The sequence below is a fragment of the Camellia sinensis genome, chromosome 6 (assembly GCF_055761805.1).
Source record: "Camellia sinensis isolate YWXY chromosome 6, ASM5576180v1, whole genome shotgun sequence".
NCBI classification, from domain to species: Eukaryota; Viridiplantae; Streptophyta; class Magnoliopsida; order Ericales; family Theaceae; genus Camellia; species Camellia sinensis.
In genome coordinates this window covers 133380584-133452672 of record NC_138966.1, presented here as the reverse complement: position 1 = coordinate 133452672, position 72089 = coordinate 133380584, and the positions used below count along the sequence as shown (strand labels likewise).

General features: G+C 36.5%; 1 protein-coding gene and 1 long non-coding RNA gene across 2 annotated transcripts; one reads left to right on the top strand and one right to left on the bottom strand.

The window, feature by feature from the left end:
• Nucleotides 1-14507: 14507 nt before the first annotated feature.
• On the bottom strand, nt 14508-17480 carry LOC145792906 (uncharacterized). Its single transcript, XR_014333079.1, has 3 exons — nt 16429-17480; nt 15098-15290; nt 14508-14950 (listed from the first exon to the last, which is right to left on the bottom strand). It is a non-coding gene; the product is annotated as an uncharacterized LOC145792906 (long non-coding RNA).
• Nucleotides 17481-45906: 28426 nt separating this feature from the next.
• On the top strand, nt 45907-48107 carry LOC114302243 (putative LRR receptor-like serine/threonine-protein kinase At3g47570). The gene is made up of 4 exons (XM_082876454.1): nt 45907-46099; nt 46320-46943; nt 47083-47145; nt 47725-48107. The coding sequence occupies exons 1-4, from the start codon at nt 45907-45909 to the stop codon at nt 48105-48107; spliced, it is 1263 nt and encodes a 420-aa protein (XP_082732580.1).
• The last annotated feature ends 23982 nt before the right edge of the window (nt 48108-72089 follow it).

Below are 72089 nucleotides of genomic sequence, written 5' to 3'. Positions count from 1 at the left end.
GTCATCCATAACAACATTGATTGATTCCATTAAAGAAGAAGTTCGTAGGTTATAGACTCGAAAAGCCCTACCAGTGGTTGAATACCCTTGAAAAATACCTTCATCACTTCGGGAGTCAAATTTTCCCAAAGTCTCTGTATCTTTGAAAATGTAACACTTACTCCCAAAAGTTTTGAAGTATTTTACATTAGGTTTCAATCCCTTCCATAATTCATATGGAGTTTGTAAAGTGCCAGGCCTTAAATATACGCGATTTATGACATAAACAGCAGTATTTAGGGCTTCAGCCCAAAACTTTGGAAGAAGTTTCTTACTAAGGAGCATGACCCTAGCTATCTCTTGAACAACCCTGTTCTTCCTCTCAACCACTCCATTTTGTTATGGAGTAATAGGTGCTGAAAATTCATGCTTAATTCCATGCATATCACAAAAATCCGAAAACGAACTGTTTTCAAACTCATGACCATAATCAGTTCGGATTCTTATGATACGCCTAATGGAAACACCCTGTTCATTTTGGATTTTAACGACTAAGACCTGGATAGCATCAAGCGTATCAAATTTTTCCCTTAAAAAATTTATCCACGAAAATCGAGTAAAATCATCAACGGTTAAAAAATGTATCTTTTACCTCCAATGCTTTCAGTGCGAGTGGGTCCCATAAGATCCATATGAACCAATTCAAGAGGACGTTTGATTGTAAAGCTGTTCACCTTTTTATAAGGGGCACGAGTTTGCTTCCCAGGTTGACATGGTCCACACACATGATTCAGATTCTTACCTAGTTTAGGTACTCCTCTCACAAGCTCTTTGTTGGCTATCTTAGTTAGGTCTTTGAAATTCATGTGACCTAATCTTTGATGCCACAAATCAATGTTACTTATGATGGCTGAGTGACAAGTGAGATCATTAGTAGTAACAATCCCATAGTAGTTATCAGATGTGTGAACCCCATGCAAGACAATATTTCCCTTTTTATCCAAAATTTCACATTTATTTTTTGAAAACAATACTTTATGGTGGGAATCGCACATTTGACTGATGCTCAAAAGATTTTCTTGAAGACCATCAACAAGTAATGCATTTTCAACCTTGGGAAGACCAGCTACACTTTTAGAGCCCTTACCAATGACTCTAGAAGTGCCACCATCTCCAAAGGTAACAATTCCACTTTCATATTTTTCAAGAGAGGTGAAGTAGGATTTGTCACCTGACATGTGACAAGAGCACCCACTATCAAGATACCACATGTGTGAGTCACGTACTTTTAGAGCAGTGTGAACAACTAAACAAGTCAAGTCATCTTCTCTCACTCATATCTTTTTGGTCTTAACAAAATCAGGTTTGGCGGTCTTGGTAAATGACTTGGCGTTGTGAACACCCTCATGTATCTTGGTGTTCCACCTAAACATGTAAGGTTGTCTCCTAACCTAAAAATTATTCGAATTTCTACCCTTTTGAGACACCTTACCAAACAATTTAAAGCAATAAGGACAAATGTGGCCATACCTACCACAATGATGACAAATAAAATTAGGTTTTACCTCCCTTTTGTTGATCTTACCCCCGTTAGGTAGATGAAGAAGGGGATCACCCTGGTGCACCTTCAGCTTTCCCTTTGCTTGAGTCTTCAGGTCATGTGATGTAGAGGCCTGTCCCTTGTGAGCTGTCGCATTACCATAGCCTAGCCCACTTTTGTCACAACCCATTTGTTGAGACCCAAGGATGTCTTCTAATGATTTGGAACCTTTGTTCCATATTGCAATTGTGGCTCTAGCAATTCGGAGTTCTTCATCTTTATAACAAACCATCTCTTCCAATGTAGCTTGTGACATTTCAAAGCTTTCCATCTTCTCTTCATATGTAGAATACACTTTCAGGAGTTCATTCCTTTCAGTTTCACAAGATAGAAGTTTCTCACATAGGTCTTGCTTGTCACTAGAGATTTCGATGACATTCTGCTTTGCTGTTACAAGTTCTCCTTTTAGTTTGACATTCTCGCTTTCACATGCTTTGAGCTTGAGAGTGAGCTTGTCATTGATGTTGGACAAATTCAGAGATTCATCGTAAAGCTTTTCGTAAGCTTGTTGTAGATCATCACCATTAATCTTATCATTGTCTTCTGATGTTTCATCATCTTCTTTTTGCTCCTCATTCTCCTTGACCTCATCCAGTCGAGCAACTAAGGTAGGAAATGTGATAGATGGTGGTGAAGATGACTCTCCTCTTTTATGAAATTGGCTCAGAATGTCCCATGCTTCTTTAGCCTTTGTGCAGTGAGCAACCCGTTGCTATTCTTCATCAGAAATTGCTCCACGAATAGTAATCAGAACTCTCTGATTGCTCTGATTGTCAGCACTTTCAACATCCTTTTCAATGGCTTGCCAGCCTTCTGGGTCAAAAACTCTCAAAAATGCCCTCATTCTGATCCTCCAATACAAGTAATTACTCCCATCAAAGGTAGGGGTACGGTGCAGATTCTGACCACGAGCAAATTCCACTAGCTTTGGAAGAGGCTGAGTGAAAGTGGACCAAAATGCCATGAAAGCACTATCCCCATCTTCACTGGATTCAGTTTCTTCGGGTTCTTACTCCGACTCGCTTTCATCATCCCAAGTTACTGTGTAGACTTTCTTCCGATTTTTTTTCGAAGGACATTCAAGGGCAATATGTCCAAACCCTTGACATTCATAACACTTGACCCCTTGCTCTTTTACAATCTTCTTTTCAGTTTTTGGAGCAAATTTTGGTGGAAAAGTTTTGGGTTTATCATTACTCTTGGCTTTTGAAATAGGGTCTCTGAAATTAAGCTTCTTTTTTTTTTAAATTTTTTTGAGCTATTTATTAAACATAGCTTTCATCTCAGACTCTAAATCAAACTCAGTCTCAGGAGTTTTTGCAGTCTCATAAGCACTAGTGAAAGCCACACTATCTTTTTGCTTTTTCTTAGAAATATAGTGGGCTTCATAAGTCTACAAGTTTCCAACCAACTTATCAAGCTTGAGGGTATCAACATTCTGAGCCTCCTCAATGGCTGTCACTTTTGATTGGAACCTCTCGGGTAAAGACCTCAAAATTTTTCCAACAACTTTAGCTTCAGGGATTTTTTCACCGAGTGTGAAACAAGAATTCATGATGTCATTAAGTTTAGCGTAGAAATCATCAAACGTCACATCATCACACATAAAAAGGGTTTCAAAGGCAGAGGTGAGACATTGAAGTTTTGACCTTTTGACAGAAGAAGTACCCTCGTGAATCATTTCAAGAATGTCCCAAGCCTCTTTTGCTACCTCATACGTGCAAATACGACGAAACTCTTCAGGTGTGACAGAACAAAAAAGAGAATTGAGAGCCTTACTGTTCCAACTCAAGTTTTGATAATCGGTTGTGTCCCATTTATCAAGAGGTTTAGGAATATCAATACCATAAATGGTGACAATAGGTTCACTCCACCCATAGATCACACAGAGCCAAACTTTCTCATCGATGGATTTTAAAAACGCTCTCATACGAGCTTTCCAATAAGAATAGTTTGTACCATTAACTAACGGAGGTCTATGGGTCGAGTTACCTTCACGAATTGAATCCATATCACCAATCACACAAAATCACACTCCTATAGTTTTGCTAAAAACAAAGAGTGACCTGCTCTGATACCAATTGAAAATTCTAAGTGATTCGTAATTAGATCAAAATTTAATTACTCCAATTCCCAATCATTCAAAACACACAATCTAAATCATCAAGCACTTACGAAAGTGATTTAGATTGTTGTTTTTGAAAAAATATAAATTGACACAAATGATTTTTATGTGGAAAAACCACAATTGAAACACTTTTAATTGTGATAAAAAAACTACGGGCGAAACGCCATTAATCAATCCATTACTGAAGAAAGAAAGATTACAAAGATAACAAACAAATTACCCAAACTCTTCCAATTTGTCTTCAAATCTTCTGTATATCTTTCACCGCAACCTTTGTCTTAGAAATGATTAGACTGAATTTGAATTCACAACTTCTACTGTCGAATCAACGACTACGCACAGTATCAAACTCCTTTGAAACTCCACGCTTGAATCTTCGGATTCCACCGAAGAAGAACAATCTTGAATATAACCAATCAACCTCCTTGATATGTGCTTATCAAAACATGAGTTTAACACTCACTCAAATCATCAAGGAAAACTCACAAAAAAACTCCATAAGAAAACCTCAGAAGAAACCCTAAGACCCTTAAAGAAGATCTAGGAAAAATAACCCTAGAGTTGGACTAACAAGCGAATTTATAGAAGCAGAGATCATGCGGTCCGCTCGAGCGTGGGAATGGACGCTTGAGCAAGGACTCTATATCGCGTGTTCCAAACCAGGCTTCACGCTCGAGCGAAAAATCCCACGCTCGAGTGTACAAACACATCACCTAGTATTTTTGCAGACACACAAAATACTGTGAGAGTGAAAACTCCGCTCGAGCGTCACTTTGTCTGCTCGAGCGGGAAGACTAATACAGGAAAATTACAACTCGATTACAAACTTAGTTTTTCCACAGATTTTGACAACAAGGGTCCTAACAGTAGCAATACTCTCTCAGCATGGTTTCTGTGAATAATTCCCACTGAACTCTGCAAGAACTCTATCATCTTCTGATTGCAATTCCCAAAAAATTGCAAGACATCAAATAAAATCCTTCTCAATATGGAATGTTTGAGGTTCATAGTTCGTATATTATAATTCAATTCATATTGAAAAATGCAGTTGTTCTGAGTTTTGAAGTACAGTACTATTCAAAATCTAGTTACTATAGTAATGACCATGCTCGAGGCCCAATTCCAAAGTTCAGGTAGATCAATTGAATTCACTTCATCGTTCCTCATCCTCAATACAAGACAATAAATTAACAATATATTTGTATAAAGAGCACAACAAAAGTATAGATTCTAAGCACTATAAATCTACCACAATCAGTTGTCTCAAATTTATTATTATTGTTATTTTTAATTTCAATTCATATAGTCCAATTAGAAATAGTCCATCCAAATTTGTCTATAGTATTGGGGGATAAAAGATAGTTTCTTTAAGTGGGTGGGAGGGTGGTTGTAGGCACTGACAAAGTGAGCACAAAGGGGAATACTACATATTATGTCTGTAGATTCTTTTGAGCTCTGCAACACCCTTCTTCTCCACTACTGGTGGTGGTGGCAGTGGTGGCGGTGGAGGTGACGAAGGGTAGAGAGAGAGAGAGAGTGGAGATATCAACAACAATGCAGACAATGGATCCCATTTTTCCTAGTATGGGATGACAAGGGTCAAATTAATCCCAAATTCAAATAATAATTAGAAAGACATGAGTTTGATTAATTAATTTACTCAGAATTTTCATCGAGGAAGTTCTGAAAAATTGCAAAAGAGACTTTTGGGGGCTGGATTGGAAGAGGAAGAAAATAAAATGGAAAATTACAATGACCTCCCCCAATAAACGTACACACCATAGATAGCCCCAAGTTGTTGGAATATTACAATTATCCAATCTCTGTATATGTTTTTATACACTAAAGTTTGATATTTATTCAATAGTCTCGGAACACCACTCACCATGTGTCATTACTTATATGGTCTTCAAACCAATTACCTAATTGAAAATTTTACAAGACATAACTACTATTTTTGTTAAGTAGTTGAGAGACAATATGATGAATTGCTCACTTACTATGGATTCCTGTTTCTTATTTGTTGAGAGTGGCACATAAGTTACATCATATGATATTTTTGGACCATTCAATAGTTTTCTTTTGTAAACATGGTTCTAAATCGGGAAATCAGAATACGTAATCAATTGTGAAATATCAATTTCGGGAGTATTAGTCGATATGTATCAAAATCGAGTGTCATGATCTTGAAATTTTAAAAATCATTACGGGATGTAGATGGATGTAGCAATTTACTTTTTGATACATAACAGAAACAAACCAATACACTCACCAAATTTAATCTCACCACAAGATTGGGTTGTATATGACTTGAATGTGTCAAAAGTCAATACGAACCCATCGTTACATAATATCTGATTTTTAAAACAATACTTCTTGTAGCTAGCCTACCATTAGTAAATAAGATGAAATGTGACATCATATTTTGAATTAAAAGATCAAAATTACCCTTCTTATTTTTTTAACTAATTCCTTATATGAAGCGATCAAAAACACCATTTTTTTTTTTTTGGGAGTTTGGGTTTACCAAATTTGAATATCTCAACTTAATAGGTGAAATTGGCCTATTATGAAACTAATTTAACCCAACGTGAATGATCTAAATGTTGGACAATCTTCACTGTATTTAATTAAGTTAAATTCTATTATGTACTAAACAACAACCAGAATATAAAGAAATAAAGAAAAGGAGAGAATTTGTTTGATTACAAAAATCAAACTCTAAATAATAAATAAATAAATAAAACCACATATTTTATTTTGTTACAAAAATAAAAATAAAATCTGATTAAATAAACAAATAAAAATAGAATAAAATTAAACAACTTACTTGGTTAATTTATTTGAATAACTTTTCTGATCAAGTCCAGTGTTTAACACTGTGTCCTTAAGACAGATTTGTCCTCTCCACGGTGCTTTCAGAATTTGGACGTCTATCTCTCAGGATAAAATGATCTTATCAACGAATAAAAGCAGCACTACAATTTAATCATTCGTCGAACACACAAAGTGTTTACACTCTTTCTTTCAAAAATAAAATGCAGCAAAATGCAGAGATCTAAAACAGAGGATGGAGTACGAAAATTCGAGATTAATCCAAATGGGAGGCTAGTCTATTTATAGATGTAAAGGTGGCTCTTGGTTTTGAATTGAACAGGTATGAAACCTGTTAGTTTCGAATTTAAATAGATTTTGAATCTGTTGGGTTAATAATTCAAACAGATAAAAACGGGAAGGGCTCTGTTTGGATGAGCAATAAATCCAAACCAGTTTAATTCTGTTTGAAAACGGGAAGGCCCCTGTTTGGATGAGCAATAAATCCAAACCAGTTTAATTCTGTTTGAAAACGGGAAGGGCCCTGTTTGGATGAACAGTAAATCCAATCCAGTTTAATTTGAATTCTGGATTTTATTTTAATAAAAAATAAAATTAAATTCAAATGTTTTTGACCCAAAAAGATTAATATCGGGCCGAACAAGCCCCAACCCAACCACACACCACGCACCCGCGCCCAAGCCCAGCCCGCCCGACCGACCGGAAGGACGGCGGCGGCAGCGACGAGCGCGCGTGTTTGGTGATTTTTGGGTCCAATGGGTCTAGCCCATTTTGCCCAAAACCTCTCCCTCTAAAACACTTGGGTACCCCTTGGGGCACACCCCAAGTATCTCACCCAAGCCTTATAAACCCTTTCAAAACTTCCCACCAAATCAATGTGGGACAAGCCAATTTACAACCTTAAGGAATTTCCACCAAAACTCCATTTCCATGGAGCACATTTTGGCTTCAATTTCCCATTCACTCGGTAATGGTTTTGAGCAACCAAATATACCACGTGAATCACAACGCGGCATAGAACGCGTTACCATTTTGACCCGTGTAAATCGATGCACGGGGCCCACCTAAAAAATAGACCAAACTTGAGAAAAAATTCTGGTTTTACCCAGAATTTTTCTACCATTTTCAACAATCCCCTACATGAATGGATTTTGATGACAACGGAAATGCAACAATATGCAGACTTAACGAAAGAGTATAAGTCGAAAAATATCTTGCATCAGGATAGGTAGTTTTCGGCCTTGAACCTTTCCTAGTGATAACCTATCGGACTTACTGGCTAACCAATGGATGCGATGCCTTGAATTGTTCAGCCGTTTGTGTAAGCCAAGACAATAGATTTCACACAAAATATCTTCTAACACATCGTGGTTCTCACTGTTGTGTTCATTTTGGTCTTGAACGCACCTGGTTTTCATGAGTATTTCTAAAGAATGTAGCCTTTTTCATTCTCATAGAACCGGCCCCAGTTCAACACTCATATAGGTGATTCTTATTGTGAGTATCTCCTTATACTCGTCTTGATTTTACGCCTTTAATCAAGATATAAGTAATCATTAAAAACAAAGCTTATCCTTATACCCCTGCAGACAACATATGTTGCAGATATCACTCTCACCATAGGAATGTGTAGGAATTTTAATCCCTTGGTGATTTCTGGCGAGCCATACATAACTTAGTTGTCCCTTTGAACTTAGTTCTTGGGATCTCCAGTCATATAAGTAGGGTTACCATTATGACGACTCTTATGTAATAGGCGTTAATCCCATCCCCTTTGATGAACTATACACTAGCTCTTTTGTCAAACCTTTTGTTAACGGATCCGCAATATTCTCTTTAGATTTTATATAATCTATTGAGATTATTCCGTTTGACAACAATTGCCTTATGGTATTATGTCGACGACGAATATGTCGTGACTTACCGTTATACATGTGATTCTGTGCCCTGCCTATTCCAGATTGACTATCACAATGAATGCAAATAGCTGGCACAGGTTTTGGCCACATTGGAATGTCTTCTAAGAAGTGACGAAGCCATTTTGCTTCTTCACCTGCTTTGTCTAAAGCAATGAACTCGGATTCCATTGTGGATCGTGCGATGCAAGTTTGTTTCGTGGACTTCCAAGAAACAGCAGCGCCTCCTAGAGTAAAGACATATCCACTAGTGGATTTTGAATCTTTAGTATCCGATATCCAATTGGCATCACAATAACCTTCGAGTACTGCTGGATATCGAGTAAAGTTCAAACCATGATCACGAGTAAATCTTAGATATCTAAGAACCCGAATGATAGCTTTCCAATGGTCTTCTCCAGGGTTACTAGTGTACCCACTCAATTTACTGATAACATAAGCTATATCAGGACGAGTACAATTCATTAGGTACATTAGGCTTCCAATGATTTGGGAGTATTTTAACTGAGACACTGCATCACCTTTATTTTTCGATAAATAAAGACTGATGTCTGCAGGTGTTCTAGCTAAATTCAAATCATCCTTGATAAATTTATCAAGAATTTTCTCAATATAATGAGATTGAGATAATGCATATCCGTCAGGTGTTTTAGTAATTTTCATTCCTAATATAACATCTGCGACCCCCATATCTTTCATATCAAATCTTTTGTTAAGCATTTGCTTAGTTGATTTGATCATGTTTTGACTGCTTCCAATGATAAGCATGTCATCCACATAAAGACAAACTATGACATATCCTTGGTCAGTGTTTTTAACATAGACGTATTTGTCACATTCGTTTATCTTAAACCCATTAGTAAGCATTGCATGATCAAATTTTTCATGCCATTGCTTAGGTGCTTGTTTTAATCCATAAAGGGATTTTGCAAGTCGACAAACTTTCTTTTCTTGCCCTGATACTACAAACCCTTCGGGTTGTTCCATATAGATCTCTTCATTTAGATCACCGTTTAAGAAAGCTGTCTTAACATCCATTTGATGTATTTCTAAATTAACAACGCTGCTATAACAATAAGCATGCGAATGGATGTTCTTATTGTCACAGGGGAATATGTGTCAAAATAATCCAGACCTTCCTTTTGTCTGTAACCTTTAACTACAAGTCTTGCTTTATACTTGTCAATTGAACCATCTGCTTTCATTTTTCTCTTGAATATCCATTTATATCCAAGGGGTTTAGAATCTGGTGGAAGATCCACCAATTCCCAAGTATGATTTTGCATAATGGATTCAATTTCATTATTAACAGCCTCTTTCCACAAAGGTGCTTCAGGACCTGTCATTGTTGCCTTAAAGCTTTGAGGTTCATTTTCTAACAAGTATGTAAGAAAATCTGGACGAAAGGATTTTGATGTTCTCGCTCTCTTACTTCGTCTTGGTTCATCAGTTAAATCCTGTTGGTCGAGACCATTACTAGTCTCTTGTGTTTGATTGTCATTAGTCTCTTGACTTTGTGTACAATCATAAGTTCTTTTCTGTGAATTTAATTCCTGTCCTTTCTTACAAGGAAAGACATGTTCAAAAAACACAGCATTCCTTGACTCTATAATAGTGTTCACATTTATATCAGGTATTTCTGATTTATAAGTCAGAAACCGATATGCACTACTATTCTGAGCATAACCAATAAACACACAATCTACTGTTTTTGGTCCAATCTTAGTCTTTTTAGGAACAGGTACTTCAACTTTTGCCAAACACCTCCACACTTTTAAGTATTTGTAAGAAGGTGGTCGACCTTTCCACAATTCATAAGGAATGCTTTTGATTTTCTTGTGGGGTATTCTATTAAGAACATAATTAGCAGACAATATTGCTTCCCCCCACAAGTTCTGTGGTAAGCCTGAACTTAGTAACATGGCATTCATCATTTCTTTTAGGGTTCTATTCTTCTTTTCAGCAATTCCATTTTGCTGTGGAGAATAAGGGGCTATAGTTTGGTGAATAATGCCATGTTGTGCACAAAATTCATTTAATGGTGCATCATATTCACCACCCCTATCACTTCTAACCATTTTAATGGTTTTATCAAGTTGATTTTCAACTTCTGTTTTGTAGAGTTTAAACATTTCTAAGGCTTCATCTTTACTTCTAAGTAAATAAACATAACAATATCTTGTGCAATCATCGATAAAAGTTATGAAATTCTTTTTGCCTCCTCTAGTTTGAATAAATTTTGGATCACATACATCAGTATGAATTAATTCTAGAGGTTCGGTTTTCCTTTCAACCGATTTAAATGGAGTCTTAGTTAGTTTCGCTTCTACACAAATTTCACATTTATGATTAGGATTAATTTCAAACTTTGGTATACAATCTAAACCAATTAATCTACGCAAAGCATCAAAATTCACATGTCCTAATCTACCATGCCATAAATTTGACTCAAGAATATAAACAAAAGATGTGTTATTCTTATTCATAGCAACTTTCGGTACAACTGTCATTACATTCAACTTAAAGAGACCATTACTCATGTATCCCTTACCAACATACATACCACTCTTTGTTAATACAAATTTATCAGACTCAAATACAAGCCTAAAACCATTTTTACTTAACAAAGACCCAGAAACTAAATTCTTCCGGATGTCAGGTACATGCAGTACGTTGTTGAGGGTCAGTTCTTTCCCTGATGTCATCTTCAAGATCACTTTCCCTTGTCCAGCCACAGTAGAAGTAGAAGAATTTCCCATGAAAAGTTATTCACCATTTGCAGCCTCATTGTAGGTAGTGAACATCTTCTTGTCCGCACATATGTGACGAGTTGCTCCAGTGTCAATCCACCACTCTTTGGGATTTCCAACCAAGTTAGCCTCAGACACCACAACAGATAGGTTGATGTCTTTCACTCCGTCAGAGATGTAATCCAATTCGGTTGCATTGGCCTGATTGGTGGTCTTCTTACTTGTACTTCCATCATCCTTCTTAGGGCGGCGACAGTCAGAAGCTCGATGTCCAGTTTTGCCACAGTTATAACATTTTCCTTTGAACTTCTTGCTACTATCGCCTTGTTTAGGACCATCTCCAGTAAACTTTCTCTTTTTGTTATGTGGTTTATGAACTTGTTCAACCACATTAGCCTTGGACTCAATGGGATTTTTTCCATTCCTCTTTTCAGCCTTTCGGTTATCTTCCTTAATTCTTAATCTTACAATCAATTCATCCATAGTCATCTCTTTGCGTTTATGTTTTAAATAATTTTTGAAATCTTTCCAAGCCGGTGGTAACTTTTCCACTAAAGCAGCGACTTGGAATGACTCGCTAAGAGACATACCTTCTGAATGAATATCATGCAAAATTATTTGAAAACTTTGAACTTAAGATATTACCGTTTGGGAGTCTACCATAACAAAATCCAGAAATTTACCGATGACAAATTTCTTCGTGCCAGCATCTTCTGTCTTGTATTTCTTCTCCAAAGAATCCCACAATTCTTTTGCTGTTTTCAGAGCACTGTATACATTATACAGCATATTATCAAAGCCATTTAGGATGTAGTTTCTGCACAGGGAATCTGAAAGTTTCCAAGCATCTACAGCGACAACAACTTGCCGATCACTTTCACACTCTTTAAGTGCTGGAGCCTCTTCATGGAGAAACCGGGCCAAATTAAGAGTCGTAAGATAGAATAGCATCTTCTGCTGCCATCTCTTAAACTCGGTACCGTTAAATTTTTTCGGTTTTTCTCTGTGATTGATTGGTACATGAACATGGTTCTGGATAGGGACCGATGTAGGTGTAACAATAGGAGTACCACTGCCAGATGCAGTTTCAGTTGTAGTAGCCATAATCTCTTATTACAAAAATCGGAAAAAATTAAAACACAAATTAATTTTCTAGTTACTAAAACTAGAAAATAAATTATAACAACAAAATAATTTTATTTTCCTTGTTACTAAAACTAGAAAAATAAAATATCACAATAATTTTCTGTAATACCAAATAATATTCTACAATTGTTAATGACACCAGTATATTACTACTAGTTGTCAAAGAAAAGAGACAGTATATTACTACTATCTGTCAAATAGCATAAATCACTATTTGTTTTTCCAACCAGAATATTACTTTGAAAACACAGAAAATTAAATACAATGAAGATACCAAAAAAGATTCTGTCTTAAGATTGTTGGACAATTTTCACTGTATTTAATTAAGTTAAATTCTGTTGTGTACTAAACAACAACCAGAATATAAAGAAATAAAGAAAATGAGAGAATTTGTTTGATTACAAAAATCAAACTCTAAATAATAAATAAATAAATAAAACCACAGATTTTATTTTGTTACAAAAACAAAAATAAAATCTAATTAAATAAACAAATAAAAACAGAATAAAATTAAACAACTTGCTTGGTTAATTTATTTGAATAACTTTTCTGATCAAGTCCAGTGTTTAACACTGTGTCCTTAAGACAGATTCGTCCTCTCCACGGTGCTTTCAGAATTTGGACGTCTATCTCCCAGGATAAAATGATCTTATCAACGAATAAAAGCAGCACTACAATTTAATCGTTCGTCGAACACACAAAGTGTTTACACTCTTTCTTTCAGAAATAAAATGCAGCAAAATGCAGAGATCTAAAACAGAGGATGGAGTACGAAAATTCGAGATTAATCCAAATGGGAGGCTAGTCTATTTATAGATGTAAAGGTGGCTCTTGGTTTTGAATTGAACAAGTATGAAACCTGTTAGTTTCGAATTTAAACAGATTTTGAATCTGTTGGGTTAATAATTCAAACAGATAAAAACGGGAAGGGCTCTGTTTGGATGAGCAATAAATCCAAACCAGTTTAATTCTGTTTGAAAATGGGAAGTGCCCTGTTTGGATGAGCAATAAATCCAAACCAGTTTAATTCTGTTTGAAAACGGGAAGGGCCCTGTTTAGATGAACAGTAAATCCAAACCAGTTTAATTTGAATTCTGGATTTTATTTTAATAAAAAATAAAATTAAATTCAAATGTTTTTGACCCAAAAAGATTAATATCGGGCCGAACAAGCCCCAACCCAACCACACACCACGCACCCGCGTCCAAGCCCAGCCCGCCCGACCGACCGGAAGGACGGCGGCGGCGGCGCGCGTGTTTGGCGATTTTTGGGTCCAATGGGTCTAACCCATTTTGCCCATAACCTCTCCTCCTAAAACACTTAGGTACCCCTTGGGGCACACCCCAAGTATCTCACCCAAGCCTTATAAACCCTTTCAAAACTTCCCACCAAATCAATGTGGGACAAGCCAATTTACAACCTTAAGGAATTTCCACCAAAACTCCATTTCCATGGAGCACACTTTGGCTTCAATTTCCCATTCACTCGGTAATGGTTTTGAGCAACCAAATATACCACGTGAATCACAACGCGGCATAGAACGCGTTACCACTTTGACCCGTGTAAATCGATGCACGGGACCCACCTAAAAAATAGACCAAACTTGAGAAAAAATTATGGTTTTACCCAAAATTTTTCTACCATTTCCAACACTAAATTGTTTATCTAATATAATAAGTAAGTAAGCAAAAAATGAATTAATCAAACATAAATAATCACATGATCAAATTACATATATTATAATAAGTGGATAATTTATTCTTAAAAAACATATAGACTATATAAATAAAAATGATCTAATAGTATGGAAATCAATGTTGATCTACTTAATTTTTTACATGAATAATTTTTTTAGTTAGTTTATAAAATAAAAAGTTTAGATCACCAAAAGAAGTCCAAGTTAATCCGCTAATGAATCAAAAAATTGAGATTTTCGTCCTTAATAAACCCCAACTCTTTCTTTTACCACAAACAATAATGAGACCAAAAAAAAAAAAAATTACGAAGGCCTTGTTTGGGAAGTTTGGTTTAGGTTAAAATAGCCACTAAAGATAAAATAGACTTAAATAGTCAATAAGACAAAATATCACATCCAAACCATAATCATTTTACTTTTTCTCTTACAATCATCCAATCAACTTCCAAAAAAAATATCAACTATCATCGCAAACAATTTTTTAATTCAGATTAAAATAGTCAAAAAGTAGAAAAATCAACTAAAATAACATGTTCCCAAGTTGGATTAAATTAAATGGAGCCACAATGGTAAAGATGAAAATCAAAAAGTAGAGAAGTTTATCCCTATCTAGCCAAGAGTTTGAGATGAGCATTGAGCTTGAGTTCCACGAAGTGAGGTTTCTAGGGGACTGAGTCACTACTGGTTATAAAAGTGAGGCACACTCGTGAGGTACGCTCGTGGGTCTAAGGTAAGTTTTTACTTGTGAGTTTAAGTACTGTTGTGATATCTGTGAGAGATAAGATTTACTGACTAGATCGTCGGAGTGCCCTCGGATGAACGAACCACCGCGGTATTTCATCGTCTTGTTGGCAAGTGTTTGGCTCAATCTATTCTGCCAGTGCTTTCTAGCTAAGTTCCCTGTTTGGTTGTGTGATCAAAAATCAACACCCGCATTTAGTTGGTCAAAAATCAACACCCACAGTTAGTTATATTACGAGGAATATGCTATCTTTCTAGAGTTTGTGTGATTTATATTCAAATATATATAGACAGAGAGAGACTAACTGATAATGGGAATCAGATGAACTGTTAAGCAATTCATAAAACTTTTCACCAAAGAGGCTGCTCTGGTCCTCTTTTGCTGTTGTTGATTGTGAGTTACTTCCTCCAATCTAGCCTTCATCTTCATTCTCCCAATGAATTCTTGTATCAACCCCTAAAGATGCCCTTTGTCTCTTTTCTTCTAACCCTTGCGCCACTGAAGCAAAAGTCCCAAAACTACTATGCCTTAGCGTTTGGTAGAGTTTCTAAATATGATTTGAGAATTGAGTTGTATTTTGAGTTTATGAGTTTTAGAATTATGATTTGAGTGTGAAAATTTTATTTGGTTATGAGTTTTGAATTGAGTTTTGAGTTGAGTGTGGAATTGAGTTTTGAAGGTTTGATGTGACCTGTGAAATAATGAAATTTATTTGGTTATGAGTTTTGGAAATAGTTTTCAAAACTTATTTCAAATTGTTATAACTCATAACCAAACACACTACTCAAAACTCTATTGAAAAATCTGATCAAAACTCATAAGTAAACTCTTTTTAAAATTCAATTCAAATGTTAATTATAAAAAAAATAACATTAATCATTTTTTTTGAATTGAAAATATTACAAAGGAATTAAAAAAAAATTCAGAATAAATATTCAATTACTGATTTAAAATTAATTTGGATTTGTGTATTTGGTTCGAATTTTTTTTTTCATATTTTTCAGATAAAATATTTTATATTTTTAATAATTATTGTCACAAATAATTTGCTATTTACTGTTTTGTTATTTTCAAATAAATGGCCAAAAAATATTAAAAGCTATTATATATGTAGGAGTCAAACAAAAATTCGAATATCATTTTCGTAGCATTTATGCAATTTATCTCACACAATTCAATTTTATTTGATTTATTAATTTTGCTAATTTTCGTCATTGATGAACCTCAGTTGATGAATCAAAGGCTGTGTGAACCTGAGTTGATGAACATTCATTTACTCAAATTGATGATGAACCTGACTTCAAAATACATGGCTAAACATTTACTTCATATTAATATTTACTTTGCAAAACAACCAAAACCTTCATTAATGTTTCAACCACCTTCATTACTTCCCCCACCAGGTTCACCCGTCTACCACCTACTGTCATTAATTTGTTCTTACAAATTCAGTCTTTAAGAAAGCCATTTTGAAGACATATCGGTGTGAAAGAAGAAGCCAAACAGAACTGTTTATAATTTGCAAATTCAGTGAGTTGTAACAAAGCTCGCACATTTCGTTGTAAAAGAAGAAGCCAAACAAAGCTGTAGGAGATAAGGCTCAGAGCCTAAGATCACAGTTCAGTCCGAAATTTACCTAGGTGCACATCATTGGTTAACCAACAGGTCAATCGTGGGGTTTTCTGGCCGGTCAACCGATTCCACTACCCGTCGAGTTTAACAGCAAGGCTCAGTTTAAGCATTTCTTCCATTCAGTTTCCCTATCCTTTTGCTTACATTTTCACCCTATTTTCTTACTAGAGCAGTAGGAGTGGAATAGTTGTCACCAGTGACGGAGTGGGTAGAGTGGTGGATGTGCGCTTCTTCGGTAGCCATCTAATTCGAGAATAAACTTCACAAATTTGGCCTGAGACAAATAAATTTGGAAATGAGTTTGGAGATGAAGCAGGAAATCAGTGAGTTGTACATAGAACCCATATATATTTTTAGAGAAATTTGTGATTTATTTTACCTCTTTGTTGTCGTTGTTTTGTTGCCCGGCGGGTGAATCTTCCACAATGCACAACGTGAAACTCAGTTGATTTGTAAGAGCTGGTGGATGCGAATTTATGGGTGGGAAGGGGGTTCATATGCATGGTTTAGATTTGAAGGTCACAATTCAATTCAAAGAGAGGAAGATGACCCGTGAAGAATCTTTAGCTGTGATCTTCAGCTTTAAATTTCTTCGCACATGAAGCTTTTCAGAAATGGAGAAAACCGAAGAGAGAGAATATATACGTTTGGAAGCTTTTCAAAGTGGAGAAGACGAAATGGAGAAATCTGCCAAACGGGAAGTAGAGTTGCAAGCATTTTGAATTGTGTGGTGGAATTATATTTTGAAACTTGTATCCAAACGTGAAGCGCAAATAGAAGGGTGGAAATACATTTGGAGAGCACAACCAAACACAGCCATTTTTCTTCCTCTTCTTCTTGTTGTTTGCCCTATTACCCTTGTTCTCCATAGCTGCTGATCTTCCCTCTGGTTGCTGCCACTGTTTTGGGCCCTGAGTCGGAGGAGAAAGAATGAAGAAGCTGGAGCAGCTGCAGCTGCAGAAGCCATGGGAGTGAGTGTGGGAGAGAGGGAGAGCCAATGGTCAAGTAAGGTTTTCACAAGTTCATGATGATGAGAAGAGATGGTTTCATCACTACTTCTTTCTATGGTTGAGAATTGAATTTGCAAGTGTAGAGGGAGAGAGGGCTCCACTGAGAATGCATCATTGGCCTTTCATGATTCTAATACAAATCATTCCAAATAATTTTTTTTTTTTTTTGTTCTATTCCTGTCAATGATCTCAGAGACACAAGTTTTAATTTAATTTGATTATATTACCAATGATTTGGATGCAGGGTCATCCTTGGTTATGGTTAATTGAAACGTAAGGTCAATTTCACTTTTATTCCCAAATTATTGTCATTTTTTTTTCTTTCTATTTCAACTAGGGGTGGACGCAGTTCAGTTGCAGCCACAGAACCTCCAATCCGCTATCCGTCCGCCAAATTGGCAGATTGGAGAAAATCAATCCGCATCCGTCCGCCAATCCGGCAGATGTGGATTGAGCGGATTGACGAATGGACGCGAATCGGTTTGGCGGTTTAAAATTTTATAAATTTTCATATAATTCAACTTGTGCACTTCCTCAAAAAGAAAAAAAAAAGAAAAAAAAAGTATTACAGTTGACGACTTAAAAAAATATTGTAATCACTGCATGTCTTATCCAAAAAAAAAAAAGTTTGAAACTTTAAAATATTAAAATCACTACATGCTTCATCCACATATTACAATCACAACATGCCTCATTTACATAAAACCACTAAAACCATGAAGTAGTAGAAATTGTATGCCTCTGTATTATCACATCTCTATTTGTTTTTGAAAACAAAAACCAACCAGCATATATCATCTTTTTTATTTATTATTTTTAGAGTTAGATTTAATAATAAAAAAATATAGAGAAATTAAACATTTATTTTTCTCAGTTAAAAAAATATATTCCAGTTGAAAATTCTTTTTCAACAGAATATTTAAACTCTTTTTCAATTGAAAACACAAACAGAATATCGAAACAAATTGAAAACACAAAATCTTACAAATTACTGGTGCTTATAGTTTGGCGGTTCGGCTGTGACCAACGGAACCTCAAATCTGCCATCGGTCCAAAACTAGGCGAATTGGAAAAAATCAATCTACAACCGTCCGCTCGTCATCATGCATCCGTCTAAAATGTAGCAGATTGGTTTGATTCGGTCAAGTTTGGCAGATCAATATATCCGCTACTCACCCCCTTCAACACTAAACTATCAATTTTATTTATTTAGTCTTTAAATATTTTAGTTTAGCTCATGTCACGACCCCAGACCGCCCGTAGTAGTTTGGTGCCATGATGGCCAGTAATCCGAGATTACTGAAGGCCAACTTTCAAAATTCACACACGATCAGAGTATAAATATATGGGGCTCACAAGTGCGGAAGCAATAATTTAAAATACAAGTGGTCCATAAGAGCAGTGCATAAGTCAAATGGAATAGCATACATCTTTACATAGCTTTAAAACATGAATACAAATAAAATGAAGTACAAAAATACGTATTAGATCTTGATAAAAGGCTTCTCGAGCCGACATATTCAAAACACATAAGCTTCAAGATTGCCGACATAAACAAAAACACTTGAGCCACAAATCATGAAACATAATCTTCTAGTTGCCGACATCCTCACTGCCGACATAACATACATGCAAAACACACATTTCGGAGTAGCTGACTTCTTGCTTGTTACCTACATATATACATAGGGAGGGTGAGCTTGGATACTCAGTGAATGGTACAAGTAATAGAGGGGTTAAATGAATGATACCCGAGATCTTTCAAAACATACATTGTATATCTTTGTCAAAAACCATACATAACATAGCTTCACTTGACTTGAAACAAAACATCATTCGAAACTTGGTCTTTCAAAACTTGCTTGTTTACTTAACATACGTCAAATCTTAAAACATAACCTCGGCATAACCTTGGTCCTTCAAAACAAAAGCATAACCTCGGCATCGAGCACACCCGTTCATAGTCCGTCGGTGGCCGATATCTTAACAAGGGTGCTACTTAGGCTTAACGTCCCCTAGCACGAAAGGACCTTCAAAACAAGATGTGCAGTTTCATTATAGTCCCCTGACACTAAGGACTTCCAAAACAAGGAAATAATCGACCCGGAATCGATTAGACAAACCCACCCGCACAAGGCAGTCGGTGGCAAGGGAGATATCTCAAACAAGGGTGCTGCGAAAGTTTAGAGTCCTCCAGCACAAGGGACCTATGTTACAAAGGCCCGTAGTCCTTTAACACTAGAGTACTAATCAAGGGTGCTGCGAAAGTTTAGAGTCCTCCAGCACGAGGGACTTCCAAAACAAGATGTGCTGCGAAAGTTTAGAGTCCTCCAGCACAAGGGACTTTCCGAGAATGTCATCAAAACAAAACTTATACTTGATACGTAAAACTTATACTTGATACATAAAATAGGGATATCATTCATGCTTAGCAAATACTTTTATCAAAACAAGGCAAAGCTTTATCAAAACCTTATAACATAACTTTATGAAAAATACCACTCACTTAGTTCTTGGGACGTCGGGATCAAGGCAAGGGTCCAAGTCTTACAAACACATGGCAAAGCATACTGAACATACTTCTCAAAACAAGTCTTACATGCATGCAAATGATCCCGGGAAAACATGCTGGGAAACATCTAGGGAAAACATGCTGGAAGTCAAAACATTGTTTTACATGCCAGGAGACATGCTGGGTACAAGCCAGGTCTTTGCCGAGGTCCCACACCTCCTGGCCGAGGTGTGGCTACCCAGGCTTCGGCGTGCGGCTGCATGCCAAGGTGCGCACAAGACAACTAATGGCGTAAGTGATCATGCAAGGTAGGCCAAGGTGAGATACGATGCTTGGCCTAAGTGTTTGATCTAGGCAAGAGTGATCTCGGCGACTACACTTAGGGAAGTGAGGTCTGGAGATCTGGGTTTCCACCCGTGAAGAACATGAAGAACATGAACATGAAGATCATGAAGAACATGAATGCTAAAATCATAACTTCTTTATTACAAAAATCTGGGATTTCATGCTATGAGTTCAAAAATATGGACCTGGGTACCCATAGTTGAAAATCATGTGAAAACAAACACAAAAACATGAATCTAGGCATGAGCTTTCGGATCAAAACATAACTTTTCCTGAAGAACACATGAATGGACTTCAAAGTAATGCATGGCTTACAAATCATATTCAATCATGCAATGCAATAACATGAACATGAAGAATGACAAGAGCAGATCAAGAATCTAAACTTAGAACACGGATCTAACGGTTCGATCTCTAGGAATCAAGATTGGAAATCTACTCTCCCTCAAGAACTTCTCTCCCCCTTCTAGAGCTTCTCTCTCCTCTTCTTCGAAACAAGGATATAGAAATGATAGGTTTTCTCTCTCTATCGGCTGACTTAACGCTCAGCTCGGACACGTGGCAACGCCTGGTTGGCTCTCCTCAAAAAGGTGATAGATTGACAAGACAAGACTATGACAAGGTGTATCTAACAAGCTACTCGGTAAGGCACTCCGGCAAGTGATGACATCGGCTAAGGACAAAGCTTCGGCAACTAAGGTGACAATGACCTCGGCTAGGAAGGACAACACTTGACTAAGCTGTGCCACACCTTGGCCTAGATGTGCCACACCTCGGTCTAGGTCATACCACTCCAGGACAAGATCACTTAAGTTCAAAGGTAACATCTCGGCCTAGATAATACACATCTCGGCCTTGGTGATGAACACCTCGGCCTAGATAATGACATCTCGGCCAATATGTCAAGGCGAAGGTGGAGGTCAAACGAAGTGGTTCCAAGATAACTTCTGGACTGAAGATGACCTCGGCTTGGAATGATCTAGGCGTAACATAACTTAGGCTTAACATCAAGGAAGGAACAAAGCATGCACATAACACTTAAGCAATCAAGACAAGATTCATGAATGCAACTTATCAAGACATGGTTATGTAAATGAACATGAACATGACCATGACGTGAATATGGGTAGTTACAGCATCTTAACATGGCAAAACATACAAATGCATGCAAACATGACTAGGACATAAAATGTGGGTTGTTACCGCTCATGTGGTCAAATGTTCAATTGGAGACGATAGGTCCAAATCAGTAATGGTAGAAACCAAATGTATTTACAATTTGAACAAATTAAATCATAAAAAAAAAAAACTATCTTCTTATTCACACTATATTAAATAACAATAGATATCTTGCAATTAAGTATTCATGTTCTTCTTGGCTCATTTCAAAATAATGAATAAAAAGATTTAATTATATAATTTAAATTATTCACATTTTAAAATGCCTTTTAACTATCAAATTAAGTGCTAACTATGATTGATTAAGAGAGAGATTCTCAATTTGGTCGCATAAGCTGAAATTAAAATTTTAAAAAATTAAGCAAATATAATTATTCAACTTGTTTGGTTTTTGAATTTAGGATTCACTTCTTAAAAAATTGAAATTTTTTATTTTCTGTATTTTTTTGTTTTCACTGAAATTTTTAATATTTTAAGCAATTTTTTTTTTATTTTTAGATACATCTAACATAAATGCACTTAAAAGCATAATATTTGTGATTTTTTTTTTAAATCGTTAAATACCAAAAATCCAAAAAAATAAAAAAGAAAAAAAAAAGAGAATTCAATACATTTTCATATTCTTGTGTATTTATTGATTTTTTAAAATATTTTTTTTATAAATATTGTACCTTTTAGATATATCTAAGTAAGGTCCATTTAAAAAAGTTAAAAAATTACTTAAAATTTTAAAAATATTCACTAAAAATAAAAATAAAAAATTGAAAAACAAAAAATTCAATATCTAAAAAATTGAATCTAGAAAATTGAAACTAAACATAGTAATTAGAACATATTATAAATTAGGGTAAATTACACTTACATCCCTTGAGGTTTGGGTTTAATACATATCACCCTCTGACATTTGGAAAGTTACACTAACCCTCTGTCATTGTAATTATTTAGACGGAATAAAAATATTGAACTCATGCACTCTCTCTTTTCTTGCTTTGTTTTACTCTGTCTCTCTCTCTCTCTCTCTCTCTCTCTCTCTCTCTCTCTCTCTTTTTCTTTTTATTTATTTCCTTTGCTTTATTTTTTTTTAAATGTAATTTCTTTTGTTTTTTTAGTAGGATAGTCTTTTATATAAGCAGGGTTTGTGAAATAAGACTATTAACCATAGGAGTGAGAATGTAATTTTTAGAATGTAAAAAAAATGGGATATAATTAGATTAAATCTCAGAAGGTGTCAGTGTAATTTACCCTAAAAATTAATAGCTTAAGAATAAAAGTGAAATTATTTATTTGGTCCCACACCCTCTTGTCGATTAGCGGCTGTGGTTTTGAGAATGGGTGGTGAAGAATGGGCTTTGACGCAACACCGTTTTTATCCCTTCTTTTCTTCTTCTTCTTCTTGTGTAATTCACAATCCAATTTGAAAAATCTTGAAATCCCGTAGATGTTGATTTGTGATTATGTATCAATTTTAAGCAGTATATAACAATCCCAATCAAACAATCAAGACAAATCGACACAACGATTTTACGTGGAAAAACCACAATTGGACACCTCCAATTGTGATAAAAAACCACGGGCAAAAGCTACAAAACAATCCACTAAAAAGACATAAACGAATTACACAGGTATACTCTCAATTACCTAGCGAATCCACGCCCAAATTGAACCAACCTCTATGTGTCTCTTCCAACCCCGTCTTCACCTCGGAATTGTCTTGACGATGAGCCACTCCGGAATCCACCAAAGCTTCAGGCTCTTATTCTTCAGAATCCACCGAAGAACAACTCTCTCTTTTGTGTAGAATTAAACAAACAATCCTTTGATGTATACTTCTTAAACCATGAGTTGAATACTCAATTAAACATCAAAGAAAACTAGCAAAATATCCCCAAATATAAACCTTAATATCCAAAAAGAATATCTGGAGAGTAATCCTAAAATCTGACAGAAACTCGTACTTATAGAAATCTGGATCGCGAAGCTTGCTCGAGCGAAGACTCTCTCACTCGAGCGAGGAACCAAAAACGCGTGTTTTCCATAAGTGGCTTCGCTCGAGCCAAACAACCTGCGCTCGAGCGTAAAATCATCTTTTTCAGGTTGTTATACGGACGCAGCCTTCGCTCGAGCGAGAACTCCTTCGCTCAAGCGAGCAAGGGCGGACATGCAACTTCGAATACAATTTTGCATTTTGCTTCAGGGGCGTTACCCCTCGACCCCGCCGGGGCGCTGCCCCGGACCCACCAAGGGGTGCTGCCCCCTCGACCCCCGCGGGCTGACCGGGCAGCTCGATCCCCGTCATAATCAGCGAAGTGGCAATCTTGAAAGTATTAACATCACAAACTTCTCTGAAAGGCTCGATTCGGGTTGGATTTGTATCTAATAAACTCATAAACTCACTGAAATAAAAGTGCAAAAACAAATACAATTGAAAGGAGTTTTGTCAAACGGGATTGCCAAGAATAAAAACCTAACACAATTCCTAGGTAATTTCCATTTTACCCTAATTATTCCTCAAAAATTAAGTTAAATAAATCTCCATTATTGATTTTTGTGTTTCTACTCTTTTAATTAAGGTAAATATGATGAAAAATGTTGTGTCAAAATATGTTAAAGAAAGGATGTTCGTTGATAGAAATCAAGTTTAAAAAATTATGGTATATGCGGTTGAATGAGTTAATTTGTGATTTTTTATTATTTTTTGGGTAAATTATATTTTGAACCCTTCTACATTGCACTAAATTTCACTTTGGCGCCCCACATATGAAATCGTGATAGTCAACCCCCTACACTTTTATTCAAATCCTACTTTGGTCTCTACACAAGTGTCAATATCTCTCTTTTGTTATTTCATTTTTAAATTTTTAACAAAATCCAGCCATGTGACAAAAATGTGACTACGAAATAAGGATAAAAGAGGAAAATCATCCATATTTTCCTCCAATACACTTTGTGCTACGTGATAAGAATATGAGAGTTATGTAATACAAAATATATATGTGTGTGTGTGTGTGTGTGTATGGTAAAAAATGAGACAAAAAAGCAAGAAAGTAGAGCTTTTGAAATAAATAAAAAAAATGTTACAAAGAAATCAAAGAGAAAGAAAGATGAATAGACAGAAGACTGTGTTACTGTAAAAAAGAGTTTCGTGATTCCAATTTATGCAAAATCCTAGTTCATTTTCTTAATTGTTCATAATGTTTGATGTAAATTTTGGGATAAAGTGTGGATTGGTAGAAAATATAAATGATTTTCCTTTCTTACCCTTATGCCATAGTCACATTTTTATCATATGACTAGACTCTATTAAAAATTTAAACAATTGAGTAACCAAAAGGAGACATTGACACTTGTAAAGGGACCAAAGTGAGATTTAATCAAAAGTATAGGAGGTTGATTGTCTCAATTTTATGTGCAGGGGGCAAAGTGGGATTTGACCAGAAGTGTAACGGGTTGACTGTCATAATTTCACGTGTCGGAGCCAAAATGAGATTTGGTGTAAATAGTAATTTACCCTTATTTTTTTAAGATGGGAAATTAATAAGTGAGAAATAAATCACAAGGTTTGACCCTAATAATAAAATAAATATGAATTTTAATTTAATTAATTTAAATTTAAATTTTTTAATTTATTTTCAATCTAAATTATTTGTCTATTTTCGTTAAATAAAATTGATGAAAACAATGATATTTTAATTATTGAACTCAAAAAAAAGAAGAAGATATTTTAGACATTTTATGTACACCTATATTGAGTTTAATGGCTTAAATATTATTTTTCATTAATTTTAGTTGATAGAAATATGTGAATGGAGTTATGGTTGCAATTCAGTCCAAAATCACGTAGACGTTCTTATTTATTTTTGAATTATAAAAAAGTAAATTACTCCGAACTTAAACCACATCAAAGTCAAGTGAATTATGCCCAAATAGTATTAGGGACCCAACTTAGGCAAGTTCGGACGGATTGAGAAGTGGTCCAAACCCAGCCCAAATTATGTTGAGAGCTACCTAAGCCCATCCAAACCTGAATTGTAATCCGAGATTGTATGTCCAGACCTGACCCGAGTTAAACTCGAGTTGCACGTGAATTTCTTTTTTTTTTTAGTACAACTAAGTTAATTAATTTTTTAAAATTAGACCCAATTTGATTTTTTTGTAATTTTATAAAATCATTAATAACATCAAATCTAATAATTTTTATAATATAAGAGAGATGCTGATATGATGGTTTTTTACAATTTATGAGTAAGGAAAAAATATTTTTTTTTTTATGTTTCCTTATATATAATATATATTTAGTATGATCTAACAATTAAAATTATTTTAATATTATTTAACGGCTAATAATTTATGTGTATATTTAATATATATATATATATATATAATTTGGGATTCGGATAGTTCGTATTATTTGTCTTCACCTAAGCCCATCCAAATATATAATAAAGTTTTTTGATTAATTTTATATATTGTGCGTACCGTATACTGCACTAGATGATTGTGGATCAGAGCTCGACACTTGATTGGACTGTCCAGGAATCGAGACCTTGCAGCAATAAGCACCGTTAGAGATGCTCGGCTGGGGTTGGCGAATAACCCCTTCGGTGTGGGAGTGCGTAATCGGAGAAGATGAGAGGTACTCTCTAAGTGTAGAGAGTTGTGTTTTGGTGAGTATGGTTTAGCTTTTTTCAGTTACCTTCAGTGTGAAGTCAGTGTAGTTTATATAGAACTTCGTGCTTGTTGCCCAAGATGGTTTCATGGAGCTCTGGTGCTGCCAAGTTTTCTTTAGCATTACTCAAGGTCCAGGACCATCTTACAGTTGACAAGGGGTGTATATACTCATTGTAACCATGCTTGTAATAGATCACATTCCTTCGATTAACTATTTTCGTGATTCTAGGGAGAGGGGACCAGCTGAGGTGGCACCCTCCATGTGCATGCATTCATAGCTTCCACGTTTCTCTGTTGGGTTCTTTTGGCTCGATACCGTCGTGCCTCGGTTCGGCCCTCTATAAGGTTGCTTCTAGAGATGGGCTGGCCTAGTAGAATATTTTTTTATGGGCTTGTCCCCTTTTGGGTTCGGTCCAAGGATCAGATCCCACAGCTCGGCCCAGCCCAACATTGTGGCTGGACTGACCTTTCTACTGCAGGTTGGGCCTAAGTGCTTGAGGACTTGGGTGGATTATTGATGATGTAATTGGGCTAGTCTAACAAGCCCACTCGTTTACCTTATGCCTCAGGACTTGAGTCTAATGGATTGGGTCGGCCTGAGGCTTGGATCCAACCCATTTTATATTTAGTCCGTTCATTTACCCCCTAGCTCGCGCCAAGGTTCCCTTTGGGGAGAGCTAATGCCCTATACTTCAAGTGTCACGTCACTTTGAATCTGCCCCAGTTCGGCCTTTGTGACAGTTCAATCCTGACACACGCCCCCTGCATGTGTCCTTTCATTGTGACACGTGGCGGTGTGGTACTAATGCACAGAGATAGTGCGTTGATTCCATATTGATGGTCGTGATTTATATACCTTCATGCCGGTTGGGTGCAATAAATGCTCTAGGGTTATCAATCCAAACCCCTTCATCTGTCTCTAAGCTTTTAGAGAGTCTAGAACCCTTTTCATTCCTCTGAGTTGGTCTCGATAGTGCTCTGCCTAGACGTTCTGTTGCCGTTCTCGTTCTCATGTCAGGGTCGCCTACTTGTCGCTGTTGTTTCAATCTCTGTAAGTTCCACTGAAATTTTTCCTTTCTTGTTCGTTTCTGTCTTGACCGCCCTCTTTGGCCCTTGCTCCATTGCTTCCGGCATCTAGTTCTATTCTTTGCTTAGTTTAAGTTTTGCCTTTGTCCCATTAGGTCTGGTTAATGGGAAAATTTCGGTCATTAGTTGATACCCCTGAGGCAATGGCAATGTTTTGCTGAGACTACAGTATCCTCGACAATGTGGCCCTTTCGTTGGCGAAGGTTGACGCCGAGCGCATAGGCACTAGGAGTACCGTTGCTTTCTCGGTCACAACCATTGTTGAAGGAGGGGTCCGATTTCCCTTTGATCCTTTGGTGCACCGCTTCCTGCACCAAGTTTAGCTTACCCCTATTCAGGTGTCTGTCAATCTATTCCGAGTCGTCTGTGAGGTCTCGACTCTTAACAGGTGGTTGGGTTTGAACTTGGACATCTGGGACATTTTGGGTTGCTATACCCTTTCACACAGCAAAGATCACAGTACTTATTATCTCTGTGTTCACTCGATCAATTGCCATCTTGTAACTGGCTTACCTGATTCGGACAAACATAATGACGATTTTCTACAAGTCGGTGGTAATTGGGAGTTTCCTGTTGGGCCTGAGTTCCAATCTGAATGGGTGCCCCAAAAGGATGGCAACCCAGGTCCGAGTCCTTCATCCTAGCATTTCTGTGTTTTTTTGCCTTGTTTTGAATGTTGTTCTAATGTTGTTCTTCTTTTCTGCAGAGGCTTCCCGTTTTTAGCTCAGGCTAAACCGAGAGAACACCGAGGCCATCAAGGATGTTTTGAGGTATAAGAAGAGGTCCGTGCCTGAGCTACTAGATTACCAGGCGACTTATCGCTCCACCATCCCGAAGAAAGCGAGGCTCGTTGTGTCTCTTCTGGATTTTGACACTGAGATTGATACGTCCCTTACCCCCTCGTTACGAACCGCTGCCGAAGCCAAGGCTTGCCGTTTGAGAGGACACCTTCCCCTGCTCTCAGTTTCTTAGGGGGTGGGTCAATATCAAAAAGGAGAGTACTGGTGGGCTTGGAAGCGGAGGCTTTTGGCTCCTCTAACGTTTTGGGGACTCCTTTGGTGAAGGCCGAACCAAAGAGCCTTATGGACGTGAAGTTGGAGATAGGAGCCTCTGGCCCTTATGTTGTTGCTGTCGAACCCTCTGCTTCGGTTACGGCAAGGGCGAAGAAGAGGAGGAGGGAGACTAGAAATGCGGTAATTGGAGAGGCTTCTGAAGATTATAGCAATTCTGATTTTGACCTATTACTTATTGTATTCCGGACTCAGGTTGGTATTGTTTTGAATAGTTATTCATTTTTTCCCCTTGTCTCCCTTCTATTTTTTGTTATTGGGTTATAATTGTGCGTTTAGGACAGGTTGGTTGCTTACTTTTCAAAACCTGTGTTGCCCAGATTTTGGCCTCTCCGCTCGAGCGGGCATTCCTGTGCTCGAGCGGGCTTCACAATTTTGCTCATTCGCTCGAGCAGCCATTCTTGCGCTTGAGCGCGAATTGTCAACTCTCAGTATTTCTTTTTACAGGTCTGAAATACTGGAAATGTGCATAGGACGCTCGAGCATTCACTTTCACGCTCGAGCGGGGACCTTCGTCTATAGAACTTCTGGAAGTGTGCATTCTATGCTCGAGCGACGCTTTCACGCTCGAGTGGAACCTTGTGTCGGACGCTTAGGCAGGGCTTTCCACGCTCGAGTGGACTGCGTGTATTTCAGTTCGAGAAGATGACTTTTTGAATCACTTTTTCTTCTCACTCTCTCTCTAAAATTTTCAAAAAAGCTAGTTCTTGAGTCTCTCTCTCTCTAGAACTCATCTTCTCTCTTAGATTTCATCTAGATCCATTGCTCTTTTCACCCTTGTGCCTTTGACAAAAAGGTAGCGCTTGTCAAGATCTACATTTTGATCCAAATAAAGTGGGTTTCGGCATTCTTGGAGTTTCCCTCTTGTTGGGTTCATCTTTTCCTTTGAGGTAGGGATCCTTCTACACCTTCATATGATGTTTAGCTTAGTTATTTGCCTTTTGTGTAACAATGGTGTGATTTGGAGGGGGTTGTTTTAAACAAACCTAGGGTTTGAGCATAAAATGGAAACAGGGGTTTTGGGTGTAGGTGAAATAGATGCTTGTGGGGTTTAAAAATGATGTTGTGTTAAGTTTAATTTGATGATTTTGGCACTTAGCAAATATTTGAAAAAAAAAATAAAAAAAAGAGAGAGAAAATTTGCCCTAATTTGATCAAACCATTATTTTGTACAAATAATTGGAACTTGCATTGAAAATGTGAAATTGAGAGGGTATTGATAAGAATGGTGGGATTTGGTTATGTATTAACTCATTTTTTTAGAAGTTTTGAATAAACTATCAGTTTGAGATCGAATATCTATCTAGAAATAATTGTATTAGGCTATCGGTGGAGGATAGCTTTGATTGTTGTAGAAATTACATGTGGATTAGGTGAATCGAAACTAATCTTCTGATGGTTGTCATTGAATATGATCGTGTTTGTATATATTGTATACGTATGTTTGTTTGGAAGCGGAAAGGGGATGTGCTTCTTGTGTGATTATCTGTTTATATACATTGCATATGTATGGATGATTTGTTTGGGAGGAGAGAGGGGATGGACTCCATTATAATTAAGTTGGTTGGAGTGTCCTGGTTGAAAGTCATTAAATTATACATGGGTGCCTAGCCCGCGGACAAAATATACATAAAATGACAATTGTAGTGCTTGTATAGCCTACGTTTACATGGGTCTCATTTGGCGACTGCCCACAGACAAAATTTTTGTGAAATAGAAGTTTGAAATGTTTATGTATATGTGTTGTATGATTCGAAAATCAGTGAGTTGTAGCCTCAATTTGATTGTGGAGAAATAATGAAATTGACTCATGAATGGAGATGGAGAAGTGAACGGAATATGAATTGAAAAGAAATGAATTAAGACTTGAAATTGATATCTCATGAATTTATATATTGTTGTGAAATGTTTCATCATAGGCATTGTTTATGCACTTGTACTTATACCTTTTCTAAATTTCATATACTGTGTTAGATAATTTCTACTAGGCTGTGGCTCACCCTATTTGGGGATAACATTTTTAGGTAATGGTGATATGCCTCCACCAAGGTAATAGCATTGAAGGGACCTTTGAGAAGCTAGAGCTTCATGTTTTGTTTATTTTGGATAGCCTAGGGCTTAAGATGTAATGAGCGAAGCTCACTTTTGTTGTAACCAAGTTAAGGCTTGGAAAGGTGTAGGCCAATAGGGTATTTATTTCTGTTAAACTCCTTTGTGTCCCCAACATTTATGTAATCAAAGGATGATTTAATCTGATTCCTGCAGCTATTTTTATATGGTTGGGTTGTAATTACTATGTTATTTTGGGGGCGTTACAAAGATCCTGTTGAGGATAAGTCATTTGAGAAGTGGGAGTCACCAATGTTGCATCAGGGCAGACCCATTTCTACTTCTAATTCAGATATTGCTTCAGGGGACTTTGCTTTTGACCTGACCAATACCTTGTTAATGCTAGTGGACATGGCAAATCACAATGGGTCCCGTGATATTCTGGTTCTGAAGGGGACCCTTCAAATGATGATTATTGTAAGTGTTTTTGGGATTTGCTTGGTGTTATTTTACTGTTTTATTTCTTTTAATATCTTTATTATCTGTTGTTGTGTATTCAGAGGATGCACTTGTCGATCACCAGAGCTGAGGAACTGGAAAAGGCCGTACTGGAGGCTTCCATCAATGCTGAAAGACTAACAGTGAGTTTGGAAGTCGAGAAAGAGGTATGCAGGACTGCTGATAGGGAGGTGTTCCATCTGAGCAAAGTTGTTACCTCGGCTGAGAAGTCTATGGAAGCTGCCATTGGGGTACAGTCCGAAATTGAAGGGAAAGTGGCAGATCTGGAGGCTGTTATTGTGGTGATGGCCACTGAACATTCTGCTTTGGAGGCTAAGTATTGGCAGCAAGGTTGGGGTGTAACTGGGGCTACTTACAAAGAAGAGGTACTAGTGTTGCGGGACAAGCTCTTTTTGAATGGTTAGTCAAGTGCTCTGGCCGCTACTCAGATTCTTGAAGGGTCTCGCTTGTTTCAAGACATTCCTGTTCCCTCAAGGTCCTTGGGTTCAAAGATTGTTGTTACCCCTACAATTCTTCCAGTTAAGACTTCCCCAGGAATTGATTCTATAACTATGACTCTGCACAGCGACGTTGTCAACGATACAGTGAACGTTGAAGGGGGTGGAACCCTGGAAACTGAAGCTATAGGAGATGTGGTTAAGGAGGCTTCTACTTCTCAAGAAGTTGAAGCTACCTCTACTTTTCCTTCCCAAGATGGCCCAGATAAGATTGTGAATGCTGCTCCTGAAGTTCCTTCTTTGGATGAAAGTTGAAGTCATCTTTGGAATGATTTGAAGTTTTTTGCTCTTTCTCTCTCTCTCTGTCTCTCTCTATTGTTTTTATTTTTTTGTTGTACTAGGGCTCGGTCTTCTTGATGAGTTGCCACCTTAAGTTGGTTAAGACAATTTTTCTTTCTTCTTGGTACTGTTTCGTGGGGCCAGTTACGCCTTTGATAGAACTTCACTTCTGACATTGCAGTTTGTTTTCATGTTTTCATTTGTTCATACTGTTTGCCCTAAGCTGAGCACTGTTAGATCCACGAGGCTAAATAGATGCTCGATCTTCATGGTTGCACTGATCGTTGTAATTTGAATGAGAGTAACTTACTTAGGTCCAAGTTGACTTTAAGAAAAAACAATTGTTTGCCCCCACCTGGAGCTAAATAAGAGTGGTACTGAAGAACCTGCTCTTTGGGAGAACTGCTTAAGTTGATGTTGATAGTATAATTGCCCATGAGTGGGGTAAATATGTGTAGAGGAAAAATGTCATACTCAAGTTCAGGTTGGTATCAAGAAAATAATTGTTTGCCCCTGCCTGGAGCTGAGTAAGACTATTGTTGAAAGTGTGATTGTTGAAGGGTTTACCCAAGTCTGTCCCAACTTTGTTTGTGGTGCAGCAGTACTGGGGTGTTAACGTGATGATACTTAAGAAAATCTATGATTACGAAGAAAAAGATTTAAAAATTTTGTTATGATGGTTTCCACCAAGCAGTTCCACTTAGCTAAGGTCCATTTTGGTGGCCAAACATAACTCCACCAAGAAATCCCACTTGGCATGTTTGAATGTGGAACAAAACTAAATTCTTTTCAGTCGCTCCGAAACTTTTTTCGTGTGGTTAAAACCAAAACTAAATCTGTTTGGTAAACTCCAAGCTAATTCCGTTTGGTAAACACCAAAGCTAATTCCGTTTATTTTGAAATATGCCCCTTGGGCTTAAGTTATAGAGTTCGAGTTAAGTAATAATCTGCCTTGACCACAAAGCATGTACAAGTACTTGGAAATAAAAGTTCAAAAAAATGGGGAAGCATTCTCATTAAGTGAAAAAAGAAGAAGATGATTTACACTTGAGAGATAAATACAAGGTAGAGGAAAGCTATCCTTGGGACAAACTCTATATAGGCAGGTGAAGTCAACGCAAACTTTTCATTTTCCGTTCTTCTTTTTGACTACAACTGTGTTGGACAGCCATTGTGGGTACTGAACTTCTCGAATCGCCCCCGATGCTAGGAGTTTGTCGACCTCAACAATTATTGCTTCAGTGTGCTCAACTGAGGATCTTCGGCTTTTCTGCACAATGGGCCGAACGGAAGGGTTGATGTTGAGTTTATGGCAAGAGAAATCTGGATTCAACCCTGGAGTATCATACGCTGACCATGTGAATACCTCCATATTTTCCCTCAACAAATCCAGCAGCTGAAGTTTCTCATCAGCCCCTAGCAAGGTACCGATAAGGAAATAATTTTTTGGAACATCCACCTTTACTAGGACATTCTCTAAATCCTCTACTATCTTTTCCACCGGGGTTCCTCCGACATCCTTCAAGACTGGCTATTCGGCTACTTCAACTGCTTGTACTCGATTGCAGAGTTGTTTAGCCTTTATAGCTGCCATGAAGCAATGGTTTGACGCAACTTGGTCCCTTGAGATCTGCTCTACTCCGTGTTCCTTTGGGAAGCGGATGAGCTAGTGGTAGGTTGAGAGGACTACTTCCATTTGATGAATCCAAGGACGACCGAGTATGGCATTGTAAGGAGAAGGTGTATTAACAACTAGAAATTCTATTTGCAGGGTCTTTGTCCCAGCTACAATTGACAACACTATCTTGCCAAGTGTCCATTTAGGTTATGAATTAAAGCCAACCAATGAAGCTGTCGCCAGGGTAAGATGCTGCTTAGAGAGACCGAGCTTCTTGAACAAGTCCTAATATAATATATCTGTTGCACTACCCTGATCTACCAGGACTCATTTTACGGCAAATTGTTTCCCAATTCCCGCAGTTATAATCAGTTTATCAGTATGTGGGTGCTGAATACCTTCTAAATCCTTTTTAGTAAATGAAACAGTGCACAAGGGGGGCTTAGGTACTGTACATATCTTTTTCAGCACAGGCCCAACTGACATGACCTGCTAAATCTGCATAGCTTTGGCAATTTCTTCCTGAAGTGCCTCCTCACGCTCGGGGCTGGTTATTCCATGGATTACATTTATTACCAACCGAGGAGGATGTTCAATGTTCGGTTCTGGTAGAGGGTTGACTTGTTCGGCTACCACTTTATCCTGATCAATGTAGTCTCGGAGGTGTCTAGCAGCTACCAAGTCTTCCAAGTGTTGCTTCAATGCTCTACAATTTTGAGTCATATGCCCCTTGTCTTGGTGATAGGTGCATCTGAGCTTCTGATTGCGCCGAGCTGGATCTCTTAACATTCTTGGCAGCCAAATAAAGAATGGCTCTCTCTTGATCTTTCCATAATACGATAGATTGGTTCCTTGAATATGGTCACAACTGCTTCATGGGATTTAGACTTGTCTACTTCATTCACTGTGATTCCTCGGTGTTCTCCTCGGTCCGCTCTTTTTTTGTGCCGAGCTATTTGTTCAGTTGATGCTACTTCAATGGAGATTTGATCATCATCGAGGCCGGCGTACTGCTCAATCATGGCACTCAAGTCCTTCAGTGCTGCGGCTGGGTGCTTGGTGAGTGACTGTCTCAGCTTACTTTCCGGGCGCAGATTGTGTTTAAAAGACATTACAGCCACCTGTTCACTATAAACGTTCTTTTCTAGGTCATTATACTCCTCCCAGTACCTCCTAGCATAATTACGAAGCGTTTCTTCCTGTTCCTTTCAGAGACCGAATAATGTATTTGCCTCTTTTGGGATCTTAGTAATGGAGACGAATCTGGCCAAGAACTTTTCAGAGAGCTGCTTCCAGTCATAAATCGATCCGGTGGGCAGACAATCGAACCATCGACGTCCGGATTCTCTCAAGCTGGACGGAAAGACATTGTACATCAATGCCTCGTCTCGGCTCCATAAGGACATCGTCTGCCGATAATGGCTGATATATGTCAGTGGGTCTGACTTCTCATCGTCTGATGTAAACTTTGGTGGAGTGAATTTCTTGGGGGGCCTCATGGCTTCGATTTTCGAGGAGAATGGACAGGAGACGAGCCGATCCAAGGCTCGGTGCTCTCTCTGATGGATAGTTCTATCAAGATGGTCTCGCCGTTGCTCATTTTGTTTGTTGCCAATCAGCCAAGTACGGAGATCCTAGGGAGGGTATTCTATCTGCTGGCTAGCTGTTTTCTGCCCCTTAGCCCTTCTCCGACTTGAACCATGGGTGTGGCTGCTCGCTGCCTCACTTTGAACTGTGATTGGCTGGCTTTGCTATCCAGATTCATTTATGGGAACCTTTTTCACTGGTTGTTCACGAGATGGGCTCCTCTGTCGCAAGCGAGAGGGCTCTGCGTCAGGCCTCTTCTCCGTCGGGTCGCCCATTACCCTTTTGAGTTGGGCTTTTAGTTCATGTATCTCCATTCCCATGGAATTAATGATTTGATCTCTATAATCCTTCTCTAGTAGAAAATGATGAGAAGAACCTCCAGCGAAGGGCAGTCAATACTCAACAGGTTTAGGAGTACGGTTATTGTTTCTAGTCTGTTCTTCCAAGACTGTCGGGAGTGCCAAGCCTTTATCCTTTGTCTTCTTCATTTATGGATTCAATACCAAAGGTGGGATGTCCTCGATCCCCATTGTCAGAATCAAGTGTAGAACTCAGAGATGAAGTCCTTCCACGCTTATCATACCAATTGTGCATACCGTATACCGCACTAGATGATTGTGGATTTTAGCTCCACACTTGATTGGATTGTCCAGGAATTGAGACCTTGCAGCAATAAGCACCGTTAGAGCTACCCGGCCGAGGTTGGCCGGATAACCCCTCCAGTGTGGGAGTGTGTAATCAGAGAAGATGAGAGGTACTTTTTAAGTGTAGAGAGTTGTGTTTAGGTGAGTCTGGTTTAGCTTTTCTCAGTTACCTTCAGTATGAAGTTAGTGTAGTTTATATAGAACTTCTTGCTTGTTGACCAAGATGGTTTCATGGAGCTCTGGTGCTACCAAGTTTCCTTTAGTATTGCTCAAGGTTTGGGACCATCTTGCAGTTGACAAGGGGTGTATATACTCATTGTAACCATGCTTCCAATAGATCACATTCCTTCGATTAACTATTTTCGTGATTCTAGGGGGAGGGGACCAGCTGAGGTGGCACCCTCCATGTGCATGCATTCACAGCTTCTACGTTTCTTTGTTAGGTTCTTTGGGCTCGGTACCGTCGTGCCTTGGCTCGGCCTTCTATGAGGTTGCTTGTAGAGATGGGCTGGCCCAGTAGAATATCCTTGTATGGGCTCGGCCCCTTTTAGGTTTGGTCCAAGGATCAGATCCCCCAGCTCGGCCCAGTCCAGCATTATGGCTGGACTGACCTTTCCACTGCAGGTTAGGCCCAAGTGCTTGAGGGCTTGGGTGAATTGTTGATGATGTAATTGGGCTAATCTATCAAGCCCACTCGTTTACCTTACTCCTCAAGACTTGAGTCTAATGGATTGGGCAGGCCCAAGGCTTGGATTCGACCCATTTTATGTTTAGTCCCTTCACATATTTTCAACTTAGCTAAAGAAAAATTATGGAGCCGCTCCCAAAAATTATTTTATACCCTTTCTCTTCTCTTTTCCATGAATTGATTGCTTTCATGGTTGCAATGAATCAGGACCCAACTCCAACTTCCACAGCTATGGTCAGTGGATATTAATATAATGGAGAAATTCTCTCCAGTTTCTAGGCGCCAAGAGGCTCGTCATAGTAAGTTCCACTTTAGCAATTGAATTAGAGTAATGCTATATATACAAATTAGTGTACTAACTAGTGTATTAACAGATGATGTGACACAATTTTAGAGGTTTTGGATATTTGTAATTTATATAATAGGTAGGGTCAGGAATAATGCCATAACACTAGTTGATACATGTAGCACCACCGTTAACAATTTGGATAGTTATTTTGTAAACATAAATGTTAGAGACTCCAAAAATTCTACCAAAAATTTTACCAAATGTTTCATATAGATGTGGGACCCACATCTCTAACATTACTCTTTTGTAAAATTTGACGAGTAAATATTTATGATATAATCAACTGATTTGATTTGGGAAAGAGGCTAAATTTAAAAGCTAATGTTAATCAATGTTTTTGGGACACTAGTTAAGTATCGTATCTAGTGATATACTAATTTGTCTTAATTTTAATAAGAATAATACTATATGCACTAATTAGTGTACCAACTAGTGTACCAATTGATGATGTGACATAATTTAAGAGGTTTTTGGTATTTGTAATGTAATTAATGAGTGGGGTCAATAATAATATCATAACTAAAGTGGTACACTAGTTAGTACACTAATTGGTGTGCATGTAGGACCATTGTTTTAATAAGTTTTTACTTTTAGTTACTAATTAAATTGATAAGTTTCTATTTCTAGTAACTCATTCATGAATGCATTTATTATTTAGTCTTTCAATAACTTTGAAATTTGTATACAACTAACTTGTAATTAATATTTAAACTTTTTATGTATAAAAATAAGAAAAGTACTATAACTCTCAAATTTTCTATCAAATAAATCACTAAATATTTCACATGGACCCCACACTCATCTAAAATATTTAAAACGTCGCAAACCTTTTGATGTGTGCTTCAACTTCCGTCACAAACTAACGTATTTAATGGTGTTTTTTCAAAAGAACCCAAATGGCTCAAATTTACGTATCCATAAGCCAACCATGCATCAAACTAATCACAATTTTTATATATCCAATATAATTGCACATTTCATGCGATATTTACTACACAAAATGTACTCTTTAATCCAAAAATTATAAATAAATAAAAAAAAATCGCCAACTTCTCGCAGAGCTCAAATGCCTAAAACAAGAGAGACATATTGTGACTCCGGCACATCTGAGTTTGTTGATAGAGATGATCTGCTTTCCATGAAGGGTTTTGATGCCATATCTAAAGTCTTAATAGACTAACACAAAACTTATATCACCAAATCCTCAAATTTCCACACACACACACACACACACACACAACAAAAAAAAAAAAAAAAATTAAAAATTAAAATTAAAATTCAGATTCTATCATCACAAATTTGTCCTTGGACCCTTAATCACAAAAATAATAATGAAAAATAGCATATAAGAGTGCCGCTGCATTAACATTTGAAATAAGGCAAAATTTCTATAAATAATCTCAATCAGCTTTCTTTTCACTTACTAGCTTAGTAAGCATTAACTTGGAACTTGCGATTACAAAAATTGAAACAAGTTTGAGAAATGAAAGAGTTGAAAATAAATCAAACATGGCGAAGTTGTATAAGGAAGAGCACAATAAATCAAAGCCTTGAAACTCAATTGCAAAAATGGGCTAAAATTGCATTGAATTTTGAGCATAGATATGATCAGTAGATCTTAAAATTTTGTTACTGTGAAAGGAATATGATAGAGCAAAGGAATCAAGTCTTATAATGTATTTGGTTAGAGCCATGGAAGAAGTGGAAATTTGAGCAAGTAAGGAACGGAATAACTATGAACAATTATAACCTCAACCTTAACCTTGAGCTACATCAAAACTATGCTCTATTGCAATGTCTTTGTGGGTAAAATTAGGGAAGGCTCAAAATTTTTTCAAAAATAGAAAAAGAAAATGAAATACCTAATAATAAGAAGCAATGTTGAAATTATGGTTGAGCAACCTCCTCACCTCTAAAAAAAAATGAAATATCTATGTATGCGCCGTCTCGTAATCTCTATGAGTGTGTGCATATTCAATCAATAAGAGAGACAAGATAAGAAATCGAGAACACATTCCCAATGCAATATCAGTTCTTCAATATTCAATCAATGCCCAAATCTGATAGTTCATCCAAAGCAGTATATAGGCAAACCAAACTAATTAATTCCAATAAGGAAACAAATATAAACTAAAAATAAAATCCTAAACAAATTCCACCTCATTAATAAATTAAAATTTCGCAAATAAACTAAAATTTGGAATAGTTCTGACCTTGAATTCAGTAGACTCCAGCGGCCTTCTTTCATCGAGTTTGTCATATCTACTTCTTCTTCTTCTTTCCTTTCTTTGATATGTGAACCTGCATTTGACAAGAACAAATGACATGAATAAAATGTCATATTAAAAATCAATTAATTAATTGTACAAATATAAATACCGTACATTCAATTAAATGAATGCTACACCGAAGATGAAATTGTTTTGAAACAAAAGTCAAAATTTTACGAATATGCTAACTATAAGAAGAAATCTCAAAAGAGTGAGGCACCCATGTAATCTACTGAACTCTCAACAAATGGATATTCTCAAAGATATGACACTCTAGAAACTGAATATCATTAACACATTATCAACTAAAAAGTTGATCTAGAAAGCATATCACAAGTCAAACAACAAGATAAGTAGATACAGAAACTTACAAAGGTTATTGATATTCAAATAAAAGACAAGGATCAAGTGAATATTAACTATTTTCCCCCCAAACAGATTGCAATGCTAAAATCATAAAAAATCTTAAGAACTAAAACAACAAGATCATCACAAATTATATAAACTAGTTTTTTTTTTAAATAAAAATAAATTATATAAACTAGTTTACAACTCAAACATTGTCAAGATAAAGAGGGGAGAATGATTCTCTCAACATGTGGACACGAATTTATTAGCAAATGAAATCTAAGAAAATGAATAATGATTGATTTGAAAAATGTACCTAAGATGAAGAGCAAGAGAGATCGATCTGGTTCAGGAATGATAATGATCTGATCTGATCTAAGAATGAACAAAATTAGAGAGTTAATCAACATATCTAATTTGACAATGAGAAGGTAGAAAAGATGATAGTTCAAACTCGAACACCGATTAAGAGAATGAGAAATGTACCTGAGATGAACAGTCGATCTGGTTCAAGAAAGATATCAATTTTGGATATGCAATTTGCAAACTCAAGATTGGAGCTAATAGTGAGAGAGATTGAGTTCGAGTTCGATGAAGAATAGCTAGAGCAAAGCCCTCGAGAGAGTTCATTTGTGAGAGAGTGAGATCTGTCAAAGTGGGATCTAAGTATGAGAATGAGATAAATAGACCTCTGTATAGATAACCAAGTATATTCACGGTGACCTTTTTTTTTTATAAAGTAAAACATGGAAACACGGCTCGCCGTTATGTGCACTAAAAGGTTGCGTTTCTTAAAACGTCATTTTATGAATGCCGTTATAACCCCCATTTCTTGTAGTGAGTTGATTCTGACAGACCTTTCCCCAAGACTTAATTTCTGTTTGCTTCAATGAAAAATACAGTTAAACTGCATCATTCTCAACAATAATCTCACTCGGTCACTAGTACACACAAACAAAAATATTGTTATCAAGAGATATCAAATACGTGTTGAGATTCCCTTCATTAAATGACCATTACATCATTCATTGATTGTAAAAATTTGTTTCAATAAGTGTAATAACCTTTTTCTTATTTTAAAATAATGATATAATATATGATTATTGTATATGCATTCGATAATGGAGAGGAGATTTGAGTTTGACACGGCATTAAAAATACTATTGGATTGCGTTAAAAAAAATTATTAAATACATTTATCTATTGGGATTACAACTATGTTAACTATAACTAGACTCACTTTGCACACATTAGAAACAATTTGCAGAATATGACAAGGGTGACATGGCTTCCATATTGGGGATGTATTATATTAGGTTTTTGTTATTGGCAATCCCATTTGACAAAACTCCTTTTAGTTGTAATTTTATTCGTTCTTTTATTTCAGTGAGGCTATGAGTATTTAGATGCGAATCCAACCCGAATTGTGCCTAAGCAGAGGAGTTTGTGATCTTAATCATATCATGTTTGCCATTTCGCTAACTACGTGGAGGATCAAAGTTGCATGACAGCGCGAACGGCCATTTGTGCGCTCAAGTGAAGAATCTTTGGTTCTAGCAGTTTGAACTATTTGCAAAAGTACTGGGAGTTGTATTTTTGCGCTCGAGTGTACATCCGTGTTTTGAAACATGCATTTTAATCAAATTGCTCGAGCAGTCATTCCTACGTTCGAGCGGAGATCGCGATTCTGTTTTCTATAAATCTGTGATTAATTTAGTTTCTAGGGTACGACTTCCAGATCTTCTTCTTGGGTATTAGGGTTTTCATTTGGAGCTTCTTTGCTTGTTTCCTTTGATTTCAATGAGAGTTTATATCATGAATTGAGTGGATCATATCAAAGGGTTGTTTGTTTTGTTTTATTCACAAAAGAGAGAGTTGTTCTTCGGTGGATTCTAGGAAATTTGGGCCTGAAGCTTTGGTGGATTCTGGAGTGGCTCATTATCATGATTTGACATCGGCGTTGTGGATTCAACGTTGGACAAGACAATTCCAAGGTGAAGACGGTGTTGGAGGAGACACATTGGGGTCGGTTCAATTCGGGCATGAATTCGTTAGATAATTGAGAGTATACTTGTGTAATTTCTTTTTGTCTTCTTAGTAGATTGTTTTGTGGCTTTGGCTCGTGGTTTTTTTTATCACAATTAGAGACTCTTCAATTGTAGTTTTTCCACGTTAAATCGTTGTGCTGTTTAGTCTTTGATTGGTTGATTGGGATATTATTTATTGATTAAAATTGACACATAATCACAAATCAATATCTCCGAGTTTTTAGATTTTTCATATTCAACTTTAGAATTCTTTGACTAGAGATTTTAACAGATAAGAGACCAAAATGACAACATGTTTAAAGATCATCTAAATTTTTATAACTTCGTTCAAAATGCTTTGAGTGATTGAGTGATGGAGATTGCAGATCTCTCCATCCTATTAGATCATAACGCAAGAAGTTGGATTAAAGACGGCATGGTTTCTATTTTGAGAATTGGGGTTGCATGTTCAATTGAATTGCCAAGAGATCGAATGGAAATGGGAAGTGTTATTCGCGAATTGTGTTAGATTAAAAATACTTACATGAATGAAGGGTTGAACCAAGACTAGGAAATTGAAAGAGATTTTGCAACATGAAAGCTAAAGGTTTGTATCATACCCTCTTGAGCTATGCAAATATGTATACCAAAATGAAAAATATTATATATAAATGAATTTCTTACTTGATTTTTTTATTACTAAATACGAAGAAGAAAACAATCCAAAGAAGAAAAAGCAAAAAAATCATAGCAATGTTTGTTTATCCCCTAATCTTGGTTTAACACCGATAAAACAATCATTTTACGAATAACAAAAGTTATTGGGATAAATTATGCAAATGGTCCCTGTAATTTACATGAGGTGTCAATTTGATTCATATTGTTTCAATTTGCTCGATTTTGTTCCTTAATTTAACAGATTGTGTCATTTTAGTCTAATAAATAACGATTGTTAAGTTTGGTGGACGGAAAGTCTATACAATGTGTTAATTTGATCCCTATTGTTTTAATTTGTTTGATTTTGATAGGGACCAAATTGACATATTATGTAAACTACAGGGACCAAATTGACACATAGTTTGACTTTTCGTCTACCAAATTTAACAAACATTGTTTATTGGATTAAAATGACACAATTCGTTAAATTAAGGGCAAAATCGAGCAAATTGAAACAACATAAACCAAATTGACTAATCATGTAAACTACATGAACTATTTGTGTCATTGAACCAGATCTCTGAAATTGCAACGAAGAGTGTACGCGAGTGATATGTAGTCATATATATGTAAATATACATACAATACTCCAATCAAGTTTTCCTCTTTCTTTTTATCGTATTCGGAAACCCCCCGTTTATTGACACACATGAATTATTGATTTTATTTGTTGAGTTTGATCTGCTATATTTGAAATTTTGGATTATCGTTTCAGAATTCTTGTGCAGTTGAAATTTGTGTTTGGTGATTGTTATCTAATTTATCTATCTAAAGAGGATTAGATGATGACAAAGAAGACGACTTGATTCATATTACAAAGAACAGACTATCATGAAGAGAGAGAGAGAGAGAGAGAGAGAGAGAGAGAGAGAGAGAAGGATGTGAGAGAGTTAACGGAGTTAGGAATTAGTTTTAGTGATGGACACACACCTGGCACGTGTAATTGTTCATATTTTAAAATGAATAACTTTCACACGAGTCTTTTAGTGTTATTGTATATATAGGCAAGAAACATTTTATTTAAAATAAAAGTTCGGGGATTATGTTAGCAAATTTTGTCTTATTGTAAACGATATGTGATAATAGAAGTCTAATTCATCCCATTACACTTTTAGGGATGAAATAAATTTGTCTTTAAAAAGCTAATTTGTTGTAGTGGTAAAAATGTTTTGATGAGAAACTTGTTTATGTATAATATTACTGTACTAAAATATATTTTTCTATCTTTTTAAGAATCTTAATTTCATTTTCTCATTTTCTTTTCTTTTCGATCGGCTCTCATTTGAACTATGCTTGTGTTTGGCATTTCAATCTTCGACTAAAATAGTCATAAAATGATAAAATAGACTAAAAAGCCAATAAGACAAAATGTCACATCCAAACCATAATTATTTTATTTTTTCTCTCACAAAAGTTTGAAAAACTAAAAAGTTAATCACAAACGAAACTTTTTAACCCAGGCTAAAATAGCCAAAAAGCCAAAAAAACCATTGCTGATCAAGGTTACTTCCAATTTCCTCCAAGTTGTGGCGTCATGTTACTTATGGTTTCCTCATCAATGGAGTGCTCATGATCGTTCAACATCTTCATTAACGACGTTTAATCTATTGCTTACATAAAAAGCTGTCACTTCTCCTTTGCTTTGATTATATTATGCCTTTGTTTGGGATGTGGGTTGACTTTTTGACTTTTTGACTATTTTAGCATGGGACTAAAAAGTCTTGTTTGAGATAAATTTTTTGACTACTTTGAGAGAAAAAATGAAATAATTATAGTTTGGATGTGATGTTTTGTCTTATTAGACTAAAAAGGCTATTTTGTCCTTTTATGACTATTTTAATCCAAACATAGCATGCCAAACAAAGCCTATATATCAACAATGTGAGATGTTCCAACTAAGATTGTGCGGTGGTTGGAGAATATACCATTGTGACACTTTTGTATCTACTAACCTCCTAATATTTTGTTGGCAGTCCTTATTTAAGATTTTATTATGAGTATATATGGTGTGCCAAAATATTTGTGAAAGCAATAGCATTAGACTTGTCTAAGCCTGGTCTAAATACTTCAAAGGTTACTACACTATTCATTATCAATTAATTTTGAGTTAGATGTTTTAACATAGTGTTAGCAAAAATCTGGTTTGGGTGTGATATTGTCAAACAACAAACAAACCAATTTTCACAACAGGATCAAGCAATGTGGTTGAGTGTCTCAATGCCTTGATAGATTCAAGGGCTTTTTTGGAGGTTGTAATGTGAAGAAATAAAATAAATATAATTGGAAATTGACTGAAAACAATAAAACTTGTCACTTTAACCACAAGGATCAAATTCCAAGCCTTTTAGTACTACAATTGACAGAACTTTGAACAAACGCTAACTGCTACTATTGCTGTTACTCCTAGTTACAGGTTCCGCTACTCCTAATAGACTATATTACTCCTACACTTCTTAAGGTGTGAATTGATTTTCTTGCACTCTCTTTCACCCTGGAACTCCAGCTTTTATGCCACTAGTTATGTTGTTCACATGTTGCCATGTGTTCCACCATGAAGTAGGTTACTTCCACTTTCTGAATAACTACCCATCATTGACAACAACCTAATCAGAAACATCCCAGCTGGGTTGGGCTCTTTGTCCAGGCTTGGAACTTTAGCCCTGGCTAAAAACAAGCTTTCCAGAACCATCCCTCCTTTCATTGGAAACCTCTCATCTCTTTTCCAAATCGGTATATCGTAATGTAATTTGCATGGGGAGATTCCTGCGAAAATTGCTTGGCTTCGAGGCCTGAGATATGTCCGGTTATTTGAGAATAATCTATCTGTCAAGGTTTCATCTGACCTTTACAACATCTCTACCATCATGTTGTTATCATTAGCCGATAACCAACTTGAAGGACATATTCCTCATGATATAGGCTCCACACTTCCTAATCTTAAGTTCATTTCTTGTACGAACAATTTGTTTACTGGAACAATTCCTACTTCATTTTCAAACGCTTCAGAACTTCAAGTGATAGGCCTCTCTGCAAATTATTTCAACAGGACGATGCCGAAAGATCTTGGAAAACTTTCAGGTCTTATAGAGATAAGTGTTTATCAAAATCGGTTGCAGGATGACCTCACTTTTATTTCGTCTCTAACAAATTGCACCAGTTTACAGTTTCTTGAAGTGGGTAAGAATCTTTTTAGAGGTTCATTATTAGACTCCATAGCTAATCTCTCCACATATCTTAGTGTGTTAAATTTGCATATATGTCAAATAGATGGAATCATTCTATCTGGCATTGGGAACCTCCTCAACCTCACTGACTTATCTATGGCAGTGAATAATCTTGCTGGCCCTATTCCATCCTCCATTGGCAGACTTTAAAATCTGCAAACTCTGTTATTAGACCAGAACAAATTCACAGAACTTTCATCTTCGCTTGGTAATTTGACTTCATTGATTACTCTCAACTTGGGAGAAAACAACGTCCCCAGAAGTATACCTCCAAGTTTGGGTAATTGTCATAGCTTGTTGGAATTAAACCTTTCTCAAAATAATCTCAATGGTTTAATACCCCCCTGAAATTATGATTCTCTCCTTCATTTTAAAATCCCTCTTGTTAGATCGCAATGCACTAACCGGTTCTCTTCCATTAGAAGTTGGGTCTTTGAAAAATCTTGGATACATGGATGTATCCTATAATAAATTATCTGGATCCATTCCAAACACTCTAAGGCCTCGTTTGGGAACAAGCTAATTTAGTAACTTTTTGGCTATTTGTCTAAAATATGAGATAAAAAAAGCTAGTATGTTTGGGACGACTTTTTGGCTTTTTACGAAAAGATGTGCAAAAAGTAGAGAGAAAAGAGATCTTTGACTTTTTGGTATGGGTTGTTGGCTTTTTGATTTTTTAGTAACTTTTTGGCTAAACGAGCTGGTTCCCAAACGAGGCCTAAGCAACTGTTTGAGTCTGTAATGGCTTTACTTGGAGGCCAATTCATTACATGGAGAGATACCTCAAAGTTTGAGAATGTTGAGGGGCTTAAGAGTGTTGGATCTTTCGCAAAACAATTTGTCAGGGAAGATCCCAAGTTATCTAGGCGAGCTTCAACTAGATATGTTGAATTTATCTTTTAATAGGCTATATGGAGAAGTTCCAATACAAGGAGTGTTTCAAAATGGGAGTGCAATTTCAATTGTTGGAAATAATGAGCTATGTGGAGGTATTGCAAAATTAGACTTTCCTTCTTGTCCATCCTCCAAATCAAGCAACAAGAAACTGTCTCACAGGATGAAAGTGATCCTACTAGTGGTTGGTCTTGTGATATTTTTATCTTTGTTTGTTAGCTTCTTTATATTTCTTCAACGATGTCATCTTTCAAAAAAGAAGACCTCTAGCACGCCATCAATCAAACATCAATTTTTTTAGGGTTTCTTATGCAGAGCTTCTCAAAGCCACTAATGGATTCTCAAAGGCTAATCTAATTGGTGTTGGGAGCTATGCTTCAGTTTACAAAGGGATTCTTGATCAAGTTCAGATGGTTGCAGCAGTGAAAGTGCTCAATCTTCAGACCAGAGGAGCTTTTAAGAGCTTCATGTCAGAATGCAAGGCACTAAGAACGATAAGGCACCGAAATCTATTGAAAATTTTGAGCGTTTGTTCCAGTGTGGATTTCCATGGTAATGAATTCAAAGCTTTGGTATATGAATTTATGGCCAATGGAAACTTGGGCAATTGGTTGCATCAAGATGAAGTTGGAGACCATGAGCAGCTAGAGGAACCTAGAAATCTTACACTAATCCAGAAGCTGGACATTTCCATGGATATTGCCTCTGCACTTGAGTATCTTCATTGTGGTTGTGAGTCGACAATTATTCATGGTGATCTAAAGCCAAGTAATGTTCTTTTGGATGATGAGATGACGAACCATATTGGAGATTTTGGGTTGGCAAAAATTATTTCTACCGTTTCAAGCGATGTGGCACAAGGTCAAAGCAATTTAGTTGCAATAAGGGGAACCATAGGCTATGTTGCTCCAGATAGAAAATCTTTTCAATTTCCTTGGAGTAGAAAAACTGAACTTGCAATAGGAAAAATATAATATATATATACACACACATGAACACATTTTGGCATAAACATACAAACCATGGCTTCTACAAAATAGTGGGCATCTACATAGTTTTAATCATTATTTTTATGCAGATTCCATGCCATTTATGAATGCTCGCAATGTGTGTTTCCACCTCCTCATTGTTAGCAAACCAAGTACTAAGTTTACTTTTGTTTAATGTGGTTGTCCTTAATCTTAGTATAAATATTACCATTGAAGTGTACATCATTTGATGTAAACATTCTTAAACTTGGCTATGGAAAACTTGTGTTAATCCACTATGCCGCCTATATTATTTTTCTATTTTTTTTCTTATAAATATTCTTTATGTAATTTTAGTATGAAATTTTAGTCTGATCAAAATAGTCCGTGGTATCTACTAGTGGAAAGAATTAATATACTAGTTTGCTACCAAAGCATTTTTTAAAAACTTACTCATTGCTTGGAAACTTGTATAGTTGATTCTGACGGAATATCTCATGCAAGACTAATTTTTGTTTCCTTCAATAGAAAAATACAATCAAACTATGTCATTCTCAACCATTGTCTCACTTAGTCAGTTGTAAACACAAACAAAAATATTATAACTGAGAGGGGGAAAAAATTAAGGACATCATTGCATTAAAAAGTTTGTTGAGTTTCATTAAAAAAATTATTAAATACATCTATTGAGATTACAACTATGCAAACTAACTAGACTCATTTTTCAGACTAACATTGGAAACAATTTGCAGAGTATGGCATGGGGGACATGGCTTCCACACTAGGGAATGTATACAACTTTGGGATTCTTTTACTGGAGATGTTTACAGGTAAGAAACCAATTGACAATATGTTTAAGGATCATCTAAATCTTCATAACTTCGTTAAGAATGCATTGCCTGATCGAGTCATGGAGATTGTGAATCCTTGCATCCTATTGGAGCATAACACAAGAAGGTGGATTAAAGACTGCATGGTTTCGATTCTACAAATTAGGGTTGCATGTTCAATGGAATCGCCAAGAGATCGAATGGAAATGGGGAGTGTTATTAGTGAATTGCATAAGATAAAAAATACTTACATGAATGAAGGGTTGAACCAAGACGAAGAAGTTGGAAGAGGTTTTGCAACATGAAACCCAAAGGTGTGTAGCATACCCTCTTGACCTATGCATATGCATACTAAAATAGAAAATGCTATACCCAAAACAAATTTTTTTATTCGAATTTCTTAGCACTATACACAGAGGCATGAATTCTGCCTATATTTATTAATATGGCCCTCACCAAATTTGTGACAAGTGGTAAGAAAATCGGATGAGAAATTCGTGTATATATAACATTACTCTACCAAAATACATCGTTCTCTCTATTGAAGCATCTCAATTTCATTTTCTTTTTTTATTCTAATCAATTCGTGTAGCAAATATGAGTTAGTAGATTAAAGGTTTTTTTTTTTTTTTTTTTTTTTTTTTTTTTTTTTTTTGGGGGGGGGGGGTAAGTGAACTAAAGCATTTTTACTTTTTTGTTGATCAAGGTTACTTCCAAGGTCCTCCGTCAATGGTTACCTCAACAATATGCTACTTCAACAACCAGTAGAATACAAGTGGTAGCTTTATGTTATTGTTGCCTCAACAATCTTTAATCTATTGCTTGATAAGTAATTGTCACTTTCCTCCTTCAGTTAGATTGTATTATATCAAACATTTGTTCATGTGGGATGTTATGTTTCCAGCTAAGATTGTGTGCTTAGGATTACCAATATTCGTTCCTGTTAAATTAAAACTATCATTTCATTGTATCTTGATTTTTCCTTGAAATTTCATGTCCTTGTATCAAAAATTATTTGTTTTGTAGCTTTGTTTGACATTATTATAACTTGCCTTTTAGTCATGGTAACTCCGTGCAATATAGACTCATGCATTACTAGCACTAGCACTAGCATTATGTGTCCCACTAGGACATATATATATATACATATATATATTTGACAGTTGAGCTATCATGTTATATAAGCTCTACATTGCATTGGAAACAAAGGAAAATATGTAAAAAAAAAAAAAAAAAAAATCTTGATATGGGTGTTTTTGGAGATCTCAATTTAGCCAAATATGCCTTGTCATATACTACAAAGAATCAAAATTAAAAAATACATATGTTAGAAGAGACACGTTACATAAAGAAATAAAAGATTATTGACTTGAGGGGCATAATTCCACCAGATGACTCCGTCTGACTCTAGTAACAAACAGACATAGTTTTGGAAGGTCTATATGCATACCTTTGTGGCTCAACATAAAAAGCATCTAAGATACTGAAGTGATCAGATCCAACATCCTGCCGCTTGTTAATAGGTTCAGGAAAGTTGTCTTGACAACGCTAATGTTTCCTTCAACACATAAAATGAGACTTTTCTTAGCCATTGACTGCACATCAGAATTGGAATTGTCCTTTTAACTCTTCATCCACAATCTCTTTGATAAAAGTAGCAATATTCTCTCAGCATGGTTTCTGTGAATAATTCCCACTGAACTCTGCAAGAACTCCATCATCTTCTGATTGCAATTCCCAAACAATTGCAAGACATCAAATAAAATCCTTCTCAATATGGAATGTTTGAGGTTCATAGTTTGTATATTATAAAGTTTCATTCAATTTATATTGAAAAATGAAGTTGTTCTGAGTTTTGAAGTACAGTACTATTCACAATTCAGTTACTATAGCAATGACCATGCTCGAGGCGCAATTACAAAGTTCAGGAAGATCAATTGAATTCACTTCATCGTTCCTCATCCTTAATACAAGACAATAAATTAACAATATATTTTTATAAAGAACACAACAAAAGTTAGATTCCAAGCACTATAAATCTACCACAATCAGTTGTCTCAAATTTATTATTATTTTTTTTAATTTCAATTCATATAGTCCAATAGAAATAGTCCATCCACATTTGTCTATAGTATAGGGGGATAAAAGATAGTTTCTGTTAGGTTTTTATTCTTGGCAATCCCGTTTGAACAAAACTCCTTTCAGTTGTAATTTTATTCGCTCTTCTATTTCAGTAAGGATATGAGTCTTAGATGTGAATCCAACCCGAATTGTGCCTTGCAGAAAAGCTTGTGATGTTAATACTTTCAAGATTGCCACTTCGCAGATTATGACGGGGTTAAGGGGCAGCGCCACAGCGGGGTTGAGGGGCAGCGCCCCCGAAGCAAAATGGAAAATTGCCTTCGAAGTTGTTTGTCCGCTCGAGCGGACATTCCCCCGCTCGAGCGGAGAATCCTTGGTTCCAGAAGTTTGATCGCCTGCAAAAATTCTGCGATATGTTTTTTACCGCTCGAGCGGAACTTTCCACGCTCGAGCGTAGGTCCGCTCGAGCGGCCAATCTGACGCTCGAGCGGAGATCGCGGGACAGTTTTCTATAAATACATGTTTCAGTCCAAATCTAGGATAACTTCTCCAGATCTTCTTCTTGGGTTCTAGGGTTTATATCTGGGGATATTTTGCTAGTTTTCTTTGATGTTTTGATTGAGTATTCAACTCATGGTTTAAAGAGTATACATCAAAGGGTTATTTGTTTGTTCTACACAAAAGAGAGAGTTGTTCTTCGGTGGATTCTGAAGAATTCGAGCCTGAAGCTTTGGTGGATTCTGGAGTGGATCATTGTCAAGACAATTCCGAGGTGAAGACGGGGTTGGAAGAGGCATATAGAGGTTGGTTCAATTCGGGCGTGGATTCGCTAGGTAATTGAAAGTATACCTGTGTAATTCCTTTATATCTTCTTAGTGGATTGTTGTGTCGATTTGTCTTGATTATTTGATTGGGATTGTTATATACTGCTTAAAATTGATACATAATCACAAATCAACATCTAGGGGATTTCTAGATTTTTCAGTTTCTTTAAGTGGGTGGGAGGGTGGTTGTAGGCACTGACAAAGTGAGCACAAAGGGGAATACTACATTTTATGTTTGTAGATTCTTTTGAGCTCTGCAACACCCTTCTTCTCCACTACTGGCGGCAGCGGTAGCGGCGGCGGTGACGGTGGCGGTAGCGAAGGGTAGAGAGAGAGTAAGGATATCAACAACAATGCAGAGAATGGATCCCATTTTTGATTAATTAATTTACTTAGAATTTCCATCAAGGAAGTTCTGAAAAATTGCAAAAGAGACTTTTGGGGGTTGGATTGGGAGAAGAAAAAATTAAAATGGAAAATTACAATGACCTCCCCCAATAAACGTACACACCATAAATAGCCCCAAGTTGTTGGAATATTACAATTATACCAATCTCTGTATATGTTTTTATACACTGAAGTTGGATATTTATTCAATAGTCTCGGAACACCACTCACCATGTGTCATTGCTTATATGGTCTTCAAACTAATTACCTAACTGAAAATTTTACATGACATAACTACTATTTTTGTTAAATAGTTGAGAGACAATGAATTACTCACTTACTATGGATTCCAATTTCTTATTTGCTGAGAGTAGCATGTAAGTTACGTCATATGATATTTTTGGACCATTTAATAGTTTTCTTTTGTAATCATGGTTCTAAATCGTGAAATCAGAATACGTAATCAATTGTGAAATATCAATTTTGGGAGTATTAGTCGATATGTATCAAAATCGATGTCATGATCGTGAAATTTTAAAAATCATTACAAGATGTAGATGGATGTAGCAATTCACCATAAAGGCTACTTTTTCATACATAACAGAAACAAGCCAATACACTCACCAAATTTGATCTCACCACAAGATTGGGTTGTATATGACTTGAATGTGTCAAAAGTCATTACGAACCCATCGTTACATAACATCTGATTTTTAAAACAATACTTGTTGTAGCTAGCCTACCAATAGTAATAAGATGAAATGTGACATCATATTTTGAATTAAAATATCAAAATTACCCTTCTTATTTTCAGACTAATTCCTTATATGAAGCGATCAAAAACACCATTTTTTTTTTTTTTTTGAGTATGGGTTTACCAAATTTTAATATCTCAACTTCATAGGTGCAATTGGCCTATTGTCAAACTAATTTGTACCAACGTCAATGATCTAAATTGTTTATCTAATATGATAAGTATGTATGCAAAAAATGAATTAATCAAACATAAATAATCACATGATCAAATTACATATATTATAATAAATGGATAATTTATTCTTAAAAAACATATAGACTATAAAAAATAAAAATGATCTAATAGTGTGACAATCAATATTGATCTACTTAATTTTTTACATGAATAATTTTTTTAATTAGTTTATAAAATAAAAAGTTTAGATCACCAAAAGAAGTCCAAGTTAATCCGCTAATGAATCAAAAAATTGAGATTTTCATCCTTAATAAATCCCAACTCTTTCTTTTACCACAAACAATAATGAGACAAAAAAAAAAAAATACGAAGGCCTTGTTTGGGAAGTTTGTTTAGGTTAAAATAGTCAATAAAGATATAATAGACTTAAATAGTCAATAAGACAAAACATCACATCCAAACCATAATAATTTTACTTTTTCACTCACAATCATCAAATCAACTACCAAAAAAAATATCAACTATCATCACAAACACAATTTTTTTATTCAAATTAAAATAGTCAAAAAATAGAAAAATCAACTAAAATAAAGTGTTCCCAAGTTGGATTAAAGTAAATGGAGCCGCAATGGTAAAACTAAAAATCAAAAAGTAAGATTTATCTCTCATCCTGTCGTAGCATTCATTTCGATTACAACCTTATTCTTCTGTCACAGAGAGCCTCCAAAACTCCACTCTTTTCGGCAATTCTTATCTCACATCTTCGAGATTGTTTGGCCTTGTTTCTATCGACAACCTGACTTTGGGAAGTCCAATTGGGCAAGCACAAGTTTGTCGCAGTTGAATTTAATTTTAATTTGAACAACTGAAATCTTATATTTTTAGGGGAAATTACAAAAAAAAAAATAAAATAAAATCCAAGGTTTCACGTGTTTTTTAAATTAAACCCTATAGTTTATATTTTGACAAATTAAACCATGGAGTTTCTTCTATGTTTCAATGTGAACCCTCCATCTACATCCATTTGATTGAACTAACGGAATCTGAGCAAAATTCTCAGATTCAAGCACATATGTTTAAATACTTGTATCTCCCTCGTCGTAACTCCGTTTCGCCTCATTTTTGCTTCGTTGGATTTAACCCATTGCCTAGTTTTCATTTCATCCCTCATACGCCTTGTTCCACCTTTTTTTGTGTGCCGTTGGAACTATGAAAGTTGGTCAAAAATAAGATTTTTCTCTCTTTGGAAAAAAATTTCAGATTCAAACACATATGTTCAAGCACTTGTATCTCTTTCGTCGTAACTGCGTTTTGCCTCATGTTTTGTGTCGTTGGATTCATTTCATAGCCTAGTTTTCATTCCACCCTTGATACGCCTTGTTCCACCTCTTTTTGCACGTTGTCGGAGCTTCGCAAATTGGACAAAAATAAGATTTTTCTCTCTTGTTTGTTTGTTTTTTTTTCTTTTTCTTTCTTGGATCGTCTATATTATATCTCCATACTTCTTCCTTCCTCCTTCCTTTCCACAATTATTCTCTCATTTCCTCTTCCTTCATGGGCCTTCCCCCACTCTTATGCTTCTTTTCGTTCTTGTAAGTCATATGCATTCATACTCGACAACACCGCCACCGTCGGAGGTTCGGTGGCCACCATGAGCTCGGTGGAAAGCCCCTGAAGGAAAAGGAAAAAAGAGAATAATTGTGGAAAGAAAGTAGGAAGGAAGAAGCATGGAGATAGAAAATAGAGGAGGAAAAAAAAATATTTTTTGCCAACTTTTGGAGCTTTGACGGCATACAAAAAGAGGTAGAATAAGGCACATGAGGGGTGAAATGAAAATTAGGCCATGAGGTGAATCCAACAACGCAAAAATAAGACGAAACGGAGTTACAATAAGGGAGATACAAGTGTTTGAATATGTGGGTTTGAATATGAAAATTTTTCCCAAAGAAAGAAAAATCTTATTTTTGGCCAACTTTCGGAGCTCTGAAAGTATGCAAAAAGATGTGGAACAAGGCTTATGACGGGTGGAACGAAAATTAGGCCATGAGATGAATCCAAAGAAGCAAAAATGAGGCAAAACGGAGTTACGACGAAGGAAATACAAGTGCTTGAACATATGTGTTTGAATATTAAAATTTTGCCCAAAGGGAGAAAAATCTTATTTTTTTCAACTTTCGGAGTTCCAACGGCACACAAAAAGAGGTGGAACAGGGCGTATGAGGGATGGAATGAAAACTAGGCAATGAGATGAATCTAATGACGCAAAAATGAGGTGAAACGGCGTTACAACGAGGGAGATACAAGTGTTTGAATATGCGTGCTTGAATCTGAGAATTTTGCCCGGATTCCATTAGTTCAATCAAACGGATATAGACGGAAGGTTCACATTGAAACACGGAAGAAACTCTAGGATTTAATTTGTCAAAATTGAAACTATGGGGTTTAATTTGAAAAACACACAAAACCTTAGGGTTTTCTTTGTAATTTCCCCTATTTTTATTTTTACTGCAACGTTGAAACACAAAAAATGGTTGTAACTTAGATGTTCGTTAGGATTAGAAATCAAGTTCAAAGGATTAGAAATCAAGTTATAAAATTATGGTATATGTGGTTGAATGAGTAAAATTGTGATTTTTTGGGTAAATTACATTTTGCACCGTTACAGTTTTCACCAAATCTTACTTTGGTCCCTATATATGAAATCGTGATAATCAACCCCCTATACTTTTATTCAAATTCTACTTTGGACTCTACACAAATGTCAATGTCCCTCTTTTGTTACTTCATTTTTAAATATCTTTAACAAAATCCAGTCATGTGACAAAAATATGACTACAAAATGAGGGTAAAAGAGGAAAATCATCCATATTTCCCACTAGTACATTTTGTCCTACGGGATAAACATATGAGAGTTATGTAATACAATATATATATATATATATATGTTCGTATGGTAAAAAATGGGACAAAAAAGCAAAAAAGTAGAACTTTTGCAATAAAAAAAAAATGGGACAAAGAAATCAAAGAGAAAGAAAGATGAATAGATAGAAGACTGTATTTCTGTAAAAAAGAGTTTCATGATTCCAATTTATGCAAACCTTAGTTAATCTTTTTAATTGTTCACAATCTGCGTTTTGTTTTAACATAATATGATCATATTTTGATGTAAATTTTGGGATAAAGTGTGCATCGGTAGAAAATGTAGATGATTTTCTTTTCTTACCCTCATGTCATAGTCACATTCATATCATATGACTAGATTTTATTAAAGAATTAAATAATTAAGTAATCAAAATGGGACATTGACACTTGTATAGAGACTAAAGTGAGATTTAACCATAAGTACAATTTTATGTACAGGGACCAAAGTGGGATTTGACCAAAAGTGTAAGAGGTTAACGGTCATGATTTCATGTGTAGGAGTCAAAGTGAGATTTGGTGCAAAGAGTAGGGGTGCAAAGTGTAATTTACCTTTAACAGATGATATGAAACAATTTTAGAGGTTTTGGGTATTTACAATTTGTATAATGAGTGGGGTCAATAATAATATCATAAAACTAACTGGTACACTAGTTGGTGCATATAGCACCACCGATAAAAATAATATTTTAACAAATTTCAAGAACCAGTAAATACAAGGGCTTGTTTTCTTAACTTTTAACTCACTTCCCTCTCTCACAAAAAAAAAAAAAAAAAAAAAAAAAAAAAAAGAAGCCAAAAGAAGCCAAAAATTAACTTTTAACCATTTTCCCAAAACACCCACTTATTAAACATGACCTAAATTTAAGTAGTCAAAAAATTAAAAAAATCACTATAAATTTTCAAATTACTTTGCTTTTCAAATCACTAAAATAGCAAATTTCCAAATCAGCTCCCATACTTCATAAATAAAAAATAAAAAATAAATTATTTTCAAAATTTACTTATCATCTATTTTTAAAATAAATAAATATAACAAAATCATGTATCTATAAATATGATATTTTCATACGTTTAGATCTTTAAAGTGAGCTAGTAAACTCTGTGGATCCCAGTAATACTTTCCAATCAACATATTGGACTATTGACTAGTGAGAATCTTCTTCCTTAGGCTAGGTGATGTTTGATAAAATTAAAAATTGGAAATTGAAGAAAATTGAAAATTAAGTACTGAAACTTGAACGTTGGATTTTTTAAGTTGAAAAATTATTTGATAAAAATTTAAGTATTGATTTAAAAATAAATTGTTTGATATGTATAAAATTAAATTTGAAATTTATTATTATCAAATTGTATATTATAAGATAGTGGTGGTGGTGATGGTGGTGGCATAATAGTGGCGGTGATAGCGGTAGTGTTGATGATGGTGGTGGTGGGGATATTAAAATGATGGCAATGTTTATGGCAATAATTTCAGTGGTGATGAAGGTGATGGTAGTAGTAGTAGTAGCGGCGGCGACGACGACATGATGATGGTGGTAGCGGTGACGTTGGAGTCATGGTGGTGGTGGCATGATGGTAGTAGTAGTGGTAACAGTGGTGATGGTAGTAGTGGCGGTGACATGGTGTTGGTGGTTGTGGTAGCGGTGATAGTGAGTTTATAATAGTGTATATCGATACTTGTATTTAAATTTTATAAATTCAGTCAGAATTAAACAATTTGATATGATTTAAATTTTTTTAAAAAATTTTAACTTATATTTTAAGAGACACTTGAATTTTTAAGTGATATCAATTATGGTTATCAAACGAACTTAATTAATTATTATTTAATCAATTCAGTTTTAAGTATTGAATCATATTATCAAACACCCCAAAGTTTAAAATAAAAAATAAAAAATTTATAGTTTTGTTTAGCATGCAAGTGGTAAAAGTTATCAAATTTTTTTAATTAATTTTCTTATAAATCCCATATTAGCATGATAACTAAAATTTTAATTTCTTACAAAATATATAGGAAAACATAATATATATATATATATATATATATATATATATATATATATTCATTAAAAAGGGTTACCTATAATTAAAATTTTAAATCTCTCTTTAATTTTGCAAGAAAATATGTAAACACCAACCCTAGACCAAACGATTTCAAATGCATTAATCATATCTCAGAAATTTCATTTCCAAATGTGTATCATGGAACTATCAAAACAGAATAGTGAAAAAATAAAATATAGAATATTTATATTGTGTGTTTGTATCTGATATACTGACTTTAAGGGTAAAATAGTTCACATAATACCTCTAATATGGTAAAAATGATCAATTAGAATATGAATTCAAATGTATAGAATCAATTAAATGGGGTACAAGTCCATCAAAAGAGATTTTCCACTATATCTCTCATATTTTCTATTTTTTTTTTTCACCTCGTTTTCTACCAGTTTTACTTTATTTCGTTTTTTTCTTCCAATCAAACGAAGACTTAAAGCAAATGTAGGATATATTATATTAATGTTTATAGATTAAAAATAATTTTAGAATAAGTGGGTGAAAGACCTTGCTCAAGTGGATCATTGACTCATAAAAAAGAAGGAAATTTTAGATTTAAGTGGATGAAAGACTTTTGTAGATCATTGACCTCTTGGTTAAGTGGATCATTGAACCCAAAAAAATAGAAGGAAATTTTAGATTTAGTGAATGAAAGACCAGGATATATTAGATTAATGTTTATAGATTAAAAACTATTTAGATTAAGTGGGTGAAAGACCTTGCTCAAGCGGATCATTGACTCATAAAAAAAGAAGGAAATTTTAGATTTAAGTGGATGAAAGACTTTTGTAGATACTCTTAGTTAAGTGGATCATTGAACCCAAAAAAATAGACGGAAATTTTAGATTATAAAATAATTTTAGATTCAGTGTATGAAAGACCTTGATCCAGTGGGAGTTTGGGGTGGGTGGTGCTGTGATAGTAAAACCTCACCATTTTTTTTTTATTCATTAAATGGATATGCAGATAGGCTACTCCAACATATCCGCCAGAGAGTATTGTCCCTTAGCACCTACAACATATCTGCAGGGAACCCCACCGCACCTACGTGGGGGCCGAAGCCTTGAGTGGGAGATTCCAAGGTCTTATCCACTGAAGCAGCGCTGCAGCCAATACAGTAACTTTAGTCCAAATTACATCGCTACATATTAAAAATAAATAAATAAATAAATAAATAAATCTGTTGTCACGACCCCAAACCGCCCCTAGTAGTTATGGTGCCGTGATGGCCAGTAATCCGAGATTACCAAAGGCCAACTTTCAAAATTCACACACAATCAGAGTATTACATATGGGGCTAACAAGTGCGGAAGCAATAATTTACAATATAAGTGATCCATAAGAGCAGTGCATAAGTCAAATGAAATAGTAAACATCTTCACATGGGTTACAATCTTAGTTACAAAAGAAGCAAAGTACAATTTACATCTTGATCAAAAGGCTTCTCAAGCCGACATGTGCATAATACAAGTATTACAAGTCGAGAAGCATAATTTTCAAGACTGCCGACGTAAATACAAGTCAAGCCGACATAACCAAAAATCCAAAACAAGCTCCCGAATCACATCTAGGCGTCATCGCCTTCTTGCTCATCACCTACATATATAGGGAGGGTGAGCTTGGATACTCAGTGAATGATATAGATAATAAAGGGGTTTGCATGAATAATAGCCGAAGTCTTTTCAAAACAATACATGTCAAAACTTTACATAACAAGGGATGGACCTCGTCCATCTAACAAATCTTCAAAGCTTCAAGGGATGCTTCCTAGCATCAACATATTACAAATGATGACATTCCGAACAACCAAACCCACGCGGTAAATTGTCAGTGGTAAAACAAAGCAAAGCAAGGGAGATATCTCAAACAAGGGTGCTACAAAAGTTTAGAGTTCTCTAGCACAAAGGACCTATGTTACAAGGGCCCGTAGCCCCCCAACACGAGAGTACTGCGAAAGTTTAGAGTCCTCCAGCACAAGGGACTTTCAAAACAAGATGTGCAGTTGCATTATAGTCCCCTGGCACTGAGGACTTTTCGAGAAGATCATCAAAACAAGATAATGCTTGATATACAAAATAGGGACAATCATTCATGCTTAACAAATACTTTTCAAAACAAAACAAAGCAAAGCTCATCAAAACATTGATAACATAGCTTTATTAAAAATACCACTCACATAGTTCTTCAAACGTCGGGGTCAAGGCAAGTCCCAATCCTACAAACACATGGCAAAGTCTATTGAATGCACTTCTCAAAACAAGTCTTGCATGCATGAAAATGACATCGGCATTCTTCAAAAATTAAGTCAAATCAAGTCAAAACACAATTTCTTATCGCTGGAAAACAAGCTGGGCAACTACCAGGTCTAGGCCGAGGTCCCATACCTCCTTGCCGAGGTGTGGCCTCGATGGCCACAGTCAAGGAAATGAAGTCGGGAAAATCTGGGTTTCCCTCTCTTGAAGAACATGACAAGCATGAAGAACATGAACATGAGGAAGATGAATGCGAAGATTAAAACTTGCTATCACAAAATCTGAGATTTCATGCTAAGAATCCGAAATCATGGACCTGGGTACCCATATTCGAAGATCTTGAGAGAACAAACACAAAAACACGGTTCTAGATGCAAACTTTTGGATCAAACGAGGCTTTTCTTCAAGAACACATAAAAACCATTTTCTTTTTCTAAAACCAACTTTAATCAATGCATGATGAGCAGAACAGGTTTGATCATGCAATGCAGCTAGATGATCAATAAGAACAACAAGAGTAGGTTAAAATTCTAACCTCAAAACTCGAATCTAACGGTTCAAGCTCCAACGATCAAGCTTGGAAGTTCACTCTCTCTTACTCAAAACTTCTCCTTCTCCTTCCTAGAGCCTCTCTCTCTAAAGACAAGATTTGATACAAAAATGATATGTTTCTCTCGACAATCACTGACTTAACCCTCTGCTGGGACACGTGGCATCGGCTGATTGGCTCTACTCAAAAAGGCGACTGACTGACAAGACATGACCATGACAAAGTGTATTCAACAAGCTAGACGACAAGAGCACTCCGGCAAGTGATGATCTCAGCTAAGGGCAAAGCTTCGGCAAGTAGGGTGACAACGACATCGGCTTAGAAGGACAACACTTGACTAAGCTGTGCCACACCTTGGCCTAGATGTGCCACGCCTCGATCTAGGTCATACCATTCCAGGAACAAAATCACTAAGTGCAAGGATCAAGGACCTAGAACGCCTAGATAATAACATCTCGGCCTAGATGATGCACTTCTCGGCCTAGGTGACGCGCACCTCGTCCTAGATGGTGACATCTCGGCCAATATGCCAGGGTGAAGATGAAGGTCAACCGAAGTGGTTCCAAGATAGTTCTAAGTGTGGAAAGGTTCAAAGGTGTCTAGGCTTAAGATGACCTCGGCAACACACCAGCCAAGAACAAAGCATGCAAGCAACATTCGAGCAAAACAAGACAAGATTTGCAAATACACATAACAAAACAAGATCATACATAAAGGTATGCAAGATTGACTAAGTTGAAGTGAGGGTTGTTACATCCTACCCCCTTAAATAAGTTTGGTCCCCAAACTTGAGTTACCTTGTTCCAAAAACAATTCTGGATGTCGGACTTTCATTTCCTCTTCCATTTCCCATGTAGCATCCTCACCGTAATGTTCCTTCCATTCAACTTTCATCGTTGGTATCGACTTACTTCTCAACTGCTTCACCTGCCTATCGATAATCCGTATTGGCTTCTCTTCGTAGCCTAAATCCTCATTAGCTACAATTCCGAAATAGTCGATCACATGCAGTGGATCTCGAATATACTTCCTCAACATCGAAATATGAAACACATTATGGACTTGGTTCAATTCTGGCGGCAAACCAAGTCTGTAGGCAGCGAGGTTAACCTTCTCAAGAACTTCAAAAGGCCCGATATAACGGGGTGCTAACTTACCCTTCTTCCCAAATCTTGTGACTCCCTTCATCGGCGAAATCTTTAGGAACACATGGTCCCCGACTTCAAATTCCAACTCTCTTCTTCTCTGGTCAGCATAACTCTTCTATCGACTCTGTGCGGTTTTCATTCTTTGCTGAACGAGCTTAATCTTCTCGGTTGTTACTTGAATTAACTCGGGACCAAGCAGAGCTTTGTCACCTACCTCGGTCCAACATATCGGCGACCTGCACTTCCTTCCATACAACGCTTCATACGGCGCCATGCCAATGCTAGCTTGATAACTGTTGTTGCAGGTAAATTCCACCAATGGCAAATGTACTCCCCAACTTCCCTGGAGGTCCAATACACATAGTCTAAGCATATCTTCAAGTGTCTGAATCGTCCTCTCTGTTTGCCCATTAGCCTGGGGATGAAAAGCTGTGCTAAACCTCAACTCGGCCTCGAAAGCTCTTTGTAGGCTCTGCCAAAATTTGGAAACCAACTTCGGATCTCGGTCCGACACAATTGACATCGGCACTCCATGAAGTCTAACAATCTCATTCACATACAACAAAGCAAGTTTATCGGTGTTGAAAGTGGTCTTAACAGGCAAGAAGTGTGCTGACTTAGTTAGTCTATCCACGATAACCCAAATTGAATCCATACCCTTTTGTGTCTTCGGCAAACCAACCACAAAGTCCATGGAGATGTGCTCCCATTTCCACTCAGGAATCGGTAAAGGTTATAGAAGTCCTGCTGGCCTTTGATGTTCTGCTTTAACTTGTTGACAATACAGACACTGGAACACAAACTCGGCTATCTCTCCTTTCATATTCGGCCACCAAAACGTCTGCTTCACATCCTTATACATCTTGGTGTTCCCTGGGTGAACAGCAAACTTGGATCCATGAGCCTCCTGCAAAATTTTTCTTTTCAACTCTGGGATGTCGGCCACACATAATCTTCCTTCAAACTTGAGCACTTGATTTTCTATGGTGTACCCTGATCTCGGCTTTGTGATAATCTCATCGGCCACCTTCTTGAAGAATTCATCCTCCATCTGTCTTGTCTTTACTTCCTCAACAATAGTCGGCTCCACTAAGATCGTGGTTAGACATGCCAAATTTCCAATAATCTTTCTGCTCAAAGCGTCGGCTACGGTGTTAGCTTTACCTAGATGATATTGAATTTGCATGTCGTAATCTTTCAATAACTCGAGCCATCTTCTCTGCCTCATATTCAATTCTTTCTGAGTGAACAAGTACCTTAAACTCTTGTGATCTGTAAAAACCTGACAAGAAGCTCCATACAAGTAGTGACGCCAAATCTTTAAAGCAAATACCACGGCTGTTAGTTCTAAATCATGGGTGGGATAGTTCTTTTCATGTGGCTTCAATTGACGAGAGGCATATGCTATGACCTTACCCCCTTGCATTAATGCACAACCCAGACCTTTATGCGAAGCATCACTATAAACATGAAACTCTTCATTACCTGATGGTAGTACAAGAACTGGTGCTGCGACTAACCTCGTCTTCAACTCCTGGAAAGCTGCTTCCCTATCCTCAGTCCATTCGTAAGCCGCTCCCTTCTTAGTTAGTTGTGTTAACGGAATTGCAATCCTTGAGAAATCCTTCACGAACTTCCTGTAATAACCTGCCAATCCTAGAAAATTACGAACCTCGGACACATTAGTCGGCCTTGGCCAATTCGGCTTCAATTTTACTAGGATCGACCGAAATACGATCTTCATCAATCACATGACCCAAAAATGAAATAGTGGAAAGCCAAACTCACACTTGTTAAACTTAGCATACAATTTCTGATCCCTCAAAGTCCGTAAGGCAAGTCTCAAATGATCCTCGTGTTCGGCTTTACTCTTAGAATAGATCAATATATCATCGATGAAGACAACCACGAACTCATCTAGATATGGTTTAAAGACTCTGTTCATCAAATCCATAAATGTTGCAGGGGCATTGGTCACTACAAAAGGCATTACTAAAAACTCGTAGTGGCCATACCACGTCCGAAAAGCGGTCTTCTCGACATCCTCGGTTTTAACCTTAAGCTGATGATAACCCGACCTAAGGTCAATTTTGGAAAAGACTCGAGCTCCTTGCAACTGATCAAACAAATCATCTATCCTCGGTAACGGGTACTTATTCTTAATGGTTACCTTGTTTAGTTCCCGGTAGTTAATACAAAGACGAAGTGTACCATCCTTCTTCTTAACAAACAAGACGGGTGCTCCCCAAGGTGAAGTGCTCGGCCTAATAAAACCCCTATCTGTCACGACCCCAAACCGCCCCTAGTAGTTATGGTGCCGTGATGGCCAGTAATCCGAGATTACTGAAGGCCAACTTTCAAAATTCACACACAATCAGAGTATTACATATGGGGCTACCAAGTGCGGAAACAATAATTTACAATACAAGTGGTCCATAAGAGCAGTGCATAAGTCAAATGAAATAGTAAACATCTTCACATGGGTTACAATCTTAGTTACAAAAGAAGCAAAGTACAATTTACATCTTGATCAAAAGGCTTCTCAAGCCGACGTGTGCATAATACAAGTATTACAAGTCGAGAAGCATAATTTTCAAGACTGCCGACGTAAATACAAGTCAAGCCGACATAACCAAAAATCCAAAACAAGCTCGCGAATCACATCTAGGCGTCATCGCCTTCTTGCTCATCACCTACATATATATAGGAAGGGTGAGCTTGGATACTCAGTGAATGATATAGATAATAAAGGGGTTTGCATGAATAATAGCCGAAGCCTTTTCAAAACAATACATGTCAAAACTTTACATAACAAGGGATGGACCTCGTCCATCTAACAAATCTTCAAAGCTTCAAGGGAAGCTTACTAGCATCAACATATTACAAATGATGACATTCCGAACAAACAAACCCACGCGGTAAACCGTCAGTGGTAAAACAAAACAAGCAAGGGAGATATCTCAAACGAGGGTGCTACAAAAGTTTAGAGTCCTCTAGCACAAAGGACCTATGTTACAAGGGCTCGTAGCCCCCTAACACGAGAGTACTGCGAAAGTTTAGAGTCCTCCAGCATAAGGGACTTTCAAAACAAGATGTGCAGTGGCATTATAGTCCCCTGGCACTGAGGACTTTCCGAGAAGATCATCAAAACAAGATAATGCTTGATATACAAAATAGGGACAATCATTCATGCTTAACAAATACTTTTCAAAGCAAAGTAAAGCAAAGCTCATCAAAACATTGATAACATAGCTTTATTAAAAATACCACTCACATAGTTCTTCAAACGTCGGGGTCAAGGCAAGTCCCAATCCTACAAACACATGGCGAAGTCTATTGAATGCACTTCTCAAAACAACTCTTGCATGCATGCAAATGACCTCGGTATTCTTCAAAAATTAAGTCAAATCAAATCAAAACACAGTTTCTTATCACTGGAAAACAAGCTGGGCAACTACCAGGTCTAGGCCGAGGTCCCACACCTCCTTGCTGAGGTGTGGCCTCGATGGCCACAGTCAAGGAAATGAAGTCGGGAAAATCTGGGTTTCCCTCTCTTGAAGAACATGACAAACATGAAGAACATGAACATGAGGAAGATGAATGCGAAGATTAAAACTTGCTATCACAAAATCTGAGATTTCATGCTAAGAATCCGAAATCATGGACCTGGGTACCCATATTCGAAGATCTTGAGAGAAGAAACACAAAAACACGGTTCTAGATGCAAACTTTCAGATCAAACGAGGCTTTTCTTCAAGAACACATGAAAACCATTTTCTTTTTCTAAAACCAACTTTAATCAATGCATGACGTGCAGAACAGGTTTGATCATGCAATGCAACTAGATGATCAATAAGAACAACAAGAGTAGGTTAAGATTCTAACCTCAAAACTCGAATCTAACGGTTCAAGCTCCAACGATCAAGCTTGGAAGTTCACTCTCTCTTACTCAAAACTTCTTCTTCTCCTTCCTAGAGCCTCTCTCTCTGAAGACGAGATTTGATACAAAAATGATATGTTTCTCTCGACAATCACTAACTTAACCCTCTGCTGGGACACGTGGCATCGGCTGATTGGCTCTACTAAAAATGGCAACTGACTGACAAGACAAGACCATGACAAAGTGTATTCAACAAGCTAGATGGCAAGAGCACTTCGGCAAGTGATGATATCGGCAAAGGGCAAAGCTTCGGCAAGTAGGGTGACAATGACATTGGCTTGAAAGGACAACACTTGACAAAGCTGTGCCACACCTTGGCCTAGATGTGCCACACCTCGGTCTAGGTCATACCATTCCAGGAACAAAATCACTAAGTGTAAGGATCAAGGACCTAGAACGCCTAGATAATAACATCTCGGCCTAGATGATGCACTTCTCAACCTAGGTGACGCGCACCTCGTCCTAGATGGTGACATCTCAGCCAATATGCCAGGGTGAAGATGGAGGTCAACCGAAGTGGTTCCAAGATAGTTCTAAGTGTGGAAAGGTTCAAAGGTGTCTAGGCTTAAGATGACATCGGCAACACACCAGGCAAGAACAAAGTATGCAAGCAACATTCGAGCAAAACCAGACAAGATTTGCAAATGCACATAACAAAACAAGATCATACATAAATGTATGCAAGATTGACTAAGTTGAAGTAAGGGTTGTTACATCTGTGTTCCACGTTGTTACTGTGAATGAGTTTGATTAGTTGAATGGATTTAGATGAAAAAAAAAAAAAAACAAAAAATTGAATGGATTTCACATCTATTAACTAAATTGAATAGGTTTGATTAGTTAAATTAAAAATAAAAAAAAAAGTAAAAATTGTATGGAAATTGAGTTTTACATTATTTGTATTTGTCTGAAATTCACTTCTCTGCCAAAATAAAAAATAAAAAAAAAGAAAATCAATGTTAAAACATAAACACTTGAAATAGATGAAACTTCTGTTGGAAAATTTGAATTAAAAATTTACTCCAATGGTTGTGTCTCTTGAGATGGAACAGTGTGTTCTTTTGAAGGGTCACAACCTTTCTGAAGAATTAAGGGGTTAGCAGAAGCAAGTATAGAAATATAACCGTCTAATGAGCTATGCAAACTTATATGAAACAAAAAATCTAAAACTTTATATACATATCCAAAAATCATTCTCACGTTATACCCACACTTAACTACAGCATCTTAAGTGCAACCAACAAAAATGAACAAAGTCTTATATACAGAAACAACCGGAGCTTATAACACGTGACACTTCAAGAACCTCCATGTGAGGCACAATGGTTAGCTGACAATAGAACACAGATCTAGATAGAAGTCTTCAGGCTTGATCTCCAGAACACTCACCTATATATATATATATATATATATATATCTACACACAGTAAGCTAAAGTCCAGTGAATAACATAAATGCAAAGAGGTTAGTGAACGAATTTTGAACATATCATATTCATAAACCAGATCGTAACCGAATCAATTCTCATAACTGAACATAATAATGGTATCCATTAGAACATATCACATAGTCATCCAACTAGAGTAATCGGTTCTGGATACCGATTAAAAACATCACCACTTTGTCACGTAACTAACGAGATCTCATAATCACATATATGTCATGGACTCGCATTAACATGCCATCCCCCATGACTTGGGACTATCTATGGAAGCCATAATAGATTTCAAACATAAGACATTCGTTCACGTAAACAAATATCATTTTAGAAATCATAACTTATCAAATCACATTTGGAACATAATTCATATGAATATATCTTTACAACAACGTAACTCACAGTGGGCTTCCAGAAACAATTGATTGGTCACCAATTCTTGACCTACAATCAAAAATGCACATAGCACAAAACACGTTTTATCATTACACATTCATATGGCCATCACAGCTTAGCTTTCTTTACATTGATTCTTATTCTTTCTTATCACATGCTCGTATACATTGAAACACACTCTATGTAATCTCTTAACTTATTACATTTCTTTCTTAGGGTGTTTTTAATTCATTTTCTCATTATTGAGGCTTAATCATGGCTTAAGAATGCCTAAGATGGAAATATGATGCAATTATGCATTTTGAAACACTTAACAAAATTTCAAAAATAGGGTAGTGTGCTCGAGCGCAACTTTGGTCACTCAAGCGAACCCCTTGGTCTGCAAAAGTACTAGGAGCTCTTAATCTACGCTCGAGCTTAGCTTTCTTCGCTCGTGCCAAGGTTCAAAACAAAAGGTGGTCGCTCGAGCACAGGTTCTGTAGCTCGAGCGGAGTGCTCATGTCTGCAAAACTTATGGGAGCTTGCATTTGTAGACACCTTATTTTTGACCACCCTTAAGGCTTGGTCGCTTTATTCCAAACACCCGATGATGAAACTTACACCGTACAATCTTTTGAATTCTCAGTGAAGAAATTTGGATTCAAGTTCTAAAGCCAAACCTTACGCCCCATTTTGGCCAAACTATTTTAAACCTTAAAACCCTCTTTTTCAAAATATTTTTCCAAATGCTTCTACGATGTTCCGAGGCTCGTATTTCATTTAAAACATTACATTTTTCGGTAAACTGAGCAAGGACAAAGTGGAGATACATGTGAGGGAGGTGAACTCTTTGAAAAATCTTTAAAAACATCATATTTATAGGTTTGGAGTTGAAGGAAATAGGAGGGTAGGGAAGAAAACTAGTTTAGGAAGAAGTTGAGCATCAAACTGTTGAGAAAGAATGAGCAGTCTTCACTAAATTAGTCATATCTCTTTGTACATTTAGAATTTAGATGTGAGATCACCACCATTGGAAAGTAGACTTCCAGGGATTCAACTTAGACTCAAGAATCATCTAAAACCGAGTTCGGATAAGGGAGATATGCCCGTTTGAAGTCGGGCCTAGAATGCAGATTTTTGGAGCCGGCTGGGTCCATTTAGATCAGGCCGTGGCTCATTTAGTGCTGGCCGGATTTCAATGAAAATTTGTCCATAATGCCTTTTTAGACCTGGCCTTTCATTTTTGGGTCTGGTCATGTGTTTTCGGGGCAGGTCGGCTCTTAATAGTGTCGGTCGGCTCTCAATAGCGCCAAACAGACAGCTGGTGGGAATTCGACAGCTGGCTTTGTTTGAAGATATTTTTGACCAATTTGGCTCAAATTCTATAGCTAGAGCTGCAGCATTCAGAATTAAAGGTTAGCAAATTTTCCAAAGGCTTTGAAGAGTTACAAAGAACCCCTTTCATCTTCAACACCTTTCTTCACGTTGAAATCTTTTTCAACAATACATATACCAATAGAGCTGGTTCTTGGAGCTTTTAGTTGAGATTTCAAACTAAATTTCAGAACCTTGAGGGTGTTTTGAATCAAGTTTGTTAACTAAGAAGCATCCTCTCTTTCAAGAGGTATAAGCTTGCCACCTTTTTCCTTGCTTTCATTTCAATCTTTTATTTTATATTTTTCTTGTGTTTCCCTACTGTTTTGGATCCATTCTAAGTGTTGGAATTTGAGGTTGAATAGCTACCAAAGGTAGAAAGGTTCAACACCCTTTCTTGCACTTTATTTCATAGCTCATACCCTTTGTTCTTACACTCTTTTCTTGGTTTTTTACACTAATTTTCAAAGTTTAAAAGGCTGAAAAGCATGGTTTAAAAGTCCCAAAAGTGAAGGAGTTAGCCACCTCTCCTTGATTTTGCTTACTAGCTTTATATCTATTGCTTTTGTCTATCTTTTTGTGCTCTTTAAACACACTTTTAACCACTATTTTTGGGCTGTTTTGGGACTGTTCTTGGACTGTTTTGAGGTTGAAATATGTGATTTAAAATTGCAAAAAGTGAAAGGGTTAGCCACCCCTCCTTAGGCTTTGTTCCATAGCTTTTTCTCTACTCTTTTTACCTACTTTCTCTTGCTTTTAGCTACTACTTTTTACAATTTAGGGGCCGTTTAGGGGTTGTTTTAATTTATTTAAATAGCTTATGCTTTGAATATCTAGCTTGTTGTGTTGTAAGTTCTCATGGCTTCGGTTGTTTAGGCCTTAGACACAGAGTCATTTGAGTTGAAGGATTTTATTTACTTTGTTTTCATATCAAGAGTATCATCCTAAATAATCAAGTTCGCAATCATTTCTGCAACCTCCCTCTTTTCTTCTTTTCTTTCATTTGAGAGTCATTTCAAGCAATCGATTGTTATTCAAGGCATGAGAAAGAGACACATGCTCAATGGTCTAATCTCTTTCGAGGTTCATCATCAAGGCATAATCTCTCTTTCATGCTATAGATCACTTCTCGTTTGACGTTTCTTCTCATGTTCGGTAAATTGATTAATGTACATACAAATTAGTTTATGGCAGAAACAGAAGGCAATGGCTAAGTGTGAAGCAGAGCAATCTGGGCAGACAGAGCAGCTTCTGGACACTGTGCATGTGATCATTATGCCTCATTGTTGCTTATATTTTGTAATTATTATTGTTATAAATAATTATTGTTGTAATTAATGATTATTGTTATAATTAGGTATTGTTATAGTTATTATTGTTATAATTAGGCATTGTTGTAGTTATTATTGCTGTTTATTTGTAATTGCATAGCTAGTTAACTTAGATTGCTAGTTTATTGTTGATTCTAATATCGTTGTCGTAATAAATTAGATAGATAGCTTAGTGCTCCTTGAATTCATAATAAGTAGTTAATTAATTCAGCTAAGTAGTATTCGTTTTGAATTTGTAATAATTAGTTAATCCGGACATTTGGACACTTATTCGGAACTTCTTGGATGATGGCAAAATATGTAATAATGGTGTATGTCTTCTAACCCCCATTTCATTCTCCCTTTTATTTACCCGCTTATGATGGTAGCATAGAGTATCATGTTTACTTAAGCATTCCCATGTTCGCATACACTTGTTTCATATACATTTGGGTTCATCTCATCATACTAACCAATGTCAATTTCAATTTCATTGCTTGAAAACGTAATTTATCACATGTCTTGAATTGGATCATATATCGTGCTCATAGCTGAGCCTATTAAAAATTACATAATGTGTGCTTCACATTAGTCATATTGCAACGTTTAAGAGCATGCATGTTTGCTAATTATTTTGCTTTGTTTAGCTTACCTTGGAGTACTAGGTGAGCACTTATTGTTTTAGCAAACCACATATATGTGATTGTTTCCATATCGAGCATGCTTTCCATGAGGCTATTTGCTTAAACGATATACCTGTTTGAATGCCTGTGGATGAAGGCTAATTGTTTAAATTGAGACAAATTGATTAATGTACATACAAACTCACCTTTTCAAGTAACGCGTATTCGAACCAGTTTTCAACCATACACGAAATCAAAGCGTTCCAACTTTTACAAATTAGTTTATACTTGCGTGCAACACATAGTAATGTTAGCATAATAACCAAAACAAGAGCATATAATGTAAATAAGAATCACATCATGATTAGTATAGGTCGATCTTTGATCGGGTGAGTGGGGTGCTTAATTCATGACTTTTCCCTCTCATACCTATGTTCCCGAGCCGAGACACTTTGGTGATGACGGATAAGTGGCCTTTGGCACGAGCCACGGATTTCCTAAATTTTTCAAAAATATTTAGGTGGCGACTCTGTAATCTGGCAAAGCAGTCCATTTTTGGCATTTTGATTCAAAATTGATTTTTTGAAAGATTTACTGGATTTGTACTCATTTGTGTTTATCTATTTCACATTGCACTTGTGAAATTAGATTTAGAGCCACAAGAGTCCGAACTGTAGGCCTAATCGTATCCAAAAGGATTACGAAAAGTACGCTACAGTTTCTCTGTTAGGGATTTAGAGAACTTGACTTGAAATTCGTGATATGAAATTTTATCTACCTATATATGTTCTTTGCATTGCATGTGTTTTCTATATGTTATTCTTGGATGGTTTGCCGAAGGCTTGCCTAAAAGCTTGCCAAAAGATTGACCGGACATGGGCTCTGCTATGTTGGTAACACAACCCTTGGATTTGGATTATCGTTGTACCGTTTGATCCTCTTTTCACTTCTCGGTGTTAGGTGTGAGAGGTATGTTAGGTAGTCTTGTTGAGGTACCCCTTTTGACCAATCGGCCTCACTACATATAGTCAGCCTTAGTGACTTTTCAAACATAGGACATGATGCTCTCCTATTTACTAGGCTACTGTGATACCGTTTGTTTGAATAGTAAAACTATAGATCACTCCAAAAGCTAGGGCAGGGAAACCCTAACCTCTTATAGGGGTGTTTTAAGTGCTTTTGTGCAAAATGTGAAATCTTTGGAAATGTGTGATACAATCCTGGGAAAGTCTTAATCTTGAGGCGATTCCTGTCAAACTTAAGGCTCATATCAGAATCGGAATTTGGGTCAAAATCTAAGGGTTTGTGTTTGATATAGGTGAATTGTCAGCAAGACCAGAACCAGAGCCAAAAATTGTATCTTGTTTTGTTTTAAGCAGCATTCCCAGTATCCCTGAGCTAATAGGGCATTTGTTTTTAATGCTAGGTTTGTCTGAGCCAAAGAATGATACCTAACTCAGCAAGGCCAAGCCCAATCCAACCCGGAAAGCCTTAACACATCACAATCCATCTAATCCTAAAAAAAAAAACTAATTAGCAAAGGTCCAGTCCATTTGATCCCCAAAGGCCAACTCAGAAAAGATCCATCCAATGCCAAAAGACTAATTCTAGAAAAGCCCAATACAGTCGAACCCATCTAGACTAACCCAGCTTAGATACATCAAGTTACACCCATCCATTTTGCCAATTACCAACTCAGCAGACCCGTGATGGCTCAAAGTCCAGAAGAAGTTGTGGTTATGATAACGACCCTAAACCAGGGAATTGCCATGCAAGATAAAACCAGTATTGAAATACAACGCCCATCTGGGGAATCTACCATACATCCAATCTCGGGCCCCCAGTCGAACTTTGACCCACCTCCGCCAGCTAAAGATTTTCAAGGTTCAAACCCTCGAGAAGGATTGGCTCAAGTTTGAGTTTTCAAATCCCTGGTGCAGCCTAGTGAGGGGCTTTTTCCCCTTGATATTAATGATCTCGACCCGACCTTGTTAAAAATTGTTAACCTTTAGAAGCAATTCAAAAAGGCACAGAGAATTAGCTCCATACCCGACATTAAGGATGGGTACACCG

Coding starts and splice junctions, on each gene's coding strand:
- LOC114302243 (XM_082876454.1), top strand. CDS start 45,907: ATGTTGAGGGGCTTAAGAGTGTTGGATCTTTCGCAAAACAATTTGTCA. Junction 46,944..47,082: donor ATCTTTTCAATTTCCTTGGA/GTAGAAAAACTG, acceptor ATTTTTATGCAG/ATTCCATGCCATTTATGAAT. Junction 47,146..47,724: donor CCTCATTGTTAGCAAACCAA/GTACTAAGTTTA, acceptor AACAATTTGCAG/AGTATGGCATGGGGGACATG.